This window comes from Schistocerca piceifrons, chromosome 11 (genome assembly GCF_021461385.2).
Source record: "Schistocerca piceifrons isolate TAMUIC-IGC-003096 chromosome 11, iqSchPice1.1, whole genome shotgun sequence".
Taxonomy (NCBI): Eukaryota; Metazoa; Arthropoda; class Insecta; order Orthoptera; family Acrididae; genus Schistocerca; species Schistocerca piceifrons.
Genome location: NC_060148.1, coordinates 111654054 through 111726142, shown reverse-complemented (window position 1 = coordinate 111726142; position 72089 = coordinate 111654054).

The following is a 72089-nucleotide window of genomic DNA, read 5'->3' as shown; positions in this document are numbered from 1 at the left end:
GTGGTTCTAAACTGGATGTCTTTCATGTTAGGAATGCGACACAAGAAACTGTTGAGATGATGACGGTGAGCTCGACTGACGGTGTAGAAAACTGTGGATCTGAACTCAATATCTTTGATGGTGAGGGTGCAGTGCATGTAGTTGTTGGGGTGCGAAATGTAAGTTTAGTGACGTGAATAATGCGTTTACTTTATATTTATTAGATGATTCGAGTTGAGGCTGTGTAGATGATGCAATTGTGCAAGGGTTGTACATTTGGCATAGTTAACATGGGTGGTTTTACGAACTTCCAGTATGCTGCAGTAGTTTGGGTCAGCAACATCTGGTAATCAGTGAACGAAAAACCGTTCCAAGGTTTTGTTCATTCGATGAGTTATCTCCATGCGCTGTAAATGTTCATTGCACGTTTTTGACATCTTCGGAAATGAAAATTAGTAAATACGAACAGTATCATGCCAGGATCATAGATGAGAAATGTAGAACACTACACGCTACAGTATTGACTAAACATTAGCTTGTCTGAAGCCGTTAAGTTGCAGAAACCATTCGCCATTTTTAAAACAAGCCTTAGACTAGGTCTGAAAAAAAACTATGTGTACAGAAGTTTAGAGCGTTTATAGAAGATAAGAAGGAACACTTTTTTATATGAGGCACGTGTCGCACATATATGAAGGTCTTATCTGCACTGGCGTTCAGAGACGGTGTTCAAAGTGCTGTGGGATGGGCACTGTTTTAGAGGTGTTGCGTGCCTCCTACGGGAGGGAGAGAGTTGTTCAGTGTACAGACACTGGCAGACACCCCAGGTGAGGTGGTTGCCTGTTAGGCTGAGGCTGCAAACATTATTTGTGAGACACCCACTTGTTTCGAGTGTGTTGCACTATCATTAGCAGCCAGCTGGCACTTGAGTAACGTCTCGAAAACATCACACAGCCTCTGTACATCGCTGGCATCGAAACCTTCACGGGCCACGAGCAGGTGGGGGTACACCTTTGACCTTTGTGTCACATAAACTTGTCATAGATCCAGACAGAGAGTTGCCGAGGAATCTAAACACTGACTTTGGAAAGAGCACCAGAGATTACCTTGCGTGGCATGCAAAATCACGCAAGAGCTAAAACTACATATTCAGAAGGATATTTGAATTTCATTCCTCGAACAACTGAACACTTGTCAGCGCATAACCATGAAGTGAAGTGGCCGGGTCTCAGTATTAAACTTACCTACAATCTTGACATCATCTTTGTAGAATGAATCGATGGACTCAACTGTAGTGTACCAGTAGAAACGATGGAAGGCGTACAGTTCGTCAGCGAGGCTGAACATTTGCGAGGCCTCTGGCTGCCGCTCCTTGCACAGCGCACTGAAGTCGTCGTCAAAGGAGAGGTTCCACGGCTGATAGCGCAGCAGGCGTACATTCAACAGCGGCCGCCTGTAGCACACAAAGTGCGAGGTTAAAAGTTAAAAACCTAGCATGTATAGTTTATGCAAGAACGTACAAGTATCCAAAAATGTGTGTGAAATTTTATGGGACTTAACTGCTAAGGCCATCAGTCCCTAAGCTTGCACACTACTTAACCTAAATTATCCTAAGGACAAACACACACACCCATGGCCGAGGGAGGACTCGAACCTCCGCCGGGACCAGCCGCACAGCCTGACTGCAGTGCCCCACACCGCTCGGCTAATCCCGTGCGGCTAAAAGTATCCAGAACGGATTTCCACTCAGCAGTGCATAAGATACTTCCTGGTAAATGAGTACTGTGTGCCAGACTGGGACACAAACCTGGAACTTTTTCATTCTTGAAAGGATGCATAGAAACACAGCAAACAAACGCAAACGCATTGGTCTTTTCAGCATTTTCATTCTTTAAAGGATGCATAGAAAAACAGCAAACAAACGCAAACCCATTGGTGCATTTTAGCACATCGAGATTTCATCTTTAGATTTCAGAGCACTTGAGTGAGATACCGATTGTAACTATTTCTTGCAGATCATCCACTCCGTTCTGTGCTACTATACCGTTTTAACTGGTTTCAGACACATCAAACAGCAGAACTGCAGCGCTTGCCGCAGAATACCTCTTTTCTTTAAAGAAGAATTTCGTATTCATTGCAAGAGAGTGAACATGTGATATTTATGTTAAGGATATGAACGAATTGTTCAAATTTGTTATAGATGATTTTAGACGCTGACATGTACACATGTCTGTCATGAGCTGAAGCACACATTACCACTTGAAAATGGCTCAAAAGGCCGAAACTGCAATAGTAAAACAAATAATTTTTAAAGTCAATGGCGAATATGACGCCCTTAAAAAGATAGACATCGAGCTGGGCAGGCAGGAACCGAGAGCCGCCGTCGCAGCTTTACTTCCGCCAGTAGCTCAGCCGCTGCCTTCCAGCCGTCACAGAAGCTCCCCTGCACGGCTGGCGGAACCAGCGCTCCCGGAAGGATGGGCACTGCAGTGACCAGAGGCTTCGGGAGTTGCTTCCTGGACGAATCCTCACTCTGCAGTGGAGAGTGCAGTCACTTGAAACGTCGGGGATCCGACACACGGCTCTGACCTGCCAGGGAGTTTCCTATCTGCATTAGGTGATGTGACATCTGCGATAATTTTCCGTAAAGACTGTATGACAGCTGAAAGCAGAACTCCCACAGGAAGATGAGTTCAACGGACAATCGTGAATGTACCGTCAAGCAGGTCCAGTTATTCAGTCCCTTTCAGCCAATAGCTTCACTATTGCATAAAAATGCTTGTTTACTTGGCTGTGAAGCATTCGCTCCGTCTCGCTTCGTGATTGGTTGGTGCGGGTCTCTCGTTTGGCAGTTAAAATTATCATATAGAAATTATTGGTGGTAAAACTTTGTCCTAAGGTCAGTGTTCGGTACATCGATTCGATACATATGTGTCAGGTACATATTATGATGAGAATGGAGCCTTCAGAATCGGGTATGAGACAATTTTTTCCTGATTAATCTACGACTACATTCCCTATAGCCCATCAACGATGGAAAGTTTCCATACAATGCAGAACAATCCGTACTCCCTGTACTCCTTGTAGTATGGTCCTTGGTTATCACTTTTAATTGACAACGTCATTGCCAATTAAAGCATGAAGCTGCATCATAATGAGTTCTGTGTGATGTCTGGGTCTCCAGTTTGACCGGAAAGCTGTCCCTCCCATAAGACATGTGGTGCCATGGTGCTAAGGCTGGCAAATCATTTCCACGCCACGTACACCAGCACGCTGTTCTGCTTGGAGCTACAGTACCACACCTACTCCACTGACAAGCTGGGACTCAGAACCCGTGCCGTGATGAAAATCATCGTTTCTACGCCCCAGATGCAGGATGTACGTGCATACTGACAATGATCTGAATAAACATTATACGGAGATTTGGTTGTGGAAGAATTTCGGGAAAGGGCTGTTTTTAACATAATGGAGCCGTTCATTCCATAAGGCAACGAAAGAACGGATTTAAATGAAGCGAGGAAGTGAACAAACAATATCCAGTGAAACAAGCTCTAAAGAAAATCTCGAAACTTCTGGACAGTTGGGAATGCACTACACAGCTATAATGATACAACACTGACTGCCATATTCAGTTTAGGAGCAAGTGCGTTGCCACAGAGGACGAAATAAATACTCGCCACATGGAGCTGGAGTGTCGACAAGCGGGGCAGACCGCTGCGACGGAAGTCAATCGTCGAGAATTTGCGTGCAGAGGCAGGGGTCTGTGTGCTATAGGCGGCTTTGGCCTGTAGTGCCGGAGCCATTACTCAACGTACCATGCGAGTCCAGTAACAAAGTGGATTGACGGAATTTAGAAATGACCGACTGTAAATGGCGATACGTGAACTACAGAAGAGACACGAAATGGCGCGCTGCCTGGACTAGGAGGGTGGTACCTAAGCTGCACCACTGCCGCTGTGGCCCCTCATGCGTCTTTGGTTCTCGCCTTTGTACTGACATCCAACAGAAGTTAAACACGCTGGGTCGTATGAATAAACAAGACGACGTTCTCTGGAGAAGATTCTCCATCCAAAGAACATTCTCAGGGAAAGTTCTTACGAGCAAAACATTCGAAGCCATAATCTGTGACGAGAGGATTCCTTTTTCTCACTACCTCTGCTCCCTGCTGAGTTCTCGGTGTGTGTGGTCTGCCGTGTCCGGCACAGAAAGCACGCGCAGTGTCACGTGTCATTCAGCTCGCTCAAACGGGCGACATGTCTGGAACCAGCACCACTGTGTTCAGGCAGAGTTGCACTGCGTTTCATTTTGTTTATTTTATGTGCGGCAACCAATTAGTAAGACAATTACGTACAGCTTATGAAAATGCATTTTCTTGAGGTTACCGAATTTACAACATGCGGAAAACTTTTCAGTTATAGAAGTTAGGCGAACATTATGCGAACGAAATCTTAAGATTGCATGACTCTTTATCTACTCTAAGCCGGAACTCTGTCAGAGTTCTCTAACACGAGATAATTTTGGTTAAATACGGCCCACAACTGTCTGCTCGCGTGGCAAGCACGTAAGCGCCCCACCATGCGTTCGTTACGAGTAACAGGTCGCTAGGTTTGCGATAAACCAGTTATTAATTTTTCTGGTAACCCTACTTATTTCTAACATCACACTATATAAGACTTATGCTGTGAGAAGACATGATGGTGAACGTCTGGAAAAGTCAGCGACACGGTTGTTTGGTGTAGGCCTACAGCTAAATGCTCTCGTACGTCAGTCTGAAAACTTGGGTCTACTAAATAGCAATAAAAATGTTTCAATCTTCACTTCTTTTAAGAGGTCGTCCGCAGATGATGTTCTTATTGTCAAAGTGATATAAACTTCTACAGCTCCTCAATTCAGCACTTCGTTGGGCTATATATTTCTTTTTTTGCCTCCCAAGCAATATGAATTCTGCCATCATTGCCAAAATGTAGGTAAAACTTAACAGAACTTACTCAGCCCGAAGAGTGCTACAGATCTCGCTTCAATATTTTCCGGTTGTGAGAAGCTCCTCTAGTTTTGTTAACACGAAATCGGAGAACGTTCTTTGTTTTGAGCAACATCCCTCACCCTTTTACTCGCGATGAGCACATTCTCGGCTGGAGTATATTCTCTGACTCGCTTTACTCATGTAAACCTCAAAATGTCCTCCCAAAATTTCCAGTACGAAGTATATCCTCCGTTTTACTGACACGCCCCACTATACTTCGCCAGCACCCCAGCTCTCACCTGGACTCTCCCAGTGGTTCTTCGCCGATCATCTCCCACCCTTCGCCGTCGTCTTCATTGCTTCACCACTCACAGAGAGCCGTAGTCTGGCAGCTCCTCCGCCACTGCCTCCGTCAAATACTCCACCACCGTCGCCGCCACCTGCGCCACCGTCGACTCCCTCTCCAGCAGCGTCGCTGCCTCTGTCGCCAACACCGTCGCCAGCCCCAAACCGCGGCCCGCCCCATCGCCCGCACCACTGCCGGAGCCAGAAGTTCCAACCACATCCACATTCGTCACCGCCGTCATAAACTCCTGTCAATGTCCTTATCTACACACAACTGGGGCCACCTATTACACCACAACCATCATGCATGCAGTCACAAGACCAAACAGATGAAATAGAATAGATAAAACCTCACGATTTCAGATGAAACCAAGCCAAAAATGATTTCACTAAATTTACGGACATGAAACCAATAATTCCTCTCAACTATCGTCCTTTGTATCTACATCTACATACATAATCCGCAAGCCACCGTGCGGTGCGTGGCGGAGGGTACCCTGTTCCACAACTAGTCGTTTCCTTTCCTGTTCCACTCGCTGACAGAGCGAGGGACAGACACCTGTCTATATGCCTCCTTAGAAGCCGTAATTCCTCGTATCTTGTCTTCGTGGTCCCTACCAGAAATGTATGCTGGCGTCATTAGGATCGTTCTGCAGCCAGCTTCAAGTGCCGGTTCTCTGCACTTCCTCAGTTGTTTTCTTCGAAATGAGAGTCTTCTTCCCTCCAACAATTCCCTGCTGAGCTCCCGAAGCATATACGTAACACTTGCATGCTGATCGAAACTCCGGTAAGAAATCTACCTGCTCCGCCTGAATTGTTTCGATGCCTTCTTTCAATACGACCTGGTGCAGATCCCAAGCACTCGAGCAATGCTGAACAAGAAGTCGCTCTGGCGTCCTACACGGGGTCTCCCTTACATACGAACCACACTTTCACAAAACTCTCACAATAAACCCAAGTCGACCGTTCGCCTTTCCTACCAGAATCCTCACACGTTTATTCAATTTCATCTCGCTTCGCAACATTACGTCCAGATATTTCAACGAAGTGACTGTGGTAAGCAGGACACTTGGAGTGCCGTATCCGGATATTGCGGGTTCGTTTTTGCTACTCATCCGCTTTCGTCTACAGCAAGAGTCACCTGCCATTCATCACACCAACTAGAAATTTTGTCATCTTGTGTCAACCTGCAGTCACTCAACTTATTCCATATGCTCGTTCTTCTTCTTCAAGTTACTTTTCACCCCGCAATGGGACACCGTGACAAATGCTTTCGAGAAATCTAGAAATATGGGATCTGCCTGTTGCCCTTCATCCATAGCTTTCAGTGCATCATGTGAGAAAAGGAAAAGGTGAGTTTCACAGAAGCGATGCTTACCAAAACCGTGTTGATGTGTGCACATAAGCTCCTTAGTCTGAAGAAAGTTGATTATGTTCGAACTGAGAATATGTTCAAGCATTCTGCAGCAAACAAGTGTTAGGGATATTGGTCTGTAAATTTTGTGGGTCCGTTCTTTTACCTTTCTTCACTTGCACTTTTTTCCATTCGCTTGGTTCTGAGAGCTGTTCGCAAGAGTCGCGGTAAATGCAAGCTAAGTAAGGGGCCAGTGCCGCACACTACTCTTTGTAAAACCAAACTGGCATTCCACCTAGGCATTGCCACTTATTTATTTTCAGCTGTTTCTCTACGCCAGGGGTACTCATTACTATGATTTCCAAACGGGACTCTGTGCGACGGTCAAGCGACAGCACGTTTGTACCATTCTCCTGCGTGAACGATTCCTTAAACGAGGAATTTTTAACTTCGGCCTTTTGGAATATTCTAGCGCCAAAGCAGACTGGTCAACGTGTGACTGAATAGAAGCGTTAGATCCGCTTAACGATTTTGCAGAGGACGAAAACTTTTTCCGGTTCTCCGGTGGTAGCTGTTGTATGATTCGCGCACAGATCTTTTCACAGACGCACGAATATCTACAAACCTTGCTGTCCTCATTTGCGCGTTCTCTTTTGAACCGAGAATGTAACAGCCTTTCGTTCCTCAGCATTTTCCGAATTTTGTTATTAAAGCACGATGAGTCTTTTCCGCCCTTGATCCACTTAGTAGGCGCATACTTTTCCGGATCACGATTTACAATCTCTTTAAACTTTAGCCATAATTCCTCTATGACCATAATTCTGGAATTAAATGATTGTATTTTATTGTCTAAGTGAGACGCTGACAACTGCATATGAACTCTCCTAGCGTTCTTGACTGATTTACTGACTTTCGTAACCATAGTCGCTATGATGACATCACGATCACTAATCCCCATATCAATGCTGACGCCATCGATAAGGTCGTGCCTGTTTGTGCTGGCTGACGAACTAGCTGCTCAACACAGTTTTCGGAAAACGTGTTCAAAGTCCTTCACAAGACTGTCTGTCTGCACGACCTGCAGTGAATCCATAGACGTCCCAGTCTATACTCGGTAGGTTAAGGTCACCGCCGGCTAGTGTCGTGTGATCTGGATATTTATGCAATGCTGATTCTTTGAATGGCTCCACATCTGTCCCAGCGGAGTCGGGTGGGTGGTAAAAACATCCAACAACTGATATGGTTTCACCTAGTCCTGTTATGTGCGACCACGTAACTTCACTATTGCACTCAAATTCAACCTCAGTAAAGAGAATATTTTTTGTCAACTCCAATAAGCACTTCCCCTCCTACGGCGTCGAATATGTCTTTCCGATAAACATTCAAAGACTCGCTAAATATCTCAGAGTTTTTTTTACTTTGGGTCTTAGCCAGCTCTCAATTCAAGAATAATTTGAGGCTGAGAACGTTCATGAAGGAGAGCAAATTTGGGAACTATGTTACAAATACTTCTACAGTTGACTGATAAAAGTTTCAGAGTCGAACTAACTTTACTCTGAAAGCTATCTGATTTCCCTAAATGTGTACCAACTGGCGAGTGTTCATGAGAGTACCTCAAACTACTGGCTAGCCTGAAACCCCCCATGTGCACTCCACAAGTACTCTGCTATCCGATCAGCTGCTTCCTTTGTGTAGTGCACCCCTGTCCTCAAATCTACCCATCTCCGATTTTCAGTTCACCTTCCCTACCACTGTTACCTTCATTCCCACTGCCTGACCGAATGTCGATAGTTTCATCCCGTCACACTATCTGCATGTGTCCGTACACAGTGAACCGGTAACCCACTCACAGTTCTGATGACAGATGTGGAGTAGCAAACCAAAAATCCCCACTCAATAAACATCGTGGAGTAACAATACCGTTCCTCGAAAACAGCTCCAGTTGGCTACAAGTCATGTTCAATCATCCTGCATAATACTTTATCCTGATTGTGTATTTTACCACCCTGGCCGTGATCTGTCCTACTGCCTGTCGCTGTCCGAGAAATCCTATAGCACATAATTTCGTTCCTCACACTAACCACTGCCTCTCCACAGCTGTTTACCCACATCAGTTCCCATGATGAACTTAACTGTAGATGTCGGATGATCACCTTCGTTTCAAAAGACCTAGTCCATTTCCCAGACACACTCATCCCAAAGTAGCTCCCCTACCGACATCTTCAGATATAACTGCAAAAGTCTTTCATCTAATTGATAGCAATCACGACTGAGTCTAATTGTCCATCCTAATCCATGTTCTCCACCTCCATAGCTACCTCACAATAAGCCACCTAAAAGACTCCAACAACACCGCCACAAGACCTGTGGTGCCTGCTGGGAGCTTGCCCATTCCCACACAGGAAGCCACCTGGTCACCCTCCATAGTGCCAACGTATCTCGTACACTACTCCATTCCACGACCCCATATGTCAACCACTCGAGAGACTATTCCGCTTTCCTCCCGCTCGCAAATCAAAAAATCGAAGGCTAAACGGAGTCAAAAACCTTTGTAAATCACGAGTTTCTGTAACCATGTCCTTCACTACTGTCTGTTAGTGCTAGTTCTTTACTCCATTTTGAATTATATGATCCCTGTGTTTTCTATAACTTTAATGAATACTTCCATGGATAAAAGTGAGATAAACTCCAAAAAACCATAGTGAGTACGACAGACATTTGAGTGTACACTGGTTTATACCTGATTATCAAGTTCTCTGGCCCGTCCTTGTCTTCTTCCACCGCGTAGTGCTCCACCTGTTTGCTGGCGAATTGCAAGTCCTGTACCCATCCGGTTAATTTCGTACGCAGCATGTCTTTCACACGTTCCATGTCCTTAATCCAACCGTGGAGTTGCTGATCACTTGCGTTGTTACCCTGAGACACACAGAAAATAGTTCAAATTACTTTCATAACATCCACAAGCAGCAACCTTTCTTAGTACACAGTTACATGTAGCACTATTACATGACACTGAAATTACTGCCAGCGCATGAGTGTAGTACATTCAGTTTTGTACAGGCATAAAAACATTAATGCACAGCAGATGCCTAGTGGGGCTTTATTAAATAAATACATTTCTCAAACTGTGACATCAGATTAGAGAGGTGCAGATATTTCTTGGTAGTTGACATTACAGACGTCTGAATGTATGAATGTATACTCCCGTGACGATGTATCCAACTGAAATGTTCTGGAGCTGCCAGCAGCGTCGAGTTCCTACGTGTAAAGCCACATGGCGTGGCTGGAACTCTGACGAGATTCTATTCAAACTTTTGAACGATTTTCGAAAATAGAATGGCCAGACTGTTGACAAATCCGTAAAAAACCTACTCGTTACCATTGCTGTGAGAGACCTGAACACATGTTATGACCTTCTACAAACGCAACGATAGACATCAACCGCTCCATATCTGAAACATTGTCTGCACACACGAAATGTCAGTTTGACTCAAAATTTTGTAGCGTTTGTCTGTTGCCTGGCTGATCGCTTTTGCCGAAAATTTGCGTTTGTTGCTCGTCATCTAACACGATGTCGTCTGTATCTGAACACGTCTCGAATATTGCAGATTTGAAGGAATGTATTGACTGTCCGAGCGTTAAGATCGTTTTTTCTGGACCATTTTGGGGTACGAAGTTCACATTTGTGTCACATATTAAGGTCTATGTTACTTTGGCGTTGTAAAATTCGTAAGCTTCTAAGTCAATGCAATAAAGATACGGCCATTTAAATTATATATTTTGATACTCGAAACATCACTCATAAAATCAATATGGTGCTCCCTGTTGATTTAGAATCATGACATTTTGAAAGAAGCCAGATTTCACAGTGCAAATAAATGAAAAAAATCTAAAAATCCATAATTGGTAACTATATAACTCTAGAAAATACTTTTCGTATTATTTTTTATCAGTCTGCCTATTTGTCTGTCCATCTGTTAGGAATCTTTTTCTCTGGATACGTTCTGGGTATCATGTTCAAATTATGTCACATACAAAGGTATACGGACCCTTGGCGGCGTAAAAACTGTAAGCTTATAACTGACTCCAGTCAACAGATACGGCCGTTTGTGTCTCGTGTTTTGATAATCGAAAACTCACTCATCGAAACCTATAGGGTGCTCTCCATTGACTTGGAATCGTGAGATTTGGCAACAACTAAGTTTTCCGGTACAAGTAAAGCAAAAAATCGGAAACTTGTTAACTTGTAATTATATCACATAAAAATGTCGTTTTCGATTTTGACATACATTGTATTCATCACCTGTTGAAAGTATAACATACGAACATTACTGCATCCAAACATAAAATGTATATTGTATTCATGATTTAGTACGTAAACGGAAATATGTTATTAAATCTTCTCTCCCTACATACATAAATTAAAGTCCTCTGCTTGCTTGTTCTTGTTTGTTTGGGCTGGGCTGAGGAAATAACGAAGAATTTCTGGACCGATCTTGGTATTGCTGGGAGCAGTATCTTGCCAGTAAAGTTACAGAGTCTCGATAACAGGCAAAAATCATTGGGAATCTCGATTCCCAGGACGGGGAGTTTGTACAGAACCCTTAGTGCGTGAGTCCCTCTCGCACTTGCCCATTCTGTTTTCCTTTCTTCTGTCTACCCTAGCATCACCCAGTATGTTGTTGTGGAAGGTGAGTGCTCACCACAGACATGGGTGCCGTCGGGAGAGTCTGAGGGAAGTGGGACAGAACTACTCTTGTTCTCTGTACGTGGGGTGCCCAATCCTTTTGGGTCACACTGAAACAGGTGACAGTGGTTCCACAATAGATTATATTGAGGTAGGGAACCAATACTCGAAAGTGCATATTTATTGTGTTAAGGAGATACACAGCAATAGATTGTATTGAGATAGGGAACCAATACTCGAAAGTGCATATTTATTGTGTTAAGGGCATACACAGCATACACCACCCAACAACAATGTAGCTCACACCAATTCTTCAAAGCAACGACTGTCAGTCTGAATGAATGCATGTATTGCAATGATGCCTGCAGTTCTTCACACCCTTGCAAAGATCTCGGGTGTCCGTTGTGCACTCGAACAGTAGCAGCTGATAAGCAGTGTACACACCTGACCACCAAACGGACCTACTGTGCACAACTAGGCTCGTAGCACTCAAGCATCGCAGTGGAGCATTGAGCTCTATGTCTGCTTGTGTCAATCCAGTATCGTTCACAGAGCTGTACTTTCCAACTTCATACAGTTTGTATTGTTTGTGGATGAGGCCTCATTCATCCGCGATGTTGTTTTCAAAAGCCAAACAGGCAGATCTAGAATGAGGACAACACCCACGCCACCCACATCGGAGGCCAACAGCAAAGATTATCAGTCAAGGTATTTTAGGACATTATCCAAGATCATTCCACTTTGATGTCAATGTTTTCAAGCACCTGAAGAATACTCACTCTCATTGTAGGACTCGAAAGGGGGGTCCTCTCTGATGGCCATTGCGATCGCTGGATCTTACAACCCTAGACCTCATTCTCTGAGGTTATGTACGAAACACCTGTAGATACAGCTGAACACCTGCTTGCCAGGGTCCAAGCTGCCTGCCTCCTGGTACAACATTGTTGCTCACGGGCGAGGCCTCCACGACGAGTGCGGCCGCTTCATGTTTACAGATGATTAAAGGTGTAGCTTTTGTCACACACATCGACTCAGTCTGTGTTTCGACAAGTTTCTACACAGTTGTCACTTCTGCCCAGCTGCTCAAAACAATAAAGTGTGACACGTCTTGGAAGACAGTAGCGTGATTGACTCGATTCCACTATCGCAGTAGCCGCCACGATACAGGAGTGACCTGTGGGGATATGCTGACATCACTCCGAAACTGTGATCACAGAGAGAGCGTCATGCACGTCAAAGGTCGTGAGGTGGTGGTGGTGGTGTGAATGTGGGATATTTTCAAGCACTCTGCCATCCTGAATTTGGAATCATTCAATTGTATGTCAGTCAGACACCTTAGGCAAGCGTACGGTGGTGGAGAGAAAAACGGATTTATTTGTGTTGCAGATATGTGCAAATATATTCTTAATAAAATTTTTGTACTTATTTAAATACTCCCGAGCTCATTTTTTACAGTTCTTTTGTCAGCTATGTTTATTTACCAGGCGACATCTACACTCTTTTTGGAGAACTGTCGAGATGATTTCCCAAGTTTCTGCAATGTGTCGCTGAAAACGTAGCCGATCAGCAGCTACTTGCAGCCAGCATATTCCATTTCGTGCGTTTCTGTCACAGCACAAACCCACTCGTTTAATATGTGGAAGTTCTTATCTTACGAGAAATAAACCCGTTTGTGCTGCCTTGCGTCCACGCTTGGTAAGTAATGAGAGTAGTAGCAAGTTGAGAGAGGCATGTTCAAATGTGTACCAACACGCTGGGCACTGTCGCAATGCGCTATGTGTGAGTAATGTTAGCGGGGAGAGAAGAAGCGTGATGGATTGCGATTTGAATTGCTGATCAGTGCACGCTGCGTGGCTGAAGGGGTTTGTAAACAGCCCTGCGGAGGGCGACCCGAGTCTTTCTCTCTCTCCGACTGCCAGCCAGCCCTGATATCGGAGTCAAGCGCTCGTGCGGTATGCGTGACGACGATGGTGACTGCAGTCATGGCCACGCACGTTGGACAACAATGATGACGCCGCACTGTTGTCACTGTTTACCGACGACGGTGTGATGTCACTCATCATGGTCACCTTGGCTGAGGATGAAAGCAAGTATACATATTTTCTACATTGTTTTTGTTTATACACTACTGCCCATTAAAATTGCTACACCACGAAGATGACGTGCTACAGACGCGAAATTTAACCGACTCGAAGAAGATGCTGTGATATGCATGATTAGCTTTTCAGAGCATTCACAGAATGTTGGCGCCGGTGGTGACACCCACAACGTGCTGACATGAGGAAAGTTTCCAACCGATTTCTCATACACAAACAGCAGTTGACCGGCGGTGCCTGGTGAAACGTTGTTATGATGCCTCGTGTAAGGAGGAGAAATGCACACCATCACGTTTCCGACTTTGATAAAGGTCCGATTGTAGCCTATCGCGATTGCGGTTTATGGTATCGCGACATTGCTGCTCGCGTTGGTCGAGATACAATGACAGTTAGCAGAATATTTTATTTATTTTATTTATTTATTGATTTATTTAACCTGGCAAGATTAGGGCCATGAGGCCCTCTTTTACTTCTAACCAGGCATTCTACTTATTTTACATTCATATGTTTTAGTAGGTATGTTAAACTACATCTAGTACAAAAAGTGAAATAAACAATTAGAAAGGTACACCTGGAAAAATACATACATATAGGGTTTATATTCGTAGATCATAAGTACTGTTATAATTAGACATTATCGAAGAGACAGATTTTATATAGGAGTGCTGGCAGCAGGGAGTACCGACGACAAATACATGCCGCTTCAAAGAGGATCACACCACTTCCTGGATTCACAACGCTTCATGCTCACGTTTCTTTATAAATTTGCTGAACCAACGCGTCCTGGAGATATTCTTAGCAAAGGGAGCCACATATCTCGATGATGTAGAGTTTGAAGAGTTTCAACTTGTGACGGAGAAGGGGTCTTTCCATACGAATATCTGGATTCTCTAGTAAACTAAGAGGCATTTCCATAATGAATGCAAAGAACGGGCAGTTGGTGAATGAACGGCAGGACTTCGGCATCTCTGATTTATCAGAACATGTAAAATGATGAACACGAATGTACATCTGACCGGCAGCATCTTCGAGAAGTTCTGTAGCATATGGCTGAGATTTCGTGGGATGCCATGTTAAGAAAGACACAAGCCAGCAGCGAGTTCTTGACCAACTTTGAGATGCATGTCTTCCTGGAACATGCGGTCCACAAGTGACTTTGCCAATGTGTGCGCAGGTATGCCAAGGCAAATAGCTTGCAAATAATCGAGGGGGAGTACAGGTTGTCTGACGATTTCAGTTTCATCCTTTACCTGGATGTAAACTGTCTCTCAAAGCAAACCATGCAACAAAGTCTCCCTTTTCAAGGGCTCTCATGGATGTCCAAAGCGGAAATCACCAGACTGAGGAAAGAGATCAAATATGTGGCTGCTGGTGCTGGTGAGGGATATGTCCTAGAGGTAGAGCTGGACTATCCCACAAGTCTGCATGACAGACACGGTGATTTGCACAGCCTGAAAGACTTTCACGTTCATGGACTTCAACAGGTGCCTCCTCTAGGACATTGGCGCTGCACCACAAATGCTTATCAGGAGACATTTCGATTGAGGTTATATACTGAGGTATATACTGCAATTCCAGCTGGAAGCAGGGGTGTCCTATCACGATCACAAGTGGTTCATCGGGGGCCATAGGTGTGGAAATCTGCTGCACCCAGACTATTTACTGATGTGTCTGGGTGGGTTTATTTGTTAGTAAAAAGGTAAAAAGGTGTTCCATTTGACTGGGTGTGTGTGGAATACTTTGAAGAGCTGTTTCTCACAGTTCTGAGTGTATGTTTGAGATTATGAATGTTTCATTGCACATTGCGTGCGTCCGTGTGTGTGTGTGTGTGTGTGTGTGTGTGAGAGAGAGAGAGAGAGAGAGAGAGAGAGAGAGTGAGAGAGAGAGAGAGAGAGAGACAGAGACAGAGTATATATTTCGTGTGGAACATGTACAATATGTTTATGGTGCGTGCGTGCGTGTGTGTGTGTGTGTGTGTGTGTGTGTGTGTGTGTATTGTTTTTGAGCTGCCATTGCTGTTGCTGTTGCTGTTCTAAGTACAGGGTGTTTCAAAAATGACCGGTATATTTGAAACGGCAATAAAAACTAAACGAGCAGCGATAGAAATACACCGTTTGTTGCAATATGCTTGGGACAACAGTACATTTTCAGGCAGACAAACTTTCGAAATTACAGTAGTTACAATTTTCAACAACAGATGGCGCTGCGGTCTGGGAAACTCTATAGTACGATATTTTCCACATATCCACCATGCGTAGCAATAATATGGCGTAGTCTCTGAATGAAATTACCCGAAACCTTTGACAACGTGTCTGGTGGAATGGCTTCACATGCAGATGAGATGTACCTCTTCAGCTGTTCAATTGTTTCTGGATTCTGGCGGTACACCTGGTCTTTCAAGTGTCCCCACAGAAAGAAGTCACAGGGGTTCATGTCTGGCGAATAGGGAGGCCAATCCACGCCGCCTCCTGTATGTTTTGGATAGCCCAAAGCAATCACACGATCATCGAAATATTCATTCAGGAAATTAAAGACGTCGGCCGTGCGATGTGGCCGGGCACCATCTTGCATAAACCACGAGGTGTTCACAGTGTCGTCTAAGGCAGTTTGTACCGCCACAAATTCACGAAGAATGTCCAGACAGCGTGATGCAGTACTCGTTTCAGATCTGAAAAATGGGCCAATGATTCCTTTGGAAGAAATGGCGGCCCAGACCAGTACTTTTTGAGGATGCAGGGACGATGGGACTGCAGCATGGGGCTTTTCGGTTCCCCATATGCGCCAGATCTGTTTATTGACGAAGCCGTCCAGGTAAAAATAAGCTTCGTCAGTAAACCAAATGCTGCCCACATGCATATCGCCGTCATCAATCCTGTGCACTATATCGTTAGCGAATGTCTCTCGTGCAGCAATGGTAGCGGCGCTGAGGGGTTGCCGCGTTTGAATTTTGTAGGGATAGAGGTGTAAACTCTGGCGCATGAGACGATACGTGGACGTTGGCGTCATTTGGACTGCAGCTGCAACACGGCGAACGGAAACCCGAGGCCGCTGTTGGATCACCTGCTGCACTAGCTGCGCGTTGCCCTCTCTGGTTGCCGTACGCGGTCGCCCTACCTTTCCAGCACGTTCATCCGTCACGTTCCCAGTCCGTTGAAATTTTTCAAACATCCTTTATTGTATCGCTTTTCGGTCCTTTGGTTACATTAAACCTCTGTTGAAAACTTCGTCTTGTTGCAACAACACTGTGTTCTAGGTGGTGGAATTCCAACACCAGAAAAATCCTCTGTTCTAAGGAATAAACCATGTTGTCTACAGCACACTTGCACGTTGTGAACAGCACACGCTTACAGCAGAAAGACGACGTACAGAATGGCGCACCCACAGACTGCGTTGTCTTCTATATCTTTCACATCACTTGCAGCGCCATCTGTTGTTGAAAATTGTAACCACTGTAATTTCGAAAGTTTGTCCGCCTGAAAATGTACTGTTGTCCCAAGCATATTGCAACAAACGGTGTATTTCTATCGCTGCTCGTTTAGTTTTTATTGCCGTTTCAAATATACCGGTCATTTTTGAAACACCCTGTATGTACACACTGAAAACTTCTCTCTCTCTCTCTCTCTCTCTCTCTCTCTCTCTCTCTATGAGTTACTAATAAGTGTTTAATAGACATTGGAAATTACGTTGCCAGCCTACCTGAGTTGTACAGGTTTTAAAATAACAATAAAGTAAAAAAAAAAAAAAAAAAAAAATTGGAAATTAAAAAATTACCTTATTCACAAAAGCATGTGTATGTTGTAATGAATCAATTACGAAATAACAAAACTGTTACGTATATAACAAATACGAGAAAAAATGGAAATTAAAAAGCTTTCAGTTGTTTTCACAATACAGTTGTTCTTCTTTTTCATATTTTTTGAATGAAATACCTCCTTTATCAGTTTTATATTGATGGCAGGAGCCAGAGAAAAATAAATCCTTTTCGAATACAATATTTTTTAAATTTACACACATACATACATGGCCGACCGGTTCTAGACGGGATCGCGATTTATCGCCTCCAATTCGTATTTGCGTAAGTAGAGCTTTGCGGATGTGCGCCAGGAATACTGCACGCGTTTACGTGTGTGTGTGTGTGTGTGTGTGTGTGTGTGGGACGTGCGTCACGTCCTCGCTGTGACAGCGTGCGGGTATCGATCAGCGGGCAGCTAACATCCCGTTTGCGGTCTGAGCCGCTTCGCGCTTCCGACAGCCCGGCTGTGGGCGTCACAGCAACACAGGGCGAGGGAGGCCAGCGGGGGACACGGGCCGAGTCCACACAGTAGGGGGCCCGGCGCACGGTCAAACCCAAAATCACTGTAGTGGTGACACGTGGCTGCAGTCGACTCTTACCGGTACGTCGATAAGCAGTATAGAAAACGAAAAATAAAATGCAGAATTTCCCTCGTTGTGCAGGAGCAGTGAACTGGAAGGTGCTGCACACTTTTGTATCGGCACCATCCAAAACGTTGAATCCGTCGTCCTTGCTATAGCGCCACTGCGCTTTCTGCCATCTAGACCTAATCTATGCCGGCCAGTGTGGCCGAGCGGTTCTAAACGCTTCAGTCTGGAACCGAGCGACTGCTACGGTCGTAGGTTCGAATCCTGCCTCTGGCATGGATGTGTGTCATGTCCTTAGGTTAGTTAGGTTTAAGTAGTTCTAAGTTCTAGGGGACTGATGACCTCAGAAGTTAAGTCCCATAGTGCTCAGAGCCATTTGAACTATTCTGACCATACATACATACATATTTGTACACAGTATTATGTGAGAGCCCAGTTACCAGGGGCACAGGGTCAAAATCGTGAGCTGCGTCGTTACCTGGGCCACAGCACGCCCTGCCGTACTACTCTGCAGGGCTGTAGTGAAGAACCACGAGAGGAATTATCTCGAATACGAATACCTCAAGACTGCTGCAGCTGTCTGAAGACTCAAGTTTCATTCAGAAAGCAAAGTGTGTCTTTAAATTGAAACTATCTGTACAACATTGGTTTCACGGAATAACTTTTCGCAATTACACTTTTCCTAAGCAGGTGCAGTGTATGATCAACGAAGCGTAGCTGCACCGCAAATGTAATAAAGAAGAAGTCCTTTAAACATTCTCGCAAGCTGTGAGGTACTAACTCTACAAAATATTGGATACGTATCAGGTAAATTGCCTTTCCTGCAGTGAAATGCATGGATGATGGTAACGAAAACAAGATGCAATGACAGGACATGACACGATGTCGGCAGAAACCATTCTTAAATGCGGAACCCGCAACTATCAATCTTTGAAATTACCATCCAGCAAACATCCGTAATATTTATAGGAAAAAGATTTAATCTACTCAGAACCTTTTCAGTTCACTAAAACAGGTATCGCCTAATTCTCTTCTCAAACGATCGAAATTGAGACTCACACGATACTTTAGGGACTGGCACGTTGCTACATACGCCACAAAAAGTTACACAAAGACACAGATCATACTGCGTCCTTTTGCTTTCCATGTATACTACTTTCAGAATCCAAACAGTCATATGTGTTAAGGTTGGGTTGTTTGGGGAAGGAGACCAGACAGCGAGGTCATCGGCCTCATTGGATTAGGGAAAGACGGGGGAGGAAGTCGGCCGTGCCCTAAATCAGAATGGCCGGACACGGGATTGAACCGTCGTCCTCACGAAATGCGAGTCCAGTGTATGTGTTCACATAGCTTTTATTCTCGGTAGTGGGAAAATCACTGGTGGTACTGTTCATAAGTCATAGACAGAGAATTCAGACTCGATAATGGTTCGAGTTAGGCCACGAGACACTTGCAGAAAGGCTAACGACTAAGATGAATGCTCTCAGAAAGCAGCATCCGGTTTCAGGTTAGTCTGACAGAGATTTTCATTGGCCTTGACGCATTCACTAGATATTCCGCTTGTGACTGTAGTAGCACAGTGCCTTTAACAAAGCCACTCGCAGACGCAACACGCGCTAACTGGTGGACCTTCATTATAGTTGCGCGTCCTCTGTGGCTGCGGCGGCTGGGGCATTGCCGTGTCACACGGACAGTGCTGGCTGGCAGTGGTGAGCACAGGGGGCCGCCAATGGCGTCGAGCCACAAGTGTCAGCTGCGCTATCGTCTGGCCATGGAGTCGTGGGAAATGGTCACGTGAATGTTAAGGCGGGAAGACGTTGAACAGTTGTGTCGAAATGTATGAATTATGTGGTATGTATACAGGTTCATTACGAGATTTGAAGTTGACGAACCTCCATGTTGAGCATAAGTAATTTTATAGGCCTTCCATATGGAGTAGAAATTCTTAGGAAGAGAAGACGCCGATGGAGACTTGAAATGCCACACTGAGACTCTAGACCACTCTCCACTAAATATGAAGCTAACATGCTTCAGCTTGTAAAGCAGGATTGGGTGCAAAGTTATCTGGATCTGTTAAAGAAGTAGCTAGCGCATACGAGAAAAGAAAGATACAGACGATTTTCTTCGATCTCTAACCATTCCGAGCTTAGCCTCCCTGTATCATAGCCCCAAAAGGCTCACAGAAGTAGAGGTTGGTTCAGAATTCTTCCTGAAGGTTAGTATTAGAACTGTAGAGCCAAAGATAGCTACAGTGTGAAGAAGGTAATCTGGCAAACAGTCTCCAAGAACTGGCCAGATGGTGTGTGTCATTTTCTCACCCCCTGTACGTAGTTTATAAGAGGAGGAAAAAACTCCACTTACCATTCGTTCGAATGCGAGGGGAACCAACAGCTGCGAGGCGTGCGTCGCACCGAGTGAGAGCAGCTGCGCCAAGTCCCGCCAGTAGCTGGAGAGTCGTTCCCGGAAAACAGCCGCCTGGGCCTGCAGCTCTGCACAAGACGGGAGACGACGGAATGGTGAACAAGCCAGTGGATCAGACTTCTGTAGAAGCACAGCTTTCACTTTCTGCCCCCACAAAGTGTAAGCAGGTAGCATTTACCTTTTGAAACTAGATGAATATACAATGTCAGTAATCGTATGAGTTACAGCATGGACACCTTTACCGGACGTTACAAAGCTCATATTCCAGCGACAAATTTAAAGAGCACATCAAGCAAAGAGAGAGGAGTACCATTACCTAACGTAGATCCAGTAATAAAAATTAACCTAAGGGTAGAAGTATCAAAATACCTGAAGAAGTGGAAATGTAGAACTATTTCAAAAATCACCCACACAGCTTGCCCAACAATAAGACAGATTTAAGAAATAAGAGACCTCGAGATAAATTCCAGTCAGTTTTACGTGCTAATAATAGAAAGTAACATAAATGAGAATGCTTAGTTTGGCTATTTGACTTTGACTTACTGACAAGCATAGGACGTAACGATTTGCACAGAATCGTGTCTATGCTGGTTTTATAATATGAGTAGTCTTTACTATGTTTCCCGTGAGTTGTATGATATGTATGGAAATGAGGAAGAATTATGTCCACTCATAAACGTTTTTATATTTAGGATGTATTTATTTTAATATAAGTAATATATTTTAGTAATTCAGTAAAAAATTGAATAAGGTGTTTTGCAAGTGTAGCTGAAAAAGCCATTCTCGGCCTAAACTTTCTAAGGAGCATGGAAATGTATGACTACATTTGTACTGGTACAGTACGTTACATATTAACAGTACATTTTACAATTATATGATGATACACATAATGTTCTGTAATGTGTGACATGTATCCCATCACATGTTTTTATCTATTTTTTTGTACTCCTTTTTCTTTTTATTTGTCCACCGGATCAATTCATGTACGAAAGTTGTTCTGAATGCGATTTATGCCTTTGTGATGTTAATATGGTACAAAGAATACATATGTAAAATGATATATATATATGATTATTACTGGCATGGTTTCATGAGCAGCCAAGCTACTGTAAGCCTTTGACGATGGATACCATACGTACTATTACGCCCTATCATGATAAAGAAATGTCTTATCTTATTTCTTTACATCAAATGATTGTATCGCAAACAGAATGGCAAATTCCGTTAACGAATGTACACACGATATTAAGATACTCTGGTATAAAACGTTTACTGTGGGATGTACAATCACTGCTAAGAGCAAAGAAGAAACGACTTGTGAATATGTTCCCCACCAACCGCCTCAGTTGTCGTACAAACATCATGAACAGTGATTTGAGGAGATTCATGTTAGTGATGTTAACATCAGTAACAATAAATTTACCTTATGCCATTGCTATGATCCTTACGCTCATCTAAAGTATATGTACACTCGCAGTTAGGAGGCTCAACATACAGAGACAACAGTGAGATATACACACGTCAGAAGATTTGTAAATTTTGACACCTCCAGTGGGCCGATGCAAGTGATGTGCTGTTTTTAGCATTTTTTGTAATATAACTGCCTCATGTATAGGATGATAGTGGCGTTCTATACATGCCATCTGCACTTCACGTTTCGGTTATTGCTGTATACCTGTATAAAGGGCACAGGACCGAAAATGTAGTCGTGAAAACAAATAATGTTACAGTTAATGGCAGACACAACGTCTTTAAGAAAAATACTGCATTATTTTTATGCCCGTGCCAGATTTTTGGCATTTCGTTCTTATGCGAGCCTATTTTCAGTACAGAAAAGACATTGCTAAAGATGGAGAATGATGTGTGTACACGATGTTTATTGCGTTCCTAATGCTATTGGAATTACTCAGCGGCAAATCGCAAAAGAGAAAGTCCAAGGAACGTGCATCCTAATGACTTTGTAAAAAAAAAAACGAATCATCGGCATGAGGGACTTGAGAGCGTCGTACCGACACATTACACTGGCATCTGGCTGTAGGGCAACGACTGCAGAATGTATAGCCACGGGTTGGGAGAAGTTCACCAGCCATCACAGACAGACCGATGTAACCTGGGTTGAGATCTGTGGCTACCACTGATACCACACCACAAGCAGCATAGTGTAGGGCGTTCTGTGGTGTTCAGCGGCGGGAGTCGCTTTTGCCTGTGGCGGTCAGGTCGACGCTGCTCTGTCCTCAGGTGGCCTCGTGAGACGTCACGGGAAGCAGCGGTCGTCGAGGGGCCTACCTCCCCAGGCCACAGAAACAAACGGGGGTTAGGAAGGCTCGCCATCAAATCATGTGGAAGGCATGTGGAAGAGCTCTTAGGAATTTCGAAAATTGTTCAGAAATTTGGAAGCCAAATTATTATTCAAACTGGTTCTCCAGATAAACAATCAGTATCTCTTGAAAATATCATTCACATAGTTCTTTATGTTCAAGGACACATAGGTGCTAGGACATCCGCACAATTACCTAAAGAGCTCTCACACTCAAGTTGCTCACAAGAATATGTATATAAGAGGAAAAAGTAGATTGAGAAAGTGCTAGATGACGATCAATTTGGTTTTAGGAAAGATAAAGGCATCAGCGAAGGACTTCTCAGTTGGCGATTGATGATTAAAGCGAGGCTTAAGGAAAATCTAGGCATGTCCGTAGGATTTGTAGTTAGATAAAAATCGTACGATAATTTAAAATGTTGCAGGATTTCCGAAACTCTAAGGAAAATGGGTGTAACCTCTTGGGAAAGAAGGGTTACGTGCAATTTGTACATCAAACAAGAGGATAAAGTAGGAAGACCAATAACAAACAGATTAGGTTAGGAAAGGTAAAAGACATACATCTAATCGCCCCTACGATTCAATCTGTACATCGAAGAAGCAATGACGGAATTAAAAATGGGGTTCAGAAATGGAATTAAAATTCATGTTGAAAGGTTATCAGTGACAGGAATAGCTGATGTCATTGCTGTTCTCAATCGAAGTCAGAGGTAACAGTAGGAGATGTTCAGTAGAATGAACAATCTAATGGATAGACTCTATGAATTAAGACTAAACCAAAAAAAGATTAAATTAATGAAGTCTAGCAGAAATTAGATCAGTGTTCAACTTGTCAGAATTGTAGACGAGGATCAAGACGAACTGAAAGAATTCTGCTACCTTGAGGACAAAGTAGCCAGCTGAAGTGGCCGTGCGGTTCTAGGCAGTGCAGTCTGGAACCGCGAGACTGCTACGGTCGCAGGTTCGAATCCTGCCTTGGGCATGGATGTGTGTGATGTCCTTAGGTTAGTTAGGTTTAACTAGTTCTAATTTCTAGGGGACTAATGACCTCAGAAGTTGAGTCCCATAGTGCTCAGAGCCATTTTAACCAAGGACAAACCAACTCATAATGGCAAAATGAAAGAGAACATGAAGAGTAGAGAAGAACATTCAAAGAGGATGTTCACGGCCAAACGAAGTCAACTAACATCAACTGTCAGTTTTGTCACAACGAAATCAATCAATCATTGATAAAATTATTTAATAGGATAGATAAAAGAATCGACTCACGAAGCAGCGGCAGAACACACATAGAAACTGTTGTGATTGGCAAGCTTTCGGAGCCAGTGACTCCTTCTGCAGGTAAAAGGGTTGAAACGGAAGGAAGAAGGGTTAAGGAAAAGGACTGGCCAGGTCTAGGAAAAGGGGGAAAAGGGTAGATTTTGGGAAAGTCACCCAGAACCGCGGGTATGAGGAGACTTACCGTACAAGATGAGAAGGAATGTTGGGGACCGCATCCAGGGAGCTTAAAGGTGGAAGATAGGTTAATATACAAGACAGAGGTTACTGCTAAAACATTGACCTCGAGTTAACAGGAGTGTGTCCTCCTATAATAGCCCTGTAACTGGCAAAACATACTCTATCAAAGGGAGAGCCAGCTGCGAAAAGATACAAGTCATATTCCAGCTACTGCGTAAACACTGTTTAGCCTTCTACATAGGCATGACTACCATCACATTATCAATTAGGATGAATGGGCATAGGCTGAGGGTATATACTGGTAACTCACAATATCCTGTTGCAGAGCATGGTCTACGACGTGACATTCGTGACACCAGCACCTGTTTCACCACCTGGATTCCTCCCCCAGGCACCAGTATCTCAGGACTCCGTAGGTGAGAACTAACTCTACAACGTGTCCTTGGTTCTCGCCATCCAGCTTTTTATCACTGTAACTACTCTTTGCTTCACTCCGTTTCAGTTTCCTGCATCTTTCAATGTCATTCCCATCTATTTTTCACCGCCCCATCCCACCTCTGTTATGTACAATGTGTTTACCTTCTCACTCTTAATAACTTGTGATCAATGTTTTAGCAGTAACCTCTGTCGTGCATATCACCTTGTCTTAAGCCCTTAGGTTTTCAAATCTCGTCCGATGCAGTCCTCAACAATTATTCTTCCCTTCTCATCTCGTACAGTAAGTTTCCCCTGACCCACAGTTCTGGGTGACTTTCCCAAAATCTACCCCATAAGTTTTGAGCACAGTATTCTGTGAAAGTGAAAGAAACATGGACAGTGGGAAAACCGGGACGGAAGAGAATCGAAGCGTTTGAGATGTGGTGCTAGGAAGAATGTCGAAAATTAGATGGACTCATAAAAGAAAAAATGATGAGGTTCTCAGCAGAATCGGTGAAGAATGGAACATACCAAATGCTTTGGTAGGAAGATGGGACAGTATTTTGTTCTTGGTCATGCAACCTTATTGTTTCCTCTTGGTTCTTGTACGTATTACCCGTCTTTCTTTGCAACTTACTCTTATTTTTCTCAATATTCCGAACATTTTGCAGAATTTTACATTTCCGGATGCTTTTCCTTTCAGGGCCTATGAATGTGTCCATTTTATTTTCCAAGTTTTGCTTCCCGCATCAGTTACAATGTCAGACGTGCCGCCCTCTTGTGCTATTAGCCTTCTGACAGTCAAAATGATCGTCATCTATCATATCCTCTATTATCTTTTCCATTCCTCTGTATATATTATTCCTGTCGACAAATTCCATACATGAGGTGTTACGCTCATTGTGCGGTAGGCCTCGCAAGTATCTGCTTATATCTTCAGGGTTGTATCTAATGCTATAGCGCCATTCTCGTATATTCTAGACGCCAACTTCAATAATTCTTGGTTGACACTTTCGCCAATGATTTGCTGATCAATTGCTGTGTTTTTTTCTGTTTCCCAAGGTTTCTTTTCCGTTAGCTCCTTATATCTATCTTTGTTTGTCCAATTTCTACGATGCCCTTTTCACAGGTGTCCATTTCTGTTCAAATGAACTGCCTGTGTGGTATTCATCAACGTAATATCTACAGCCCAAGAGAAATTCAAATGAATTTCGTGATTGCTTTGCACTTTAGTGTTCCACTCCTTTCCGCATTTTGTTCTTCAAGACCATTCTCTTAAACTTCAATCCACTCTTCATCGCAATTCAACTGACATCTGAGCTTATGTCTGGCCGTAGGTGTGCCACACAGTCGAAGAGCAGGATTTACAAAACGATAGATTTCGACTTCTAGACATAGATAATCGGACAATTCTTCCCATAAATACAGATGTACGAGTATTAAGAAGAGTCTCGCCAGGACGTAACCTCACATGGAACTTTCCTGTTCCTCCATCCTTTTCGAAGCATACCTCCCGTGGGGAAGCGAGAGTTTTCTGTAGCTACCGACGGTTGCGAGTTAAAACAAAGAGCGACAGAGGGAGAGAGAAAGCGACTCCCCTCTCTTCCACTCCGCTCCAAGGCCAAACCTCGTGTGCAATCATGACTGTTTGTACTGAAGCCATAATGTTGTGTAATTGCAGTACGTGAAGTTTTGATATTTTTATCATTATGTAATTTGTTAAAAGAAAGGCGAAGAAACATGTAAAAGTAATGCATCCACAGTTTGAAACAGTTACACTGTTTTACATCTAAGTCAACTTAAAGATGTAGAGCTACAATTTTTGTAGTATGTGTATTCTGATATAAAGCATAACATGCTACAGTTGCAAAATTGTACATCAGCAGTTGATTTTATCACTGGGATGTGTATCAACAGTTGTGCATGTCCCATCAAGAGAAACGTGTGTTCTTATGTGTCTCCATTGTTGTTGTTGTTGTTGTTATTAGCAGAAGTAGTATAATTATCACTACCGTAAGCTGCTCGTGTACTTCGCATGTCGTAATGTTGACCCATTGAGATGTCAGGTTATATATAAGAGAGTGCACTAATGCCTTAATTTTATCAGGTGGAATAGACGCATTAAGAAGTAAATAAATGTACACAATGTGCCAAATTCCGCTACTTCTTATAACCCACATTACATTATTTCTAAGGACACGGGCTCTGTCGTTTCTTGCGACTCTTAGTGTCTGTTCTGCTGGGGTTGGCATCGTGTAGTGGATCCCCGTACGCTCTGTAGCGTATGGCATTAAAGGTCTAAAAATTTCGGAAAAGTTACTGTACCTTCCTGCATTGTCACTTTTATCGCAACGACAATGAACGAGAGTCTTAAAACGTCACGTGTCAGAGATCTGTGCTGAAGTTTAGTGAGCGAGCAGTCTAGATCGCATCACATCGCATAGTGATTTTTTAATCCGGACCTGTGCGCTACCTTCATGCTGAGTGCCCTGGGGACGCTCCCAAGACAGCAGCCGTGTTCACAGACCGCGTGGGCACGCTCCTGGCTGGACGGCCGAACACTCAGCCGTCCTGCCGCATCCCGACATGCCCGCTAAGCCATCCGGTCTCAGCCTCACAGCAAATGTCTGGCTCCAGCGTGTGGACAGCGGCGGTCTCAACGTCCCTGCGATCTGGCGGCTCTACGGGACCTGTTGACTGACGTCAGCTGAACACGACACAACTGGAGAGACTCGTGGACTCTCTTTGTCGGCCAACTCAGGCCCTTGTCAGGGCTAGAGGTGGTGTGCTCTACTCCTGTGTCAGCATGATCTCTCTTTATCTGACATCGAATGAAATCTGTCACAGCCTTCATGTTTATTACTTGTAACCTTCCACATAAACATAACTAACTCGACCTTCTTTCGTAAGGAGAAAAACGTACACTTGCGAGATCTCAACCTTACATACCAAACACCCGCCCTGTCTTAAAGTAAATGGCCATGCTTATGATGATAATTTTAGACGTTTTCAATGCAGAGTTTTTAAAGTTCTGTAGGTGCAGGTTGCCTGCCACTGGCTCCGCCCCACTGCAGCTGCCTGATCTACATCTACATCTACATTCATACTCCGCAATCCACCTGACGGTGTGTGGCGGAGGGTATCTTGAGTACCTCTATCGGTTCTCCCTTCTATTCCAGTCTCGTATTGTTCGTGGAAAGAAGGATTGTCGGTATGCGTCTGTGTGGGCTGTAATCTCTCTGATTTTATCCTCACGATCTCTTCGCGAGATATACATAGGAGGGAGCAATATACTGCTCGACTCTTCAGTGAAGGTATGTTCTCGAAACTTCGACAAAAGCCCGTACCGAGCTACTGAGCGTCTCTCCTGCAGAGTCTTCCACTGGAGTTTATCTATCATCTCCGTAACCCTTTCGCGATTACCAAATGATCCTGTAACGAAGCGCGCTGCCCTCCGTTGGATCTTCTCTGTCTCTTCTATCAACCCTATCTGAGCAGAGTAGGCCTACTGTGCAGCGGGGTGACGTCCAGAGCCCTCAGACCCGCTTCATGTCGCAAGTGTGGGAAGACGTGCGTGGAGCCGGTTACGTCTGCCCCATGTGCTTCGAAACTTTGATCTTCAACTAGAACACATGTTATTTAACATGAAAAACGGGTAAGCAATATGAGCAGATAGTATTTCAATGCCATGCGCATATATGGTCAACACTGTTTAGCAATATTTTAGGACATATTCTGCAGCAGTTTTTTATAAAACACACGCACACACACACACACACACACACACACACACACACACACACACACACACACAGATCTCTGTTACAAAGGCAAGGTGAAATCTGACAATATTACTTCTTCAAAGCAAGCTTCCTAAACAGTCAGTTGGGGATTTTACGTCTCCGTCGCGTTGTGCCAATGAAGTTGTTTGACGAAAATGATCGTGGTGAAAGGGTATCGTCATCATTGTCACTACCATCCTCTCATAAAGAATAGTCTAACGTCAATCAACTATTCTCTCCATTTAACGGGTCTTCTGTATGACTGCCGCAACTAAATCGCAAGGTACAAATAGTAGCACGAAGAAACGCTCATAGAGTTTCTTTTGCCTCGTGTAAGAGTTAGTCGAATAGCCACATATAAAGACGCTTACCGGTCACAACTGTCGCGAGCTTTGACGTTTAAACGTGGCAATTTGACCGTCACTGTATACTGCTCCTGGAGCTGCCACACTGTCGCTTGTCGGTTCACCGGCACTATAAACGCGAATCTCTTACTCACCGTACCGTACAGCAGTTCGAGCTCCGACAATGGGCGAACGCAGTGGAGCGTGCCAGAAACAAGTGGTACACGAGCGTTGAAAAGCTATGTGTTCAGAAGGTTTTAACTGCGTACAGTCATAATCGTGGCGCAAATCTCCGCGCGACATAGACAGCTGGGGCTCACACCTGGCAAGTGTGCGTTTTGTATATCAGACCAGGTTGGTGATCTTCTCTTGTTAGATGCAATCGGTTGTGATTAGATAACTGTTTCTTTTCTTCAGTGTGATTATTATTTAGTTCTGATGCTTTTATTTCTGTGCACTTTAATTAGGACAGAATTTTCAAATGTGGTGCAGCTCCATCACCATGCGTTGATTAACTCCGACGAGAGTTTTTATAGAAAACCTAAATGAGCACATTGCGCTTTATTTAACAATAACGAACTTCCAAATAATATACTCACCAGGTTTATCCAACCACACTAACTGAACACGACGCCGCCCCTCACAATTCATCCTGCTGACCGTGGCTCTTGTGATGCGTCGAACAGCATGCACTGACTGGGACAGGATATGATGCCTGAGATCAGCCGCTTGCAGCGCTGTCACGTTCCATTCCATGTTGTTCAACCTTTCAAAATAAAATGGAGTCAGCTTATGTGACAGATGATACTCTGAAACTTGACTGTATTTTGTAGACTAGAATAGTGAAAACTAAACTGAACTTGCCCTTCTCCAGGTTTTACGTTTCCCATTGATAGAGGTCGCCAGCCCCTTAGAGACGAATCGAGGTGTCAGACAGGAATTCTGGCGTAAATTACGGCTGGTATGCGAGTCTGCTAACATATTCTGGCGAACTGATCATTTCTGATGAAATACAAGAATTCGCATACAAACATGCAGCTAGAACTATGATTGGACAAGCACGGCAGACCGCCTTCAAAGGCATGGAGTGGGCGCTCCCCCACAACATGGCTCACCGTCTGCTCCTGGGCGCCATAATCACGAGCAGCACTTCCACTATAATACCACGTTTTCAAGACGTTGCCATGTCTCTCCTGTGCCATTTGGATGAGGTTGAATCTTGATCTTTCTTGACAAGAAAGACCATACTGCGCTACCTTACTCAGTTGGACTGAATTATTATAGCACTCTGTCTTAGGAATTAGCACCTTGGCATCCTTGATTGTGAGATTAGCAGGGACAAAATTGGACAGAACATGCAACCCCTAAGTGGGAGCTGTTGTAGCAATGTCATTAATAGTCAACATGGCTCCTTACGTCTTAGCTGTGTGAGTGCCATTCTCCCACGCTTTAGCACAATATGCGACAGCTCAATAACCAACAGAAATTGCAGCGTTGTTTTGTTTGTCTACATTTGCTCCCCAGCTTTTTTGCAGGACTTTCACAGGTCCGCGCAGTGCTGCATAAATAACAGTGACAGGAAGAGGGAGACACCAAGGTAATTAAGGAAGTAGCTGCAGGAAATTTTGGTCCTATCCGGGGGCACATATGACTTCCTGTGTGCCTCTGTATCATGGAGGTAGAACTGTGTGGGATCAGTTCCGCTTGTGTTTTGCTCGAGTCTCTATTTTTAAAAGTACTCCATCTGTTTGGTGTCAACTCGGAGGCTCGTCGACACAGTCAGTAAGTAGCCAGTTCCACTAGATGAATGTGGTCACTAGGCCACCACTACGAACAACAATAAAAAACTACCAGGGACCTTGGAGTGCGAAGAAATTGCCTAAGGGGACACGTGAAACGGAACCTGGATCAGTGGAGTGGGCTTGTGTTCACCGGCGAGTACAGGTTTCGAACGTCGACTGGGGATCGTCGTACAAGGCTGTGTAGGTGACCAGGCACCGGTGCAGGTCTCTATCCATGGGTTCTGCTGCGGGGCGGGACTGTCGTATTTTGGGTTGCCATTATGGTTATATCAACAGTAGCAGGAAACAGTATAACGGGAGTCGGATTCTTTAGGAAGGTAGAGCAGAGAGTGTGTTACAGTGAGCAGTTCAGTGATACAGTTAAGCTTATCACAATCGACAGCAAACCAATACCCACAACGATAGTTCAGATAGTACATGCCGACGTCTGAAGCTTAAGATGACCGAAAAAGTATATGAAGGTATTGAAAGGGTAATACAGTACGTAAAGGGAGATGAAACTCCATTACTCGTGGGAGACTGGAATGCAGTTGTAGGAGAAAACGTGGAAGAAATGGTTACTGGAGAATATGGGGTTGGGATAGGGAATGAGAGAGAAGAAAGACTAACTCAGTCCTGTAATAAATTTCGGCAAGTAATAGCGAATACTCTTAATCACAAGAGGAGGATGTATAATTGGAAAAGGCTGGGTGATATGGGGAACAACAGTTAGATTACATCATGGTCCGAAGGAGATTCTGAAATGATATAGTGGATTGTAAGGCATACGCAGGAGCAGATATAGACTCATATCACAATGTAGTAATGATAAACAGTACGTTGAAGGTTAAGAGATAAGTCAGAAAGAATCGATACGCTAATGTGTCAGATACAGAAGTACTAAGGAATGACGAGATACTCTTGAAGATCTGCAAGGCCATGGACACAGCAACAAGGAATAATCCAGTAGGCAGTCCACTTCAAGAGGAATGGATATCTCTGAAACGGACAATAATAGAAGTTGGAAAGAAAAATATAGATACAAAGAAAGTAACTGCAAAGAAACCATGGGAATTAAAATAAATAACTGAAGTATTTCTTTTATTACCCATGATGAAAGGAAGAAGTTCAAAAATGTTTAGGGAAATTCAGGAATACAGAAATGCTAGTCACTGAGGGATGAAGTAGACAGGATGTGTAGGAAAGCTAAGACGAAATAGCTGCCTGAAAAATGTGAAGAAATCGAAAAAGAAATTATTGTTGGAAGGACTGAGTCAACGCATAAGAAAGTCAAAGCAACCTAGAGTGAAATTGTTAGCAAAGGGTGGTAGTATTAAGAGTGCAGTGGGAATTTCACCGTCAAAAAAGGAGGAGGAAGTGGATATATGGAATGAGTACATTGAAGGCCTGCATGAGGAGGGAAGATTTGTCTGATGTGATAGAAGAAGAAAGAAAAGTCGATTTGGAAGAGATAGGAGATCCAGTAATAGAATTTGAAAGAGCTTTGGAGGACTTAAGATCAAATAAGGCAGAAGGGGTAGATAACTTTCCATCAGGATGTCTAAAACCATTGGGGGGAACTGGCGACAAAGCGACTATTCATGTTGGTGTGTAAAATATATGAGTCCGCCGACATACCATCTAGCTTTCGAAAAAATATCATCCACACAATTCCTAAGACTGCAAGAACTGACAAGTGCGACAATTATCGAACAGTCTGCTTAATATCTCATGCATCCAAATTGCTGACAAGAATAACATATTGGAGAATGGAAAAGAAAATTGAGGATGAGTTAGATGACTATCAATTTGGCCTTAGGAAAGGTAGATGCAACAGAGAGGCAATTCCGACGTTGCTGTCCGTGATAGAAGCAAGACTAAAGAACAATAAAGTTCCGTTTATAGGATTTGTCGACCTGGACAAGATGTTGAGCAATGTAAAATGGCGCAAAGTGTTAGAAATTCTGAGACAAACAGGGGTAAGCTGTAGAAAGAGACAGGTAATACACAATATGTACAAAAGCCAAGAGGGAAACAATAAGAGTGGATGACCAAGAATGAAGTGCTCGGATTAAAAAGGATGTGGGCAGGGATGCAGTGTTTCGCCCGTATTTTCAGTATGTACATCGATGAAGCAATGATGGAAATACAAGAAAGGTTCAGGAGTGGGATTACAATTGAAGGTGAAAGGGCATGAATGATGCGATTCGCTGATGACATTGCTATCCTGAAAGTGAAAGTGAAGAAGAATTACATGATGGGCTGAATGGAATGGACAGTCTAATGAGTACAAAATATGGGTTGAGAATAAATCGAAGAAAGACGAAAGGAATTGGAAGTAGGAGAAATGAGAACAGAGATAAACATAACATCAGGATTAATTGTCACGAAGTATATCAAATTAAGGAATTCTACTGCCTAGGCATCAAAATAACCAATGACAGATGGAGCAAGGAGGACATCGAAAGCAGATTTGCACCGGCAAAAAAGGCATTCCTGACCAAGAGAAGTCCATTAGTATCAAAGATAGGCCTTAATTTTAGGAAGAATGTTCTGAGAATGTACGTTTGGAGCAGAACCTAGAATGGTAGTGAAACATGGATTGTGGGGAAACCGGAAAAGGAGAGAATCAACGCATTTGAGATGATGTACTACAGACAAATGCTGAAAATTAGGTCAACTTACAAAGTAAGGAATGAGGAGGTTCTGCGCAGAATGGAAGAGGAAAGGAATATGTGGAAGGGACACGATGATAGGACATCTGCTAAGACATCAGGGAATGACTTCCATGGTACGAAATTGGAGAATACATCCAGCAAATAATTGAGGACGTAGGTCGCAAGTGCTGCTCTGAGGTGAAGAGGTTGGCATAGGAGAGGAATTTGTAGTGGACCACATCAAACGAATGAGAAGACAGATGACTCAAAAAAAAAAAAAAGAAACACATGGAAAGGTCTCTACCGTTTCGTCTCCAAATGCTGGAGACATCTTCAGAGGCTAAAAAGGCTCAGGCAGCAGTTTGAAACTTCTATAAACTGTACAAGCTGAACTGTTTGTTCGGATCCCTATGATGTCATCAGACGGCTGCGTAAGAGTGCAGAGTCACGAGTGCGTGTGTTGTCGAGCTTCTGCTGGGGAACACTTGGCGCTGGTTTCAGTATTCAGCACTGAGGTCAGCAACTAGTCTAATTTCTCTCATTCTTCTTTCCGTTAAAGTTGCTTTCGTGCTTTGGAATTTGAATGCCCTCTCTGTAAATTCAAGCACAGTAATATTGGTTCCGTATTGCAGAGACGAATTTTTAGTTTCCCTGGTCCCAGTGGATGTTGTGCAACTGCCGATTTATTGCTATTTCGCAAATGACAACTGCTCTTCTGTTCCTTAAGCAAGAAATGAGTACTACACATGTGTGCTTCACTGTGTGTGCAAGACAATTTATATATTCCTCCTGTGGCAAGTGCTGGCCGTACATTCTTTACAGTGTTCGAAACATTCACGCTCCTTCATAATTGGTATAAACACTGCATCAATACTATGTATTCCTCGTACTCTGATCATGTGAACCATGACTGCTTTTACGAATGGGAGTAAATCTTTGTTTCTTCTTCATGAGAAGCTCCATACCTTTATGGACTTATTGCCCTATTAAACTCTTTCTCAGATTAATCATTTCTTCTGAATATAGTGTTTAAATGGTCGGAGCGTTCCTCCAACTCCTCTGGTGCACATTATTTAAGTCAAGCCCACCAATGTTCTCATTACCGCTCTTTTCAGTTTGTGACAATGACTGGAATTTTTGTGAATGTATCCACATGTGTGAGTGAGTTTTTTGCAGACCTTCTGTGCCTAACATCTGTGGATTTTCTAAGTAGCCGTACATTTTAAAATATTTCAACTTCTTTCTCTTTTTCTATACTGGATTTTATATTATAACTAATATCATTCGGAAAGTTTAGAAAGTCTGAGTTCTTTTTGTCCATGAGGCTATATAACGAAGTATGAGTGTCATCAATATAACAAAACCAACGATAGTAATTTTTCTTGCTGGGCTGATGAGCTGTTCCTTCCAGTTTTACATATAGAACTCCGTTGTAACTGTGCTGAGTGTGTTTCCTGTAATGAATACAGTTTCAGAAAACTGGATGATTTATTCCAGAGCCTCACAAATTGAGCGAAGTCAGTAACACTTTGGTCCGCCTCAGTTATTCGGCTTCGCATTTACTGGCAGAGCTGTTGAATGTCCTCCTGAGGGACATCGTCCGAAATCATGTCCAGCTGGCAGCTTAAGTCATGAAAACCCCGAGATGGTTCGAGTGCCCTGCCCGGTATGTCCCAAACGTTGTCAGCTGGGGAGAGGTTTGGCGCCCTTCCTAGTCAAGGTATGTTTGGCGAGCAATAGAAACACTCGTTGTGTGTGTGGGCGGGCATTACCTTGCTGATATGTAATGTCAGTATGGCTTGCCATGAAGGACAACAAAACTGGACGTGGAACATCGAATATCGTCGACGTACCGCTCTGCTGTGTGGGTGACTACTAAAGTGGTCCTGCTATGAAAGTGAACGGCACCCCAGACCATCACTCTCGGTTGTTGGGCTTCATGGCGGGCGACAGTCAGGTTGGAAACCCCCCCCCAAGTCTCCAAGGCGTTTCCAGACACATCTTTGCTGGACATTGGGGCTCAATTAGAAGCGAGGCTCATCATAGAAGACTGTTCCAGTCAATGAGATTCCTGGCCGAAGTCGCATCTGGAGATGCCCCAGATGGTTGTGGTATACCAATCTTACTATCGTCCGCCATATGGTCTGACAACCTCGAGTGATGGTGTGGGGTGTCCTTTTTTTTTCAGCATGCCCTCTTGCATATGGGGAGAGTTTTTACTATTTGTTTTTAGACTTGCCAAACCCTACCTTGGCCAGCAAGGTTGTCAGACTTCTTCCCAATTGAGAATAATTGGAGCGATATAGGCAGGGACGTCCTACCAGGTCGGGATTTTGACGATCTACCGCAGAATTTGGACAAAATATGGCATGATGTTCCTCAGGGAGCCATCCAACAACTCTGTCAATCAATGTCAAGATGAAAAATTGCTTACGTAAGGACGCAGTATTGACTTACTTAACTTGTTAAGCTTCCCTCTTGAAGAAGTCATCCACTTGTTTGTCTGCTCATGTAAAGTACAACTACTACTTGCTGTATCTTTCGGATATTTCCTTCACGGAGTGTTCCTTTTTTTGTCTAAGAGTGTAAATTCCATATGTGACATCGTTTTATCAAGAGCTACTATAGTAAGCAGTAATAGAACGTCTAAATGGGCTAATATCTGATGGACATGAAGGATTCTATTTTTTGTTTAATGAACTGAACCTTTTATACGTCTTTTTTTGCTACAGAGGTCTGTTGAAGACTGGCCAGGTATTTGGCAGTCACGCTTGTCGAGCAGTCCATAGCGCTAACAACTGGTCTTAATGGAATGACAGGTTTGTGAATTTTTGGTATACCACACAATCTTGATGGGACCAGTTCTGATGTAGTAAGACATTTCTAGTTGGTGAGAGAAATCGAAGAGGCTTTTACTAGCTGATGCGTTACCCTGAGTACTGATCTTGAGAGATTGCTTTTAATCTCACTGTACCTTCGTGGTTGTAATACAACGCAAGTTTTTCTGCAGTAGGTTCATTATTTCATGAGCATTGTAGCGTTGTCCTTATCTGCTGGAAGCTCTAGAATACATCAGAATTGAAATCTCGGATAGGTCTCTCTCCACAAGTTAAGTGTTGTGTCATTGTTTATTGACTCTTGTGGTGCCTCCACATTTAGGAGACGAAGTCTTAGGCACACAAATATGCCATGGACAGTGGCCGAATACCTATTAAGCAAAATTCACCAGTAGGTTGTATTTAAATTAGTTATCAGTACGAATACAGGTGTTAGTGTTTGCTGGAATTACAAAAGAAACGAGGAGTGTAGAAATGGGGTGGCCAAGACATCAGCTCACGGGCCATGCCCGGGCACAAGTGCATTTGGCTCGTTATACACATCTCACATTTCTTAAATTTTCTCTGAAGTGCTCAATAAACACTGGGTTGAGCAACCTTACAGTTTTATTTCATGGATTCTGAACTGTACACCTTGCTGTGTTTTCTAATTTAATCAATTGTACATCATGGGCTGATAATCCATTTATCAATGGGAAAGCATGTGTTAGTTTTACACCCTCTTGCTGTACAAATACATTATCTATTAGAGCGCTACTGCCTTGAGCTATACGTGTAGGGAAATTGATAGCTGATTCTATGTTATATGCAATTAATAACACTTACACTTTTCCGATCTGAACTGGTTAGAAAGTTTACTTAGAAATCATCACAGATTAACAACTTCCTGTTTTTGGCTGACAGACAGCGTAATAGGTAGTCAAACTTTTTTACTAGCTCCCAATCTCCTAATGGGGACCTGTACACTGTTGCTAGCATCAACACTACATTATCTAGCTGTAGTTTATATGCACAAACTTCAAAGTGCTGATCAATGCAGAATTTGCGTACTTCTACAGTTTTGTACTTATATCTTTTTTTTTTTTTTGTTTTGTAAACGGCAACCCCTCCTTTATCCATGCTATATCTGGAAGTGTAAGAGGCTAAATTATACTAATTTATACTGACACTATCCATCACCACAGTTACATGGTGTTCAGACAAAGTATATCAATCCCACTGTTATTTGTGAGGTCATCTACAAAGAGAGCTTCACTCCAAGGTTAAACGCAGCGAAAACCTCTCAGACAAACAGAACCTAAACGATGTCAAACTTAGCGTAAGGAGGGCTATGCGTGAAGCGTTCAGTGAATTCGAAAGTAAAATTCTATGTACCGACTTGATAGAAAATCCTAGGAAGTTCTGGTCTTACGTTAAATCAGTAAGTGGCTCGAAACAGCATATCCAGACACTCCGGGGTGATGATGGCATTGAAACAGAGGATGACACGCGTAAAGCTGAAATACTAAACACCTTTTTCCAAAGCTGTTTCACAGAGGAAGACCGCATTGCAGTTCGTTCTCTAAATCCTCGCACAAACGAAAAAATGGCTGGCATCGAAATAAGTGTCCAAGGAATAGAAAAGCAACTGGAATCACTCAACAGAGGAAAGTCCACTGGACCTGACGGGATACCAGTTCGTTTCTACACACAGTACGCGAAAGAACTTGCCCCCCCTGACAGCCGTGTACCGCAAGTCTCTAGAGGAACGGAAGGTTCCAAATGATTGGAAAAGAGCACAGGTAGTCCCTGTTTTCACGAAGGGTCGTCGAGCAGATGCGCAAAACTGTAGACCTATATCTCTGACGTCGATCTGTTGTAGAATTTTAGAACATGTTTTTTGCTCGCGTGTCATGTCGTTTTTGGAAACCCAGAATGTAATCTGTAGGAATCAACATGGATTCCGGAAACAGCGATCGTGTTAGACCCAACTCGCTTTATTTGTTCGTGAGATCCAGAAAATATTAGATACAGGCTCCCAGGTAGATGCTGTTTTCCTTGACTTCCGGAAGGCGTTCGATACAGTTCCGCACTGTCGCCTGATAAACGAAGTAAGAGCCTACGGAAAATCAGACCAGCTGTGTCGCTGGATTGAAGAGTTTTTAGCAAACAGAACACAGCATGTTGTTATCAATGGAGAGACGTCTACAGACGTTCAAGTAACCTCTGGCGTGCCACAGGGGAGTGTTATGGGACCATTGCTTTTCACAATATATATAAATGACCTAGTAGATAGTGTAGGAAGTTCCATGCGGCTTTTCGCGGATGATGCTGTAGTATACAGAGAAGCTCTAGCATTAGAAAATTGTAGCGAAATGCAGGAAGATCTGCAGCGGATAGGCACTTGGTGCTGGGAGTGGCAACTGACCCTTAACACAGACAAATGTAATGTATTGCGAATACATAGAAAGAAGGATCCTTTATTGTAGGATTATATGACAGCGGAACAAACACTGGTAGCAGTTACTTCTGTAAAATATCTCGGAGTATGCGTGCGGAACGATTTGAAGTGGAATGATCATATAAAGTTAATTGTTGGTAAGGCGGGTGCCAGGTTGAGATACATTGGGAGAGTCCTTACAAAATGTAGTCCATGAACAAAGGAGGTGGCTTACAAAACACTCGTTCGAACTATACTTGAGTATTGCTCAACAGTGTGGGATCCGTACCAGGTCGGGTTGACGGAGGAGATAGAGAAGATCCAAAGAAGAGCGGCGCGTTTCGTCACAGGGTTATTTGGTAACCGTGATAGCGTTACGGAGATGTTTAACAAACTCAAGTGGCAGACTCTGCAAGAGAGGCGCTCTGCATCGCGGTGTAGCTTGCTCGCCAGGTTTCGAGAGGGTGCGTTTCTGGATGAGGTATCGAATATGTTGGTTCCCCCTACTTATACCTCCCGAGGAGATCACGAATGTAAAATTAGAGAGATTAGAGCGCGCACGGAGGCTTTCAGACAGTCGTTCTTCCCGCGAACCATAAGCGACTGGAACAGAAAAGGGAGGTAATGACAGTGGCACGTAAAGTGCCCTCCGCCACAAACCGTTGGGTGGCTTGCGGAGTATAAATGTAGATGCTAACAGATCATCTACTTTATTTTTTATTCACCTGATATTCTGCTGAAGTGAGTTGATACTACCCTTAGCTTCATCCCTATTTACTGTACATGAAGCTTCTGTTATTCTGTTTTTCTTGAGTGTTGCCTGTTTGGACTTTGACCTTGACATAAAAAACGTGTCTGCCTGGTGCCATTAACCACAAGGGTCACCCTCGTGTGACTGAGGCTCCCCCTTACAGTGTCAGCTGACTTATCTTTCCCCTTCCTATTTAGGTGCAGGCCATGCGTAGTGTATCCTCACCTACCAGTAGTGTCAACAGGAACATCGCGTGTGTGAGGTTTTGGGGGTATCTGGAACATCCCGTTCCTCCACTACTTCAGATAGCAAACCAGAGTGTTAACACGCCTTGCAGCAGTGTTTACGCAGGACCGAACATGGCGCTGAAAGACCTCCACAGACACCACATTTGTGTGGTTTGTGTGGCCAGTTCATGTTCCTATTTCATCCAAGTCTCTCGCAATAGTACAGCTTGGATTCATACCGCAGGCTGTTTCCTGCTGCCCCAACTGTAATTTCCTGGTCTCCCTAGCATTTGTTTTCACAAAACTTGTGAGCTGGTGCGCTGCACCTAATTCCTGCTGACGCTCCTGGCCTTGACTGTTAACTAGAAGCAATATTCTTCTTTTCCTATTCTGATTTGATCCCTACGTGTCTTTTTTTCTTGAAGCTAATATTCTGCTTCAAAATACATTCAACTACATCTGGATGAGGGCCTTCCTCCACTACTTCAGATAGCAAGCCAAACTGATATACTAACTGAATTTCGAAGTTTTTTCAAGTTTCTCGTTTTGCTTCTACCTTTCCTGTCCCTGTTTCTTCCCTTAGCCTACATAATTCCAAGTGCTCATTTTCTAATTCAGCCTCAATGGCACAAATTTTTACCTCCTTTTCAGCGATTTTTCTGTCCTTTCTACATAACGTACGTTGCCATGGAGAGCGTCTTATCTACCCAGTTTCCTCGCCGCTACATTCGCCCCACTAAACCATAACCTACACAGTCTTCACACCCCCGCCTTCAGATTTCTACAGTAAACATCACATTTGCTAGACATGTTTTGACAGAAAAATTTACACAAAGGAAGAGGATAACTTGGCACAAGAGCACTGATGTCACGTAACCTGTATTAATACGCAATGAAGCGCTAATGCAAACAAACTTTTAAAAATCTCAAAAACTTCATAAAACTACCCTTGTAATTCTTTCTAGGCCACAACGTATTCTTCAAACTTCGTATTTTGTTTAACACCAGTGATTTTAGGGAACTTCACTGTCTTTGTCAGAATGTGTGCGTTCCATAAACGCGATTTTCCTTTTAAATGCATCCCCATGAAATGAGGAAAAAGTTACCTTGCAGTGCATTACTGTGGGCAGTGTACAGTCAAGTCCAGTTAAAATGTGAAATCTGCACTAGATTACACATGTTTTCATTTTTGTTCCTGCATTGCTTTTTTTGTCAAAAAATTAAACGGTAGCAAGTTTTAAGTCGTTCCAGGTATGTGTTTCGACATAACCTACGTACTTTGCAGTACGATATGAAGTCTCCATAGGAATCGTTCAGTTTCACTGAAAACCGTTGCAGCTGAAAACGGAAGATGCGTGTGACTTCAGCAATTATACTATGCTTTCTTCCAATTTCGCCATGTGCCAAAGGCCTGCAAGTTTAGCACAAAGTGCTTTTTGATGTACAAAACAAGGAATCTCGTCCGTCGACATTCGTGATTTAATCCTGTTTCATTGTGAATCAAATCTTTAAACTCTTTCTGCATATTCCAGAATCCGAATCAAGAACAGTTCTCCACATGAGTAACCTAGAGGCAGGTATCCTCCGATTTGTGAGGCAACTTAAATCACTTAATAACAGCAAGTCTTCCGGTCCGTACTGCATACCAATTACGTTTCCTTGAGAGTATGCTGATGCAACAGCTCCATGCATAACAACCTCACACAACCGTCCGCTGGACGAAAGATCCGTATGAAAAGATTGGAAAGCTGGACAGGTTACACCAATATTCAAGAACGGTGGAAGGAGTAATCCAGTAAATTACAGGTCCATATTATTAACGTCGATATCCAGTAGGATTTTGGAACATATATTGCGTGTGAGGACTATGAATTACCTCGAAGAAAACGGTCTATTGACACACAGTAAAGACGGATTCAGAAAACATCATTCTTGTGAAGCACGAAGTGTTGAGTGCTATTGACCAGATCGGGTTAATGGAATACATTGAGAAAGTTCAAAGAAGAGCTACACGTTCTGTGTTACCCCGAAATAGGGGAAACAGTGTTACTGATATGATACAGAATTTGGGGTGGACATCAAAAAGGCGTTTTTCATTGTGACAGAATCATCTCACGAAATTTCAGTCACCAACTTTCTCCATCGAATGCGAAAATATTTTGCTAACGCAGACATACTTAGGGAGAAACGATCGTCGTGATAAAATAAAGAAAACGGGAGCTATCAGGGAAAGGTATAGCCATTCGTTTTTTCCTCGCACTGTTCGATATTGGAATAATCGAGAATCGTTGTGAAGGTCATTCGATGAACCCTCCGCCAGGCACTTAAGTGTGATCTGCAGAGCATCCGTGTACATGTACATCTAATGTCGTTTCACAGTTGGTATGCACTACCTGTAACGTATATTAATTGAGAAACCTCTTTGCTCTCTTCTGTCACTGCCACTCATTTTAAAGAATCGCGACGGTAGACCGCTCGACTGCCTCCTTCGTGCAAACAGCCACTGGCCCAGTGAACCTCCATCATACCGAGATCACACAGCGAAGGGTAAACAGCGCTGACAGCGCGAGTCTGCCGAACTCGAGAGACTCCTGCCGGCCGGAAGACGCCGCACCGCGACGCCGGGTGAAGCGCCGCGCTCTTCCGGGCGCCTCCGAGAAGGACCGAGCGGAGCCGAGCGGCAGGCAGGCCGGGCCCGCGCCGCCCGTGGGCCAGACACGCTGCACGCGTGACTTGTGGCACGGCGCGGCCGGCCGTCATTATGAGCCCCTACCCAGCTGCGGCGAAGTCACTCAGTCAACTCCTGAGGCGTCACCGGTGGCCACAGGTTGGATGTAAGATCACATATGTTCGTTTCATATTTTACAGGAAAAAGATGTCCATTTTTAAAAGTGACAAACAGCAAGCGTGTAAAACACAACGCATCAGAATAACACATATTAAAAGCATAATATTACCAAGGAATACAGCAGTATCAAGAGCCATCAACTAGAGATAATTACAGAGAACACTGCAATATTTTGAGAAATGTCATTAGACCAGCTGATAGTATCAGCTTCGTGAGTAGTATGTACAAATCTGAGAATAACATCAAATTACGCTGGTATACAACGAGTACAATGCCAGGCGAGCAGCGGAAATCTTCGGTTATCTGTTTACTGAATGTCGTAGTGTGAAGACGTTACTAACGTTAACGGGATTTGCAAACGTTTAAATAATAAAGTCTTGTACATCGAAAAAAGGTCAAACTCCTGCGCCTCACTCACTCAAATTGCTTGTAACACCATTTTTAATGTGGGCAATTAAAGGTAAAGCTGAAGGATGCAAACTGTAAGGAAATGGAAGCAGTAATTACAGAATAAATAAGAGTGCATGTGGTTGAGATCATATATTATTTGGGACAGTATATTTTTCTATATCATGCACTACCGCTTTTGCGTCAGTCACCTAGCTCATGAAATTAATTTTTTCCTGTACGAAAGTAAATATTCAGTCATAAGGCTGTAAAAATAACATGTTGGTAATATCTAAATCAACTTCCACTTCCATACTGTACAAACCCCTGCGAAGTGCGTGGTAGAGGGTTTTTCCTGCAGTAGTACATGCTGGACTATCTCCCCGGCCACTTCGCTCCTGTGCGCCCTGTAATTAGTGTGACCTCGTCTTTGCCGGCCCTACGAGAGTGACAGCCAGGCGTCCGTCTTGTATCCTCAGGTTCTTCGCTTCATACAGCTTCTTGGAATGTTGTGAGTAGGTATTCATCTTGAGGTGATTTCTCGACATGAAATCTCACTTTTTTTTATCTCGTCTTTGATTTAAGAACAAAAATTTGAAAAGATCCAACCTTGAACAAACACGGTTTCTTCTCTTTTTACCGATATGTATTTCGGCCATATTTCATTATCACCAGCGGGTTTCCTTTATTCTTTTGCAGAGTAAAGAGTAATCTATCGCAATGGGAAACGCATATTTTTGGGAATGTGTTATTTTTGCTCAGAACGTTATAACAGACATGTAAACCATAGTAGCACATGCCGTTGTTCATGTCGCTGCATGTCATCTGCAATACCGGGATACCAGCCAAACTGGAAATAGCAGACACGGACATGAGCAACAGCATGTGCCATTAACGCATACATCTTTCTGAGAGCGTTTTGAATGCAAATGTACAATTCTAAAATTATACTTTTCCCAGTGTAACAATATATTCTTTCTAGTATGAAATTTTCTCTCTACAGCGGAGTGTGCGCTGATATGAAACTTCCTGGCAGATTAAAACTGTGTGCCGCACCGAGACTCGAACTCAAGACTTTTTCCTTTTGCGGGCAAGTGCTCTACCAACATTTTTTATTTTCTTTTTTTATGAAGAGGAAAAGAAAATTTTTCGCATCCACCCACGCGTGAACCCATGAGCTTCCGTATCCTATTCCCGCGCGCTAACTACATTTTTTTTTTTAAGGAAGGCCACAGGGCGTGGTACACGCCGCACTAGCAGTGGGGTCTCTTCACGGCACTGCCGGTGCGTCGAGGCCCAAACCCCTCCCACCCCTTTTCTCATGTCCCCAGTTGGGTCATAGCACTAAGTGTGCAGAAATCTTAACACAAAATTCCCATTCTCCGATGTAAGAAACACAAAGAAACCTTTTCTCTGAGTAGAAACTGAACACTTATAAAAACTTAACAATTCTTCTTGAATCACACAAATACTTTGGAAGTCGAACACGAGTAATTCTGAACAAAATGTTTTGAGAAAACTCTTCGTGTAACATAGAAGATTCGGAAGCAAGGTAATAGTAAATAATAATAACACAACTGACTTTTAATTTTCTTCTGTTCGTTCTCGTCCAAGGTGTTGTAGTGGTTCCACATATTTAACCGACACCCATTCTTTCAAAAATGATCTCCAGCATGTTGCCGTAGTGCTTCTTGTGGTTGCGATACGTGGTGATTTTTGCGTATTCACACTTCATGTAAACGCGGAATTCTATTTCGTTGTCCGACCCAAGTTTGCTGATGACATAACTAACATATTTTCCCGGTAAGCAGCTAATGGCGTTGGTTTTTAATTTCGGAAAGTATGTCATGTCTGGTCTCAGGAGAAGCGATTGCGTTATATATTCGGCCGAGGATCTGGCGACAAAGGCGATTTGTTGCCTGATCCAATTCCAGTTATTCACACTGCCGCCACAGGTGAATCTGTGGATGAGTGTATCCACCAGACTGCATTTTCCACAAAGGTGTGTCTGGTTTAAACCGATCCCATACAGTGTCTCGTTGGTGCTGATGACATTGTTAACTGTTTTGTACCATGCGGAAATAACGTCTGCAGAGAGCCCGGCATAGTTGATGTTCCGCCATACAGCTTTCCAGTCACAATTAGGGAATTTCTTTTCAGTTTTGTTTCTGCTCTCATTTAACTTCCTTTCATGTATGATGTCGAGCGTTGTGATACATGTGTTGCTTCTGATTTCGTCACTAAGGTAACTTGCTTCGAGGAAAAAGTTCCTCACATACTGCAGACGGGCATTAATTCTTCGCACATCAATCGGTGCTTGCAGGCTATGGGGTGTCACAGCCTCAATGAGCTTAGAGGTTATACATTGTCTAAGTTCTCGGAGTACATGGAAAGTCCGTTTGAGGAACAGAGCAGACGCTTTATTTCGAATGTCCACCAAACCGAGGCCCCCGTTTCTGACATCCAGTATAACGGTAGTCGCACCGAGCCTGAATATATCTCCTCGTCATAAATAATTGGTAACAGTGGACATGATCCCTTTCGATACTAGTTTGGGGATTGGAAATACCTGTGCAGTGAAATACGCTTTAGACAAAATGCAGGAGTTCATGAATCTGACTTTTCGCACCTGGTCCACAGTTCGATGGATGTTCTCCATTACAGCACCATGAACTTTCCTCCTAGCTTCCGTCCAGTTAAAAGCAGCCATCCTCATCGGACATGTCATTAAGGTTATTCCCAAAGTTTTGTGTTTGTTGTCTTGTTTTGCCCATGACAGTCAGAGGTGATCTAGGCCCCGCAGATTCAATATTTTACTTTTGTTTTCATTGGTTGTCGCTCCCGACGCTAGAAAATTGTGGTGTCACCGCCAGACACCACACTTGCTAGGTGGTAGTTTAAATCGGCCGCGGTCCATGTAGTACATGTCGGACCCGCGTGTCGCCACTGTGATCGCAGACCTAGCGCCACCACCAAGGCAGGTCTCGTGATACGAGAGTGGACTCGGCCCCAGTTGTACGAGAGCACTAGCTACCGCCCAGTTGTACGCGAACCTAGCTATCGCCCAGTTGTATGAAGCCTTTCTCTCTCATTAGCCGAGAGACATAATAGCCATCAGCTAAGTTAATGGCAACGAACTAGCAAGGCGCCATTTGTATCAGTGCCTATCGCTTACGAGTAATCAAGAGAGATGTATTCCAAGGAATTATTAAAAGTTAAGTAAAAAGCATCTACATACTTTTCTTCTTATTCATTCATAAGTTTTTATGTTCCAGACTTCACGCCCGTATGCTTATTGCCGAACGTGCACTATCGGCCACAGCTTTAGTTTAGCATTCCTTTTCAGCATCAACATCACGGTGTCGGTCCAGCTACCGACACTACAAAAATACTTTTGGATTTCTCTTTCCAGTGTAACTGTCTCCTCCTTATTCCTTATTACAACACCCACGTCATCAGCATAAGCTCGTATGACGGTTTTCTCACCACTCAATGTTATGCCTGTTAGTCTTGCATGGACACTGCGGAGAAAGGGCTCTAAAGGTACGGAAAATAAAAACATAGATAAGGGACTGGCCTGTGGAACCCCTCGCCTTATCTGTATGGGTTTAGATGTTTGGCCATTGATTGCTATTTTCGCATTTATACCTGTTGCAATATTTCTTAGCATGTTGACAATCTGAGGGTGGAAAGCCATTCTTGACAGCGTCGCAAAGAGGTATCTATGACTAACGCGGTCAAAAGCTTTGTTGAAATCTATAAAGATTAAAGCACATTTTATACTTGCCACTGACGTAATTGCAATGACGTCTCTGTATGCAGATAGACTTTCGAATATCGTTCTGGTTGGAGAACAAGATTAATGATGACTCAATATTTTGTTGGAAAAGGCAGGGAATCTTTTGTTGATAATACGCGAAATTATTTTGTAATTAGAATTTAGTAGCGAAAGAGGCCGAAAATTGTTTAAGTTGGTTTTACCTTTACTCTTAGGAATCAGTACTATTTTACTTTCCTTAAACTCTGCAGGGACCGCTTTTCCGGTCAGGACCACATTCGCCATGGAAGTGATCTTGTCCCCAATTACAGACCAGTAGCGGGCATAAAAATCCACAGGGAGGCCACCAAGTCCCGGAGATTTTTTGAGAGGTGAGTTACGCACTGCCTCATGCACTTCATCTTTAGTAATAGGTGACAGGATGTCAGCGTTTTCTGTTCCCGACAACTGTGGACCTAAAATAGTGAGAAAGTCCTCGAGAGCTGCATCGTCCACTGTGGTAGGGGCATATAAGTTGTCATAGTACCTGTGGACTTGGTCCAGTATTTCTTTCTGGTATGTGAACCAAGTACCAGTGTGCGTCTGGACTTCATCAATAAAAGTTTGACGTCTGTTTTCAGCATGCCGCACCAAGTGATACAGAGAAGCAGTTTCACCAGCTGCTACTGATGTGGCTTTCTATTGAATTTTTAGTCCCTCCATCTGCTGCTGTTTAATGCTTAATAACTTGGCTTTTGTTTTTTGATATCATTCAGACGAATTACGTCATCATTTGCCTCTTGATAAAAGTCTCTTAAAACTTTATAATAAAACTCCATTGTATTCCTCAACTCCCTGCGCCTCGCTACACTATACTGCACGACAACTTTCAGCTACCTTGGTTTAGCCCTCCTAGTCCACCAGTCAGTGACTGTTGTGTGCTTGTCTGCTGTGCGGAGGCACATAGTCCACGCTACTCTTATTTTCTGTTCCAGTTCTTCGTCAGTTAAAACAGACATATTCAAATTCCATTGCCCTCTGAATCGACGGGTTGGCTGTACACTTAAATTAAAGCAAGTTAAAAGTGTACTGTGATCGCTAAAATACACGGGAACAGTTTCAACGTTTAATAAAAAATTTTGCAAATTTGGTGACCCGTAAATTCTATCTAGTCTGCTGCGGGAGTGGCTGGTTATATACGTGAAGTCGACTGATGTCGGGTGCTGAAGATCCTATACATCTTTGAGTTGTAGATCACTTACTAACTTTTTTAACTGTGGCGAGTAGTTGAAATTGGGTTGTTGATCTTTTTGGTTTAAAACACAGTTAATATGTCCACCTAATATAAGAGAACACGGATTTTTCCTCAATAAATAAATTAGTTCATCTTGAAAAAACATCGCACCATCCAATTTATGGGAATTTCCTGATGGGGCGTAAAGGTTAAGCACGGTCATATCGAAAATTTTTATGCCTACGGCTCTTCCTGATTCTAGTCGTTCGATTTCAGTCACCGGAATGCCTTCCCTTATAAGAATGGCTGTACCGATATGGCTTCTGTAGAAACACTAACAATTCCAAAAAAGCCTGGGATCCGAAATGCCGTCATCGCAACTTCTTGTAGCAACGCGATATCTGTCCCAGACTAGTACAAGAATTCTTCTGATCCTGCCAATTTGAAGGGTGACTGTATTTTATTAATGTTAATAGTAGTAGTGCTATAAACTTGCATCACAGACATACCAGAAGAAGCTATTTGGGATGAGGATCGGTATGATTATAGCAGCAACGACCTTCTCTCCAAGTCACGATACTTACAAGCTGTGTGCCCATTACATCTACATCTACATCTACATCTATACTCCGCGAGCCACCTTACGGTGTGTGGCGGAGGGTACTTATTGTACCACTATCTGATCCCCCCTTCCCTGTTCCATTCACGAATTGTGCGTGGGAAGAACGACTGCTTGTAAGTCTCCGTATTTGCTCTAATTTCTCGGATCTTTTCGTTGTGATCATTACGCGAGATATATGTGGGCGGTAGTAATATGTTGCCCATCTCTTCCCGGAATGTGCTCTCTCGTAATTTCGATAATAAACCTCTCCGTATTGCGTAACGCCTTTCTTGAAGTGTCCGCCACTGGAGCTTGTTCAGCATCTCCGTAACGCTCTCGCGCTGACTAAATGTCCCCATGACGAATCGCGCTGCTTTTCGCTGGATCATGTCTATCTCTTCTATTAATCCAACCTGGTAAGGGTCCCATACTGATGAGCAATACTCAAGAATCGGACGAACAAGCGTTTTGTAAGCTACTTCTTTCGTCGATGAGTCACATTTTCTTAGAATTCTTCTTATGAATCTCAACCTGGCGCCTGCTTTTCCCACTATTTGTTTTATGTGATCATTCCACTTCAGATCGCTCCGGGTAGTAACTCCTAAGTATTTTACGGTCGTTACCGCTTCCAATGATTTACCACCTATGGCATAATCGTACTGGAATGGATTTCTGTCCCTATGTATGCGCATTATATTACATTTATCTACGTTTAGGGAAAGCTGCCAGCTGTCGCACCATGCATTAATCCTCTGCAGGTCCTCCTGGAGTACGTACGAGTCTTCTGATGTTGCTACTTTCTTGTAGACAACCGTGTCATCTGCAAATAGCCTCACGGAGCTACCGATGTTGTCAACTAAGTCATTTATGTATATTGTAAACAATAAAGGTCCTATCACGCTTCCCTGCGGTACTCCCGAAATTACCTCTACATCTGCAGATTTTGAACCGTTAAGAATGACATGTTGTGTCCTTTCTTCTAGGAAATCCTGAATCCAATCACAAACCTGGTCCGATATTCCGTAAGCTCGTATTTTTTTCACTAAACGTAAGTGCGGAACCGTATCAAATGCCTTCCTGAAGTCCAGGAATACGGCATCAATCTGCTCGCCAGTGTCTACGGCACTGTGAATTTCTTGGGCAAATAGGGCGAGCTGAGTTTCACATGATCTCTGTTTGCGGAATCCATGTTGGTTATGATGAAGGAGATTTGTATTATCTAAGAACGTCATAATACGAGAACACAAAACATGTTCCATTATTCTACAACAGATTGACGTAAGCGAAATAGGCCTATAATTATTCGCATCTGATTTATGACCCTTCTTGAAAATGGGAACGACCTGCGCTTTCTTCCAGTCGCTAGGTACTTTACGTTCTTCCAGCGATCTACGATAAATTGCTGATAGAAAGGGGGCAAGTTCTTTAGCATAATCACTGTAGAATCTTCATAGAAATCTTCATAGAAAAAATTTTACTGCTTTTAAACAAAGTGCTTGAAAAGAAAATTATCCTGAAATCCTGACAATGCATTGCTATAAGTCACTGTGGTCTTTCTCTTTCTCCTCGTCAGTGTAGGCCCTGATGACTTCATATTTAATATTCTTTTTCTTGACGTCTTTCTTCTGTGGTGTGGTTTTCGCTCGATGACGCGTGACAGCAAGACCTTGTTTCCGTCGCAGCCTCCGACGGTGGCCGTCTTGCGCAACGGCTGTGGCTTGCGAGTCGTCAATATTTGGCTCCGGGGTGTTGTCAGTTGCGTTGTCTTGCTGGCGAGGCGGTAATGCTTGTTTATTTCCTCCTTCGGCGCGGTGTTGCGCTTCGGAGCCAGCAGGCTGTTTACTTGGTACTTCCTCGTACTGTTCGCACTGTATGGGCTGTGCACTCGATGCGGTTATTGCAGCTGTGACCTCAGGCTCAGGGTCACATTCCTGTGAAAGGTCACTACGAGCTGCGTCACTATCTGTTCGTGGCGGTATAATTCCTTGTGCGGGAGTGAGAGCCACATCGACCTGCATTTCATCTCCTTTTACCACTTCCAACAGGACTTGGCTTCGGCTTCCTGGCAACTGGTGTTTCACAGGAAGAGTCCTCATCAACATTTTTTTCAGTGTCCTCTAGAGGACGCTTTTTAGTGGGAGTCTCGCTGTCACGGGACGGAATTTCAGCAGATAATGCAGGTTTTAAAGATGGAAAATCATTAACATTAAGTGCAACATTTTCAGAGGTAGTAACAGGATCCACGACAGCCGCCGCCTCTGCTGTATTACTGGCTGGCAAGAAATCGTTGAGTTTTGATTTCCGGCGTTGCGTGAGGTTATTTGTTAGCACAAAAACACGGCGAGGGCAGTCCTGACGGAGGTTACCTGACTCGTTACATACATGACATGTAGGTGTTTGCCCTGAGTAAATAACATGCGCCTTATGCCCGCCAACAACGATCTGGGAGGGAATGTTTGTCCTCACTTCCATCTCCAAGAAGCGAATGCCGTTAAAGCACTGCAGCTTGAAATGCGAAGCCCACCTTTCGTTGACTATTTGCCTGACAACCCCATACTTTGAAAGGTCATCTTTAATTTTCGAGTTGTCTACTTCTATCGGAATATTCAAAACCCTAACATTTCTAATTACAGACTCGGAATGCCTGAGTTTTACAGTACTTTTAGTATATCACGGTGTATAAATTCCGTTTCATAACCAAATTTTTCCAGAAAGCGGTCTACAATCACGGAATCGTTAAACTTTACATAAATGCAGTATTCATCAGAGTCTAGCTGCATGGTATGAGCAGATTCAGGATGAAGCCCAAATACCTCGGTAATCCAGTCGTGTATTTTAAGTGCAGAGGGCTGTACTGGACGGGTGTACTTGTCGAAGGTGAAAATCACGGTGTTTTTTCTCACGGAGTTTGCCATGGTGTTCTGCAGCGAAGAAATTTCGGACAACGCCGAAATCCCAACAGCACTACGTAGAAAGACAACATGAACGAAGACCAATAGCCAATAAACAGTCACGAAACACGAAAACACTGGCGTAAACACTGAACGTTCACGGAGAAAACTTGAGGAGCGTGCGACCGCGGCGACAGCTGAAGCCAGACTGCTGGCTTACACGATCTGTTGGTCTATCAATGTGGACTGTCCAAGTATCTGCAACGAATGGTGAACCACTCGCAGTGATGTGAGGCAGTGGCGTAAAAAGATTCTAGCTGACAGGGCTGTTGACGAGTGTCACTCCAAGTGACTGGCGATCGGTTTCAAACCAGACGAAAATTGCCAATGCCTGGCAAAGCAGCTCCATCTGAACCAGCTGCCTAGCAATCGTTCGGAAGGCAGCTGCACAGACTCGACATTTGGAGTCGGCGGCCGTCGCTCACACAGACACACACACAGCTGCGCGTCTTGAGTGGGCCAAACCACGCAGAGACGGACAGTGGCTGGGTGGAGGTGCGTCACACGAGTCGCGCGATTTCGCCTCTTCTGAAATTATGGAGGTGGCGATTGGACTGACGGCCTATTGGGGATGCAGTTCAAGCCACTGGTGGTTCCATGGTGTCATAGGGGTGTTTCTATCACCACGACTTGCATTCAGACACTACAGTCAGTGTGAAGCTGAACCAGCACGTTTATTTCAACATTGTCGGTGACGAAGTGTTGCCCTATTCTCTGGACACTTGCGTTGTAGAAGATGACACACACAGTCGTGTTCCCAGGGCTGCGTGCATACACTCCCGGTTTCACGAACACTCGGGCGCCCTACAGCACATCGAGGCGACCACTAGACAACCCGGTCTCAGAGCCGCAGACGTTGTACGGTACTGTCTGGAACAGCGGCTGAGACGTGGCAGCCGACATCCCCACACACTGGTAGCTCTGCGGGATCTGATGCGTCAGTGGGAGGCCTCGGGCAGATGCTGCGTATCTGAAGAAACTTCCGGAACTCTCTTCCCCGCCGACTTGACGAAGTCTTCGAGGCTAGAGGCGGTAATACCGTGATGCCATTTCATGATCCTTGAAGCAAAAGTTGGCTTGAATGTGACTGTCTTACTATGAGTTAATGATGTACGGAAAGAATGGGAATCATGCACCAGCTAGTTGTACTTCACAAGTTTATTCTAATCCTTACCTAGGTTTAAACAGATGTAAACCTTTCTTCCTTGGAAGAAGTAGTAACGTGTGTAAACTTATTGTGTGAAAAGAGAACACAGGTCATAAAGCTCAGTCAACACTAAAATGACCCATATAAATGCTAACGTATAGCCACGTGGCTCAATGAACGGTGAAGCAAGGTAAAAGTGTGAATAAACATCTGACGTGCCACTGGTTGGCTGTTCGATTCCTATGGCTTCCATAATTTTACTGTTGCTGACTGCTGCCTTGTTAGAGATTTTAATTACGTATATACAGCAAATGTAGTGGAGTATTACTGTAATCTGCTGGTGCAGGGTGTCGGCTCTATAATTGCTTCTTTCGAAAAGTAATTAATTTAGCCACTTGCAGTGTTAATTGTTCACTTTTGAACTAATTTACAACTAACAACGATATCGAGCTACAGCTGTTGTCATCTCAAACGACACTGTACTTTCATTGATTTTTGATAATACGGTTGGGAAATAGGGATATAAATTCAATTTTAGTAAGGCTAGCAGTCTCGATGAAAGGCTCTTTTTGTTCGTTACCGCTTTCAGTCTCTGACTGTCATCATCAGATCATTTACTGTCTGCTGTAGCGACATGCGGAGACAGAGAGCGGAGAGAGACGTGTGCCACGAGGCACATTCCATTGACTGCTCGGTGGAAAGTGTCAACAGAAGAGGCGGCGGCAGAAGGTATTAGCGCGCTTCCCCTTTGTGTCACAAATGTGCCCTTATTGACTGATTGTTAGTATCGCAAAATAGGAAAAGTAGGTGACAGCATTGAGAATAAATTTATGGAAAGAATTAGTTGTACGGTTAGTAGTAATGGCATCGAGTGGTCTACATACCTCGGTACACAGCGGGAGTCGATACAGTCGTCAGCGATTTGGCAGTCGAGCTCCTCGACGAGTTGCAAGGATTCGGCCAACGTGAGGCGGTGGAACTGCGCCAGGGCGCCGGCGCACCCCCGTCCCACCGCCGCTCCACCTGCCGGCGGCGGCGGCAGTCCGGAGACCCAGAGGCGGACTGCCAGGTGCAGCGCAGCTGAGACCGCGGGGGGCAGCTCCCAGCTGTCGCACGTTGAGAACCACGGTGCCCAATCTGCAAAACGCTCTTCAGTCACCTCGACGTCTGGACTCTGACTCACGAGCTTCCACGGGCTACTCATATGCTCATCACTACTAGCAGCTACTGAAAGTGAAACACTGAGAGAGCTGCAGCCAACGATAATGGACACGGCGTGAGGTGTGCTGCACACTTCTACAAGCAAAACGTCAACAAGTCAGCTGACTGTCAGCACGGCGGCCACTGCTGCGGCTCCCCTTGACGAGGAAGCGGGAAGAGCTGCGCCGACAGTACAACACTGGACACTGTGCCGTCATTCCGTATGAGCCGAGGTTCTGACTGCAGCAACGGTGTGGACGGTCCGTGCATCGAGGCCCTGAGCAGAGCGGGGAATGCCAGCTTGCACTCTCGCCCATCTCACGGGGAGCCACTCGGTATACAATACGTAACAGGTTACACCGATCGCAGCTGTTACATTTCTGAGTCCTTGAGGCAGCTCGCTTGCGATATTTTCGACACCCTTTCAACAAAATAATTTAATGTCGCATGTCAGCCATGCTTGACAGAGTTAGCACCGCTACCACAGGAACGTGCGATGTACCTGGCTAGGCGCAGACAGTAATATTTAAGTCAAAATCACACTTATCGTTAACTGGTTTGATTGGCGAGATTGGGAATAAGACATATGGACCCGTGCTCATAGATCTTTGCAGAACGTTGGTGTGAGAGCTGGCAGTGCGGGGCTGGAGAGGAGACTCCAGGCTGGCCGAGAGGCAGCTGGGCTGCGGGCGGCAGGGCGCTCCAGACTGGAGCGGCAGCCGGTGGGAGCCTTTCCTGGTGACTCCAGATCTCCAGTCCAGGCATTCTGTACTCTCACCTCCTGGAGCGCCGCACACTTAGCCTGTCTCATCATAGTCTACCTGCCAAGTACTGCGTCACAGTCAAGTAACTGCAGCCAGAAGATCTGGAATTCCCAATGATGTAGTCGCATACCACTCTCCTCTCGCTTTAATCTCTGGGATCCGCCTCTGAGCTGTATTTTCCTCTTAGCTGTAGCAGTGTCTATCCCGGGTATCTCGGTAGGTAACTAGCAGAGGCGCTGCCATTCGTTGTTCTGTACACTTCCGAGGCCGTAGCAGCAGTTCTGTCCCTTTGTCTTGTGTAGGAACGTTCAGCGCTTACGGAGCAGGGAGAAAACAAATGTAATACCTAAATACTCATCAAATGTTCAGATCATTTTAGAAATAATCGAACTTAAATTGTCGACCAATATGCAAGTGCCGTTGACATACGGTTCCTCGCCGCAAATGAAGCAGCAATGAAGGCACAGAGTGGCAGAGAGTGGCTTTGCACTAAAAGGTGCTGATCTGTTCTCACCTGCCAGAAAGTTTACGGCAGAGTGCCTGTACACACAAAAGGTATTCTGCCTGCTCATTCCCTCACGAGGGACTCACGTCTTTTTGAGCAAATGCGTGATAAAACCCTCAGTGAGTTCAAAATGAAGCAAAAGGAAAGAAGAAAGCGTAATGTCTCTGTGAAGGAACAGACGGTTAGCCCGCGCAGCTTCACTCGTCAGATCCGCTTCGCTAAGGCAGTCCAGCTGAGGCTACCTCGGCGGTGAGCTGACCTCGCCGGTAAACATTCTGAAAGTTCCGTACCCGCCCAGTGAGACTGCTAATTCTGATGACGTCTCTCGCCGTAGGTGTGGCTACCGGGCTGTAAACATAGAAACAGTGGCTTCTGATGGGATTGCGGGCAGCTGCTACTGTTAACCGAAAAATCGGGATGCCATTGCGGTATGTCTATTGTAATTAACCACTGCGAACGTTCGAGTAATGCACACCTGATATCAATGAACGTAATTGACTCGTACAGAGGGAAGTCCACGCTCCTGACCCAACACGGAGACCTCCGCCTCGTCGTGTCTGAGGGCCGACTGACGCACTTGGCGCTCTCCGTAACCTGCGATGTATTCTCGCGAGAGCCTGTCCCCGTCAACTGTGCAGCGATACTTGAAGCTTCCCGTACTGGAATAATGCCTCAGTTACGGCAATGACTGAGAGATTTTCCCTGACAAATTCTGTAACGAAAGGAAACTACCCCTGCTACCATTAAGTGTGTTTACGGCCGACTGGCGCGCCTCCTCCACGTACTCCCCGGCCTGCGCGTCTGGCTGCAGGCAGGCCGGCCTCCCACGCAGCGGGCCACGGCCCCCACCCCCGCACTGGGCGACTCGCGCCGCGGGCCGCTCGCGTTCTCCGGCCGTGGGAACACACTCCAGCCACAGCCTGGAACCTCTAAAGTCTGGAAACTCTACAAGCCCCAGAAAAGAGCTGGTTGTATCTAATGAAACTATCGACTTTCGATTCTGCCTCGTATGAGATCATTTTTTCTGTATCTTTAGTTTTTATCGTGTGATATTTTAACTCGTTCAAATAGCAAGTGTATGTCTGAAAGCATTACCAGGGGACTGATAAGGTTCACTTTCTCTTCTGAACCTCCGTCAGGAAGTTGATGATCGTTCCTTCAGCAGAGAGGAGCGGGGGCAAAGGTGCTACAGATACACTGGCGGAAAAGAAAATCTCAGCACAAAATAAAAATTACTGTAGAGGAATGAGATTGCGGGCGTACATCGCTCTGGATGACACACCTTATAGCTTCGAAGGGAACTATCAAGTACAAAAGCCGCTGCCTCAGCTCGAGGTAAAGCAAAGGTGAAAAAGCCGAAGTAAGGCATCCTGCAGCTCTTTTAATGTAAATGTTTGTAAAAGTAACATTTGGATTTCCTGGTCAACTCCTACCAATAACCCATTTTATTTTCCGTGTTTGCTGTAAGCTACGGGTAAAGACACAAGCTGGACATGCACTTGCGTGTCAGATGTGACAGCGTTCGGCGGCCCACATGTTGCCCACGATGCTAACACAACACTGGCTGATGATGGCAACAGGGGGCGGGACTGGAGCTGTCAGATGATGTCGACAGCACGAGGCTACGGAGCGTGGCTGAACTGCTTAGTTGACGACTAACTCACGACAGTGCTACAGTGCTAGTGGTGTTGTTACAAAGCAGAGCAATGGCAACGATAAACAAAGCAAACATTGCGTTATATCTTCAGAAACAGTAGCCAAAGTCGAGATTTGATCAGAAAGGAACTCAAGAAATTTCGCTGAGTGTGAAAGAAGTGGCGCATGAGTCAGTGGAATGCGTGGTGTCGTGCGAACAATGTACAAGAGGAGTGCAGTGATGGCGATACGTGCACGGCACTGGAAAGTTGTACTGAAACAGGCGTGCTGTACTTCATCGTCGCTGTCGCACAGAGGGCCGCAGCTCCCGTTTCCAGTCAAACGTAGTGAAGGACAGTCGTTGTCCAAGGAGCGGATACTAAACATCATTACGTACTTGGAAAATTGCAGACAGCATAGCAAAAGAACAATTACGAACATATTTTGAACAAGTCTGCAGAAATATGACCGTTAGTGTGTAAGGAAAACTACAGACATTCAACGGAGGACAAGGCTCAGTTGCGCGTTTCAAGGATGCTCGACATCCATTACAGAGATTTCAAAAGAAGCAGTGGATGCTTGCATGACGTCAAGCAGTGCTACAGAAGTGTGAGACGTGAGATGATGAAATTTCGAAGAAAGCGTCAACTGAACGATGCGCAGCAAACTACAGGATCGACCGAAATATTTGTAGATGAGATAAGTAAATTTACCCCATCGTTGAGTAAGGAATTTGTTTTCAACTGCAGCCAATCGGCATATGAAGAGGAAACGTAGATGAAAGGGACCATGGAAATTAGAGGTACCAAGAGAGATCAGTCAAGATCATCTATTATCAATTCGCATTCGTATACAGTTATGCCGACTGATTAACCAGACGGTAAATTGGCTGCAACGCTATTTATTGCTCTGCGCCCTTTGATTCTTTCTCGTGTGTGTAATTTTGGCAGGGGCCGTAGGGAATATTTACGTCACAGCAAACAAGAGTGGGAGAACAGACGTAAGAGAACTACAGCTATTGTATGATCACTGCTTTTGGCCAATAGCTCTTCAAAATAGGGGTTTTTCTTGATTCCTAGGCCGCGCATAGAAATCATACTCCTAAAGAACAAGCTACCGCTCCTGGAATGTGTGTGACATAGCAGTTCGTACCACCTGGAACCACCAGATGAATAGTACCTGCAGATGTCTGTCTTTTCTGTGCGTATGAAACATTTTATAACACTACCTGCAGCAACCCCTTAGAGGACAGCCAGTTTTACGATAAGCTCCACGACAGGCTGTTTCGCATTCGGTTGCACGCCATCACTTTCCTTCAGTTCTCGTCACCCTGTTACACCAATGTCATTTCTATACGTATTCCTTAAGAGTGGATACCTAGCTAAGCGTCCTCATAATAAACGTAGTCCTTCACGGTCAGGCAGAAAACGTGTAATTTTTAATAACAGCATATGTAAGCCAAGCCGCCTGTGAGTGTTTGATAAGTGGACTGTGCATAACGTCTTATGAATCCGTACAGCACGAAAGAGCACTTACCGGAACGGTCACAGTACTGCGACCATAGCAGAAGTTCACCGGCAGTGAACGCCGGGCGTTTGTCCACGTGCCAGCATAAGCAATCCAGCACCGAGGAGGTCCCGTTTGCTGCAATCAGAGCTGCCACTGTGGCAATTACGCCCGCCGGCTGCATTGTCCGCTGTCGACACTGGGGAGCAAACAGAAGCAGTGCGCGCCGCAGGGAGCGCGCGCTCAATATGACGGCGGGCGCAGCGGAAGTCTGCCGCAGGACGGCCAAACCACGGGAAGCGTGGCGTGACGCCTCTCATCCGGATGACCGCCGTATTCCTGTCTGCCTGGTGAGAGTTCGCAAAAGTCGTCGAGTAAAACAAACGTGGTATCTGCCCTTCCCCAAGGAAGTGTTGTAGTCATTGTGCTGTTCCTAATCTATAAAAACGATTTAGGAGGCAATCTGAGCAGCCATTGTTTGCAGATGATGCTGTCTTTTACCATCTAGTAAAGTCATCAGAAGATCAAAGCAATAGCAAAATTATTTAGAGAGTGTACCGGTGCGATGCGTAAAGTGGCACTTGATTCTAAATTATGAAAAGTGTTATGTCATCCAAAGGAGAACTAGAAGGAACCCGTTAAATTTCTTTTACTCGATGAGTCACACAAATCGAAAGGGTGCCGTTTCAGCTAAATGCCAAGGTATTACAATTAGGGCCAACTTAAATAGGAACGATCTAATCGAAAATCTTGTAGGGAATACTGTGTTTCGTTTGCAGAACACCTAGACAAAGCGACAAGCCCACTAAAGAGACTTTCACTTAGTGATGCTAGAAGAACCCTCCGCCACACACCGCCGGGTGTCACGCAGAGTACTGGTGTAGATGCAGATGTACATCTACAACTCCACACATACTCCGTAAGTCGCAATATGGTGCATGGTGGAATTTGCCTAGCACCATCACTAGTCATTTTCTTCCCTGTTACGCTCGTAAATACAGAGAGGGAAAAGCGACTCTCTTTATGCCTCCATCATCATCAGTTTTTTGCTATATTAGCAGGTCCTTTGCCTCTCCATTTTCTGCGATCCATTGCCTCCTCCTTACGGCTGCTGTATGTTGTACCGTCCATTACGTCATCCAGTATCTGAAATCTCCTTCTTCCTCGCTTCCTTTTCCCTTCTACATAACCTTCTGCACATATTTTTATCAGTCCATCATTCTTTTTTAATATATGCCCAATCTAATTTCTTTTTCTTCTCTTTATTACATCTACCAACTGTCTTTTGTCTCCCACTCATCTCAATACCTCTTCATTTATTACTCTGTCCATCCAACTTATTCTTTCCATACTCCGCCATGTCCACATCTCAGAAGCCTCCAGCCTTTCTCGGTCTTTATTCCTCAAAACCCATGTTTCAGGCCATACAGAAGAACACTCCATACAAAACATTTTATCTTTTCCTCAGTTCTATGTCCACACTGCTGCAGAAAACTCTCCTTTTCTTATAAAATGCCTCTTTTACCATTGCTATCCTTGTTTTCATTTCTGTGGTGCACTTCCAGTCGGTGTCTATCCTTCTTCCAAGATACTTGAAATTTAGCACCTGTTCTAATATTTCTCCATTCAGCACAATTTTTATTTCTTTATTTTCTCCTAGTGCCAATACTTTTATTTTCTTTGTGTTAATTTTCATTCCATAATGGCGTCAATTGTGTCCACTAAATCCTGTAATTCTCTTTCCCCTGTGGCTAGAAGGACCATGTCATCAGCAAACCTCAAACACCCTACTCTTCTTCAATTTCTACTCCTTTGTCATCTAATGTGCATTGGGCAATCATATTTTCAAAATGGTTCAAATGGCTCTGAGCACTATGGGACTCAACTGCTGAGGTCATTAGTCCCCTAGAACTTAGAACTAGTTAAACCTAACTAACCTAAGGACATAACAAACATCCATGCCCGAGGCAGGATTCGAACCTGCGACCGTGGCGGTCTTGCGGTTCCAGACTGCAGCGCCTTTAACCGCATGGCCACTTCGGCCGGCAATCATATTTTCCAAGTAGAGATTGAAAACGTTAGGTGATAGACAGCATCCTTGTCTTACTCCTTTTCCTAGTCCGATCCAGTTTGTACTTTCTCCTCTCACTTTAACTGAGGCTTTTTGATTAAGATATAATGAGTCTTCTGGTTTTCCAGACCACTCTCTTTTCTCTCATTACAGTCGCCAGCTTGTCCCAAACCACATTGTCAAATGTCTTTTCTAGATCGGCGAAGCACATTTAGAGGTCTCTTCCTTTTTCAATAAACCTTTCTCCCAAGAGTCGTAGGAGCCCCACTGCATCTCTGGTGTCCGTATTCCGTCTAAAGCCAAACTGCTCCTCGCCAAGGTTCTCCTCCATTAATTTTTAAAGTCTCTTATTAAATATTCTTAACATCATTTTGGCTGCATGTGAAATGAGGCTGATTGTCCTGTGCTCACTGCATTTCTTGATTCCTTGTTTTGTTTCGGTAATGGAATCATTAGTTTTGTCAGAAAGTCCTCAGGCCATTCACCATTGTCACATATTTTATTCATAACCTCAATATTTCCCTTATTTCATCTTGTTTCAAGCATTTTAATATTTCTCCCGGCATCTGTACCTACTGCTTTACCATTTTTCATTGCAGTTATGCCAGACATTACTTCTTCCATTATGATGGTTGGGCCTTCCTTTCTGGTCATCATTTACACTGTTGAGTAATTCAAGTTCTACAGTTTCTGATTTGCGATCTGTGTCATATAGCTCTTTTAGATATTCTTCCCATCGCTGGAGGACATCGTCACGATCTTTGTTCACTACCTCTTCGTCTTTACTCAAACTTTCCATAGTAGCACTTCCTGCTCTTTTTTAATCCCATATCATAGTCTTTACTCTGTTGTACAGTAAGTCGTATCTTCCCTTCCTGTCCAGTTCTTCGATTGCATTACATTCCTCTTAGCCATTTTTTCCTAGCCTGCTCTGTTTCTCTTTGCAGTTCATTATTTAACCTTCGGTCCATCATTCTTGCATCTTCAGTGTTCTTGTTTTTAAATTTTTTTCTCTCCTCCACACACGAAATCATTTCTTGTGTGACCTAACGTTTCTTTCCCCTTTTCCGTTTTACATATCCTATGTTTTGCTGTCCTGCTTTAATGATTTCTTCTTTCAGCATATTCTAGTACTCGTTGACGTTATCAGGTAGTTCTTTTGTTTCTTAATGTGTTTAGAAACTCAAGTGACAGCATTTGTTCTTTGTTGGATCTTATCTTCTCTAGATCCCACTTCTTCACCATGACTCCACAGACACCCTAATTTCTCTGTTAGTGCTCCTTAAGCGAAATGGACGTTGACGTCAGTGAAATCGTTCTGCAGTCAGCTCCTAATGTCGGTTCTCTAAATTTCCTCTATAATTTTCCTAGAAGTAATATCGTGTTCGCTACAGGGGTTCCTGTTTTCGTTCACAAACCATCTCCATAATACTAGCATGTTGTTCGATCCTGGAGGTAACAACTCTGGCTGCACAGTTAAATTGCTTCGACGTCTTTCCTTTATAAGACCTTGTGCGGATCCAAAACACTCAAACAGTGCTCAAGAACAGATTGTACTAGTGTCCTATATTCTGTCTTCTACAAATGAACCGTTCTTTCCTAAAATTCTCCAATTCGAAGTCGAGCATTCACCTTCTCCGCTGCACCCTTACATGCTCATTTCATTTCACATTGCTTTGCAACGTCACACCTAGATATTTCATCGACGTGAATGTCAAGCAGCGCGCTGATAATTCTGTATTCGAATATTTCTACATTTAGATCTAACTATAATTCATCTTACCAACTAGAAACTTTGCTTAAGTCATCTTGTACCCTCCTACAGTCACTCAACACTTAGACGTTCCTGTACACCACAGCATCATCAGCTCATCCTGTCTGTCAGATTATGTTCTGCCGCACTCCTGGCGATACCTTTGTCTCTCATGAGCACTCGCTGTCGAGTGCAACGTAAGGGGTTCTGCTATTATGAAATTTGCGTTCCACTCCCATATCTAGAAACCTTATCTGCGTTCATCCGTTAAGAGACTGCAGTGAGGCACTGTATCACAGGACCACAGTGGACTGCGAGCGAAATCGCTGCCTCAGGATCTGTCAGTACTTTTCTTCCGGTGTCATATTACAGCAGACACATATCCATATATCGTCTTCCCATCCACTCACCCTTCCCTCCCCACTCCAATCCCCCTACATTCCCCTCCCCGACACTGTTCTCGCCCAATAAAGATCATTTCAGTTCTGTATAAAGGAGTGAAAAGAACGTCACAAAGTGCAGTCAGCAGGGATGGGCCGAAAAACCAAACGTACTCGGCAATACCTATGTATTACACCAGGCCAATGAACTCCAGCTGGAATGCAGCAACAAGCCACAGAGTATCTTCCAGATTTATCAGACGTGCAGTCTTTCAACTATTTCACACAGAGATCAGAAGTTCCTCAAGTCGGCAAGTCTCAGTTAAGTTGCAGGAGTGTACTGCTTTTCACCAACACATATACTGTGGCTGTTAGTCTATCTAAAAGCGTCAGTGTAGGTCCAGAACCCGACAGTGACTTTGGGATGGCTGTAGAAATAGAAAACTTTTGACGTGTTTTTGGCATCACAGGACTATCTGTGCAGCATGAGGGAGTATACAAAGAAGTAGATGACAACAGAGTGTGGTGCATTACAATCACCAACTGACTTTAAAATGTATGGGAGGAGGGTTTCAACAGTGCATATCTACAGGGAAGCTATGACTGAATCAACTTCAGGGGATATGCGCATTTAAATAAAACATTCGAGTGTGGGGAATTTGGATGATTTATACTGCACCTTAGCGACTGCTACAGACAGACTGAGGTGCTGGTATCTGAATGTAAGAGGAGCAGTGTATAAATGCATTTATTCTCGCTGTACCAAGACAGCCTATTACTATCGAGTTCAGTGAAGTAGAATGCAGGGGTGGTATGTCTACTAATACATATGTTGAGGCACTTGCTCGACAGAACACTACAAAAGCTGAAATTTTTAGACTCATATGAAGCAACGTCTGGGAAAACATTGCTCTACACAATGAGTATAAAACGTAGATATGTAAGTAAAGAAAATACAGAATAGATTGTTCTTCCTGCCTCACTGCATACCAATCCTCACCATTGTACTGCACATAAACATGCGATGAGCCAGTGCTTACTCGGAAGTCTCCAGCACTGTGCGCGAGACGTCTCTGTGGGGCACGTGTCGGCCGGGCAGTGCTGTGGCGAGCTGCCGCCGCGGGCCCCACGTGGCAATTGGCTGGGTGGGGAGCCGCCTGCCCGCCTCCACAGGAGACCCGCAGAGGCGGGGCCGCAGCCAGCAGCCAGCAGCCAGCTCCCCACCCAGCCAGCCAGCCAGCCACGGCCTCCACAGCTGGTGAGGGCAGCCAGAGGGGTGGCACGCCACAGCGTGTGGCCCGCAGCAGTCAGCACTTTGATGTTCATGATGAATTACATACAGTTACTCTAACTCAGGGGTAATGTTTTGCGAAGCTGCTGTGACTGTACATAATTTTTTTAGTTCCTATTGTTTTACCTTGAAGTTTACTTTGTGCTGATATGTAAGGTGTCTATTTTTGAAGAAAAGACATGTGTAATGCAGCACACTGTAAATAACAAGCCACATGTTACAGTACTGATTTAAGGAAATCCTCCTTTTTCATCATTTACATCTGGCTAGTCATTTGTAGTGATTAGGTTCTTTTCTATGAAATAACAACGATATTGTTAAGAATCTTTTTTTGTAAAAAAAATGATCGATGTGTATTTTTTAATATATTCATATTCTATACCATTTAAGCCAGCCGGTGTGGCCGAGCGGTTCTGGCGCTTCAGTCTGAAACCGCGCAACCGCTATGGTCGCAGGTTCGAATCCTGCCTCGGGCATGGATGTGTGTAATGTCCTTAGGTTAGTTAGGTTTAGGTAGTTCTAAGTTCTAGGGGACTGACGTCCTCAGATGTTAAGTCCCATAGTGCTCAGAGTGATTTGAACCATTTATACCATTTAATCACATAGATAATTTCACATTTAATTCCATATACATTTTTAAATTAATAAACTATCTGCTTTTTCCGTTTAATTATGTGCCATATTTACATTTAATTCCATGTACAAATTAAAAACTAATAATAAGCTCTCTGTTTTCCCAGTCAACCACTTTTTCTTTTCTAATTTGTTTTTGCCTGTACATAATATGCGTAGGTGAAAAAAGAACCACACATATACACGTGCACACATGTAGGCACTGAAGAGTTAAAGAAATTGGTTTATGTGGCACAGACCTGACTAATGTCTGAAGTAGTGCTGGAGGGAGCTGACACCTTCAATCCTGCAGGACTGTCCATAAATCCGTAAGAGAACCAGAGGGTAGACATCTCTTCTGAACAGCACGTTGCAAGGCATCCAAGATATGCTCAATAATGCTCACGTCTGGGGAGTTTGGTGGCTAGCGGCAATTTTTAAATTCAGAAGAATGTTCCTGGAGTCACTCTGTAATAATTCTGGACATGTGGGTTGCCGCATTGCCCCGCTGGAATTGCCCGAATCAGTCGGACTTTACAATGGACATGAATGGATGCAGATGATGAAACAGGATGCTTATGTACGTGTCAACTATCAGAATTGTATATAGACATATCAGGAGTCCCATGTCACTGCAACCGAAAACGCTCCACACCATTCCCGAGCCTCCAGCCCCTCGAACGGTCGGTCCCCTGCTGACATGTATTCATGAGGTTGTCTCCATACCCTTAAATAGTCTTGTTTGAGGCACAGGTCAATGTCCTAACGGATTATCAGAAGAAATTATATAACTTTTGGCGCCAAAGGTAACTCCATGTTTATGTCTCGTTTATAATCGATGTCTATAAAGTGGCCACGGAAAATCGCGGAGGTAGTTATAATCAAGGAAGTCCGATAGATCTAGTTGGTTGCTGGCTGTTCTGTAAAAAGCATCTGAAAAGCTGGGTGGCGCCAGAAGTCGACTCACCGGCTTCTGAGCGGTACGAGCTACTGACAGCTTGCTTTCGGTGCAGGGAAGGCCACTAAGAATGCCGCAAATGCAGTACAACAACTTGTCTGTGCAGCCGCGTGAAAACACGTAGTGGGCGGCCGAGTGGGTGCCTCGGAGGCTGACGGCAGCTGACGGTGGCGGCCGGCGCTGTCCTCTCAGGCAGTGGGGGCTGAGCGCTCACTGCCGAGGTAGCCGCCACGGCTGCGGCATCGTGCTAAGCGTCCCGGAAAACCGGCGCGAGTTTACCGAGCTATCAGTGACTCCAGCAAAGGCTGCATTTTCTTTCTTTTCCGAGCCCGCATTTGCACAGCCAGGGTCCGCCGTCTGATAACTTTCTGCGGACCTCGGTGCTCCACTCACAAGGGGAGGCCACCAATTGTGAAATTCAGAATCGATTCATACTGCGCATAATAAAAGCTCATGGCCAGAGGTGTAATGTGGCAAAGCACCAAGATGCACTTCTCAGCCGTTGTCGAGAAAATAGACAGCTAAAAGAAACCATTGCGGTGAAATACTCTCTACGATTAGTAATGTTCTAGAGCGTCGTGGCGCAGCGGTAAGTGCTGGGGTTCGTAATCCGAAGGTCGCCGGATCGAATCTCGCGCTATGCAAAATTTTTTTATTATTAGTTTTTTGTAATTCAAATATACACACACACACACACACCCACACACACACACACACACACATATATATATATATAAACACACACACATAAACTATTAATGAATTGCTTATGCATGTTGGTGAAGGCGGATTGCTCTCCAATTGTACCGCCTCCATTTTTCCGTTTGTTTAACAGGATGTACCAAAGCTCTCACGTCCGCACTGATTTTCGACGATGTTATAAGTTGCGCTAGGGACCGCATCTACCTTCTTTCGAAGTTAGCAGGCAACTACGCTGTTATGCGGCGGCTCGTTTCGGCCCATTCAACATCTGTCCTTCAAGTGTAACGAGCGAGTAACGGAGTTTATATTTCATACCTGCCACAGCAAGTTTGTGTTCGTGGTGTCTCTATTCTAATTTGAACGTTTGACTTACGCTATACGTATTCGTTTCGGAATATCGTTTCTACGTCTTCCGTTAACTATACGTGGTTAACATTATGAAACAATTAATAACGTTTGTGAAATACAACTTTGTTTTTCCACGACAAACGACTTTCAACAACTTATTATATGCACAATTGTTGCAACTGTGTGTGTGTGTGTGTGTGTGTGTGTGTGTGTGTGTGTGTGTGTGTATACACACATTTGAATTACAAAAAACAAATACTAAAAAAAAGGTTGCATGGCTCGAGATTCGATACCGCGACCTTCGGATTACGAACCCGAGCGCTTACCGCTGTGCCACAACGCTGTAGAACATTATTAATCGTAGAGTGTCTTTGACCGCAACGGTTTCTTTTAACTGTCGATTTTCTCGACAACGGCTGAGAAGTGCATCTTGGTGCTTTGCCACATTACACCTCTGGCCATGAGCTTTTATTATGCGCAGTATGAATCGAATCTGAATTTCACAATTGGCGGCCTCCCCTTGTCAGTGCTCTCGGCCCCCGCCTCACCGCGGTGTCTGGCTGCGCAGCTGACGTCACGGGCAGCGCTGCCCGTGCACTGCCGCGTGGAGGTCTTTTGTCATTTTTTGTGTAAGATACAGCTGTAATCACTTCTCGAAATTATAATACATGGAATTTACAGATCGAAAATTATAAAATTTTTGAGTTTTGAGAAGAGAGAAAATGCAAAGTGGGAATGATTGGTAGTTGTGGCCTCAACAGCGCTGGTGAGGAACGCGGTCTCAGATCGTGTCCTCGAGCCCGACTTCCCTGGGCGGCGCCTCCCATTATTAGTTTACCACATGAGATATTTCACGCCTCGAATGTCACGAGACCAGTCACCCCTCGCATAACTGTTCTAATCTCTAAATGTAGTCCAGGGAAGGACAGAAAAGACGATAGAAAGAAGCACAGAATGTGGCAAGGTATCCAGAATTACTTACCCTCCAAGGTCAGCTTGATGTTATTACTTGCGGTAATTAACATCCACCAGTTTACCCATTGCTCACAAGCCACACTGGAGAACGTAGTTCATGTTCTCCAGTTGGGCTGATCACACAGCAATACACAAACTTTGGCACAGCCAACAACTCCCACTTGTTCTCCAGGGTGTAAATAAACCAAAGAGTGTGGCTGAGGCTAAGGTTCAAAGATGTTGCATTTGGAGGGAGCTTATCTTTGGTCAACAGTAGCATTCTAGAAAATTGCTAAAAAGAAAGAGTGTGTCAAAAAGGACTTTGTAGCTTTGGAATGATACAGAAATATATTGAAATATCTTACAGAGTCGGTTGATGTGTTATTTTGTAGCTAAGAACCTCAAGTTTCACCTAAAAGTGTCATTTCGTTTCGATGTGAATACCATCTATGATGTGGGACACATGCCACTGGTAGTCGACTTCCCCTTCCCACATTCCTTGCGGAAAATCGGCTGAAAGTTGAGCAACGGCAGCGCAGATTAAATTTTTCAGGTCGGCCGAATTTGTTGCTACGGGAGGAACATACGCGCGGCCTTTAATGAAACCACCGAACAGTTATTGCAGAGTTCGTTTCATGGTACCAGGACACACAGCGGGCACGCTCCACACCAGTGAAAGCAGCCATCTTAACTGTGCACAACGGTGCCGTTGCTGCTGGTGGAATGGGGCACTGATGGACTGAAGTACATGCAGGTTGTTTGCTGCATAATCATACACCTACCGATTCTATAAGTTATCTCAATACATCTCTATATCATTCTAAAGTAGCAAATTCCTTTTTGATTCGCCCTGTACATCTCTATTTGGATTACATTCATTATAATTAAAGTCACATCTATTGGACTACATGGCACAGAGAGAGTCTTGTAGCTTTAAATGATGAAGTGTTCCGATTCGAAAACTATATTTGCCGAAATCGCAATTGAACGTACAGTGATGACTAGTTTCGGCAAATTTGAACTGCCATTTTCTAAATATTTCTCCTTAATACATATTAATTATAACCTAGACGTCTCAGCTTGTAACCCCACACCCTGTATGAGTTGCAAACCATTGTCGCCACATCAGTAGTAGAGCTAGAGCAAGCCTACAGGGCTTCCACGGACACTTCTGTGTGAAGTTGTCTATTTTAACTACAAGTTACTCGTGATTTAATGTGTATGGCGAGCGTGGACTAGAGGTGGAAGATGGACGCTGATGATCTCATAGTATAGGATTATTGTCTGCAAATGTTGCCGCTCTTGGTTGCTAATACACTGCCAGAAAAAAAATGGTGCTTTTGGAGGTTAATAGGTCACTCAAGATTTATTGTTGCAATGGTGCATATGCAGTACGTGAAGTGGTAACACATACGGACGAATAGCACACACGGTTGGACGAACCAGGCATCGACCCAACCTGAGACATCCATATTAGCAAGTAGCGTAGCCACTACGGGCGGCAACACAAGCGCTGACTCTCTCATAGTGTCGATAGTATGGGTGGCGAATACAGCCCTAGGATACGTGATGTCACGTAGTTGTGTAAGAGTCCTCGCTTGACACGTCGCACCTGTCACTTGTCGTCCCATCATACCCTACACCTGCTGCACTGGAGAGGAGTCCAGAGATCTTGCCAGCCAGGGAGGTTGCCACACGTCTTGCAGGGCCATTGAGTTTGATGAGCAGTATATGAACGAGCATTATCCTCTTGGAACAACGCGCCATCTTTCTGTTACAAGAAAAGCAAAAGAGCAGGTTTAACAACATTCTGCATGTCCTCTCCAGGAACGGCACGGTAAGGCCAGTGTATACACTCTTTGAGGTAGCACTCACCAGCTCTTCGCCGTATGCACAAACGACCGTCACTTGGATGCAGGCAGTATCTGCTGGCGTCGCTGAAGACCAGGGCGCGCCATTCCTTCTTCCAGGTGAAGGAAGCCCTGGCGGCACCAGTCGAGCTCTCCACGTCGATGCTGTGGTGTGTGTGTGTGTGTGTGTGTGTGTGTGTGTGTGTGTGTGTGTGTGGGAGGGGGGGGGGGGGAGGGGAGAGGAGCTAGAAGTGTGGGTGCCCACAGTCTCACTGCTAATAGGTGATCCGCAACAGTTTGTGTTGAGGTGTCTGGTCTCACGAGCTGTGTTACCTGTGCTGTGGTAGCTGTACGCCCTGTCGCCGCTGCCCCTGGACTAAGACGATTCTGGCGGGCGTCAGGGCGTCTGCGAGTGCGAGAGTGATCACGTGACCACTGACAGCATCACGGAGTGGCGCAGCACGTGCAGCTTATGCGGCAGTTCTGCAAAAGGACGACAATTTGACCCCTTCCAGGTGTACGAATATATGAAATGGTTATGAATATGATCAGGGATAAATTGAGTTTTGTGAAAAGAATATAAGATGTTTGGTTGGTTATTATTACGAAACATCCTGGTCTGGTAAAAAAAAGCAAGAGATAGTCAACAGACAGTCGGGCAGAAATTATCTAGCTGACTAGTTAGATTCAAGGCTGACTGTAGAGGAAATATTTGGACTCCACAACGAAAATATTTGACCTTGATTTGTCCTATGAACATTGTAATGAAAATATTCGTTTTGATTACTTGAAGAGCATTAGTCTGTCCTTTCTTTCATAGGTACTGAATTCGGTGTTGAGTAAGTTTCATCAAGTGAACAGCGTCGATACAATCTTGCAAAGTTTAAAAGTACGCGACGGAAGAGCATTTATGTCTGACTGATACTATGTTCCAAAAGGAAAGAAATTATAGCTGTTCAGATATTTAGTCCCAATACGGGGTTGATGCCTCAATTCAGTATTATTTTCACCTTATTTCCTTACTGTATTAGTGAAGGAAGCAGTACAGAAAACGAAAAATGGAGTTCAGAATTTCCATCGTTGTGCAGGAGCAGTGAATTGGAAGGTGCTCCACACTTTTGAATCGGCGCCTTCCAAAACGCGGAATCCGTCGTCCTTGCCATGCCGCCACTGCGCTCTCTGCCATCTAGACCCAAATCTATGGCCGGCCGGTGTCGCCGAGCGGCTCTAGGCGCTTCAGTCTGGAACTGCGCGACTGCTGCGGTTGCAGGTTCGAATCCTGTCTCGGGCACGGATGTGTGTGATGTCCTTAGGTTAGTTAGGTTTAAGTATTTCTAAGTTCTAGGGCACTGATGACCTCAGATGATAAGTGCCATAGTGCTCAGAGCGATTTTGAACCTAAATGTATGGCGTGACAAGCTTTGTCACTTACATGACGTGAGTCTCACCATGGGCTTCATGCCAAACACCAACAAATATTCTAAAATAAATTTCGTCTGTTCCGAATAGCTACACCCATTGGTAACCGCTTCATTAGGTTTTAACTGTATATCTACACATATAAATAACTGATTTATAAATTTCATATAAGAATATAAGGAGAAGATTAAATCGATTAAGTAGACATATAGATATAAGAGTAGCAAATTTTACCTGTTGATTATCAGTACAACGGAGAATACAGAGAATCTGTGGTACCCTCATGTCGTTTATGTACGAAGTAAAATATTCGACAATGTACACTAAGTTACTCCAATGCCTCCTCCGCCTACACTGTTTGGCGGAAGGACCCTCGCCGCCGTGGGGTGGCGTGCGTGCCTCAGTGATGCACACAGCCGTACTGCAGATCCAACAACGTGGAAGGGGCGTCTGTGCAGGAGCCAGACCAACATATGGTTCCCGTAGAGGGGCAGCTGCCTACACAGAATAATGCTGAAGGTAAGATGGGTAACCTTCCCCATGAACCATGGGCCTTGCCGTTGGTGGGGAGGCTTGCGTGCCTCAGCGATACAGATGGCCGTACCGTAGGTGCAACCACAACGGAGGGGTATCTGTTGAGAGGCCAGACAAACGTGTGGTTCCTGAACAGGAGCAGCAGCCTTTTCAGTAGTTGCAAGGGCAACAGTCTGGATGATTGACTGATCTGGCCTTGTAACAATAACCAAAACGGCCTTGCTGTGCTGGTACTGCAAACGGCTGAAAGCAATGGGAAACTACAGCCGTAATTTTTCTTGAGGGCATGCAGCTTTACTGTATGGACAAATGATGATGGCGTACTCTTGGGTAAAATATTCTGGAGGTAAAATAGTCCCCCATTCGGATCTCCGGGCGGGGACTACTCAAGAGTACGTCGTTATCAGGAAAAAGAAAACTGGCGTTCTACGGATCGGAGCGTGGAATGTTAGATCCCTTAACCAGGCAGGTAGATTAGAAAATTTAAAAAGGGAAATGCATAACTTAAAGTTAGATATAGTGGGAATTAGTAAAGTTCGGTGGCAGGAGGAACAAGACTTTTGGTCAGGTGAATACAGGGTTATAAACACAAAATCAAATAGGGGTACTGCAGGAGTAGGTTTAATAATGAATAAAAAAATAGGAGTGTGGGTAAGCTACTACAAACAGCATAGTGAACGCATTATTGTGGCCACGATAGACACGAAGCCCATGCCTACAACAGTAGTACAAGTTTATATGCCTACTAGCTCTGCGGATGATGAAGAAATTGATGACATGTATGATGAGTTAAAAGAAATTATTCAGGTTCTGAAGGGAGATGAAAATTTAATAGTCATGGGTGACTGGAATTCGAGAGTAGGAAAAGGGAGAGAAGGAAACATAGTAGGTGAATATGGACTGGAAGAAATGAAAGAGGAAGCCGCCTGGTAGAGTTTTGCACAGAGCATAAGTTAATCATAGCTAACACTTCGTTCAAGAATCATGAAAGAAGGTTGTATACATGGAAGAATCCTGGAGATACTAGAAGGTATCAGATAGATTATATAATGGTAAGAGAGAGATTTAGGAACCAGGTTTTAAATTGTAAGACATTTCCAGGGGGAGATGTGGACTCTGACCACAATCTATTGGTTATGAACTGTAGATTAAAACTGAAGAAACTGCAAAAAGGTGGGAATTTAAGGAGATGGGACCTGGATAAACTGAAAGAACCAGTGGTTGTACAGAGTTTCAGGCAGAGCATAAGGGAACAATTGACAGAAATGGGGGAAAGAAATACAGTAGAAGAAGAATGGGTAGCTTTGAGGGATGAAATAGTGAAGGCAGCAGAGGATCAAGTAGGTAAAAAGACGAGGGCTAGTAGAAAGACTTGGGTAACAGAAGAAATATTGAACTTAAGTGACGAAAGGAGAAAATATAAAAATGCAGTAAATGAAGCAGGCAAAAAAAGAATACAGACGTCTCAAA